This window comes from Lissotriton vulgaris, chromosome 7 (genome assembly GCF_964263255.1).
Source record: "Lissotriton vulgaris chromosome 7, aLisVul1.2, whole genome shotgun sequence".
In the NCBI taxonomy this organism is placed as follows: Eukaryota; Metazoa; Chordata; class Amphibia; order Caudata; family Salamandridae; genus Lissotriton; species Lissotriton vulgaris.
In genome coordinates, this window is record NC_141695.1 from 1537110188 (window position 1) to 1537182276 (window position 72089).

At 41.8% G+C, this 72089-nt stretch overlaps 1 pseudogene; it reads left to right on the top strand.

The window, feature by feature from the left end:
* Positions 1-17398: 17398 nt before the first annotated feature.
* LOC147705951 (uncharacterized) lies at positions 17399-54017 on the top strand (annotated as a pseudogene).
* The last annotated feature ends 18072 nt before the right edge of the window (positions 54018-72089 follow it).

Here is a 72089-nt window from a genome sequence, read left to right on the forward strand (position 1 = left end):
TACCGATTCTGTAAATGCATGCCCTACATCTGGAAACCGTAATACCGGTCGGAAACGGCCGAATTCGGCCGTTTCCGACCGGTATTAGGGCACCTACATCGGGCCCAAAATGTATGGGCTGTTAGTCTGCTGAAATAAATGGCAGCAAATAAAATTGGTAGCTAGGTCTCTTTTTCTCTTATATTTCTAAAAGTGGCATTCTCCGGCTTGCAACTTAAAAACCAACTTCACCTTAAGGTGTGATTTTAAAGATGCAAGACCAGATACACTAAACTTAAAAGTCTAACACTTCACAATTGGGAATTATACTTAGAAGATGATGTACCAAGGTAATCTCAATGTTATCCAATGGGAGACAGTGGCGCCTCCTCCGCTAAGGCGGAGGAGCGTTCCCCCACTACTCTGCAACAGTAAAAGAAAGGCAAAAATAAAATAATAATAACATAATGTTATTATTTAATTTTGTCCTCCTGCTGTGGCAGCTTTGCAGGAGTAGGCAGGAATGCAGAGCATGGGAGGAGTGGTAGAACCCTCCTAAATGTGCAATGACTGTTTGGCCGACCCTCTCAGGCTGCCCAAAACAGTCATGCACACTTTCCCTGTTCTCCATGCAGGCTGCATTACAGCCTGCATGGAGAACATGCCCACATCTCCAGCCTCTGGCTGAGCACCATGTCACAGCACTCAGACCAATCACGATGCTGCATTGCAGCATTATGATTGGTATTGGGAGCCAGGCTGTGCTTCCTGCTCCTGGAGTCAGATGCAGGAGAACAGTAGCAGAGACGCAGGACCTGGCAGCAAGGTCAGTGTTTAGATTTTTTTTACATTGAGCCTCAGACTATAGTGCTTGAACCTGACTGCCTGGAAGCAATAGAACTGTTTGTAATGACATGAGCCCTATCGTGGGTTTCAGAGGTTTCCAAAAAAAAGTGCACTGTTTTGGGCCGGATTTACTAACATTCTGCACTGAGTTTGCATCACGAAAGAGACGCGTACCAATACAAAATGTTGTTTTACTAATTTACTTTCCAGTGCAAAACTTGTTTGCCCTGGAAAGTAGTTAGAAAGTAGTGCAAATCAGTGTGAAGAGCTGCTTTGCATAATTTAGTGTCAAGAGGGCATTCTATGGGTGGTAAGTGGGTATTCCAATACAACCACCAATGTTTTTTTACGCAAAACCCTATCTACTAACAATAGAAGACACGTTTTGCGTCATAAATTAATGCCACTTGAACTTGGGAATTAAAAGGAGAAATGTTTTAATTTCTCCTTTCTTTTCTGACTTTACGTGTGTGCTGCACTGTACAGTGCACAAACAAAGCAGGAAAAGTTTCAAAAGTTGTCTAGGCATAGTATTTTGTACTGAAAGGGAATCCTTACAGTACAAGACATATGCTAGACTTGTGCACACACCCTTGCACTACGGCACACTGTGTGCTATCATCACAACAGGTCAAAAAGCTGTGCTGCATTGGGTGACAGGGAAACAGCAGGAGTGTGCCATATCTTCAGACATATGGCACTCTCACTATTGCCAGCACCGCATTTTGCTGCCAAGTGCCATGCGCACAAGTTTGTGCCATAATGCAAGAGTGTGTGCGCCAGTCTCGCATGGGTGAGTACTGAAAGGGCTTACTTCCATTACAAAATACTATGCCTAGCCAACTTTTAAAACTTTTCCTACTTTGTATGTGTACTGTACAGTGCAGCACACATGCAAAGTCGCTGTTTTGCTGCCTTGAATATTCAGCCCTGCTGCTTCGCTCTGCATCGCACCTGCACCAAACACTACCAGAAGTGACTCCAAGGGCTAGTTTGATGAATTCCTGTTCAGAGCCACAGGGACATAAAAGTCTCCCACCATCTGGAATCAACACCTGACCCAGCCAGTCCTGAATCCCCAAGAGGTGCCCCAACAGGCCTGCACCATGTGTTGCTAAAGGAGACCAGATGGCCAAAACTCAGAACTGAGGACGTAGACAAATCTTTGCTAAAAATTGCTCTGAGAAGAAGGAGGCGACCGTGACCAACCTGCTTACCTATATGCTCAAGGTGCATCATCATTCAGATTGAATTTGCAGCTTCTCCTGCTACGTTCTTCTCTGCAGCAGCAAATCCTTTTCACCAGACCTTCACCAAAGGGATATTCGATATTGTGGGAGTGTCTGCGGCTACAGACCTCCATTTCAGCCGCTAAGTCTGAACGTATAAATCTTCACTGTGGCGTTGCCCAATGCCATCCAGCCACAAATCTCCCTCCTCAGACACTACATGCAGCCTTGCCCAGCTGAATTTTACCTTCTTGAACAATTTTACCTAGAATTTATTTTAAATCTGAAGGTAAACTCTGACTGGGCTCAATCTTGTATCTGAACCGCACGCCATCGTGGTCAGCCATATTTTTCAACTTTGACCACATCTCGTGTGACTAAATGTCCACGGTTGGCGCTTTCAAATTTTAGGCACTTGTTTTCACTAAAGACATTGTAACTCTATTGATCGGGCTTTTGTCATTATGATGTCAAATAATTTATAATAATGTACTCTATTTTTCTAAATTAGTTTGGGATTTCTCTATTGTTGTGTTTTCACATTACTGCTGTTTGTGTGCTGCATAAATACTTTATGCATTGCCTCTTAGTTAAGCCTGACAGCTACCCATGGTCAAGCACAGATAAATGTAGTGATTTTTGTGGTTCAACCAGCAAGGGATTGTAGAAGGTTCTTGACCAGGACTCACACCCCAGTCAAACAGCAACTTAATTTCTCAGACCTGTAGCCTTGTTTTTGTTTTTGCATTTCTTTGTCTTCAGTCTGATGGTGTCCTGGCTGTGGGTGGCAAGAAGCCCGGGAGATGGGAATGTTGTCAGCCAAGTAGGCAGAGGTGCCAGTTGGGATGGCTTTGTAGTCGGTGCAGTTGGTTTTGATGAAGGTGAGAAAGATGCTAGTGTAGTTTTATCAGGGTGTGGCTTGTTTACTCATATTTCCTCAAGCCCTTAGTGACATGTGCTTCTTCATGAAGCATGCCTACATGGGGATGGCAGGATGGAGTCTAGGATGATGTAGAGCAGGGTCATCTATCATCTAGATGCAAAAGGTATTTTTGTTGTAAACATGATAAAAGACCTTTAACATTAGTTACTTCATGCGACCAATCCACCCTCCACACAGCACAAACAACGTTTCTAATCTGGGAGAATATGTCTACAGCTAGCACTGACTGATATATCACTAAGAACGAGTAGTCCCAGTTAAGCTCCCGACAGCCTTTGAAAATAAATTGATACATACTAAATTAAAAGGTGCTTTAAGCATTAGCATTTGCAGTCTTACATTAATATTAAAGACCCCCTCTTCTTGCAGTGCACACATGATTCCATTTAAATAATCTACACTCATAGTGAGAGTTGTGGCATGCTGCTTCATTGGCAGATCTCGGTGGACTGATTTCTTAGCAGCATCTTTCTTCAATTCTGGATTGATCATAATCTGAAAAAAGACAAAATGTTGAAACGGTGAAGGGAGATATCATGATCTTTGTAAATCAATTACTAGATATACTTTAAAAATAGTTTATTTCACACAAGGTTAGGGGCAGTGAAAGACATGTGTCCTCAATATAGCTTATTCATAGTGCTAATTACCAAATGCCAGGATAAATCGGTCATGATATTAATGACTCGTATGAACAGGAGTTAAACAATGTATATGCTATTCATCACTTGCCTGTGGCTTTTTATCACATGTGCTATTTACCACATGTAATATTTACCACATCTGAAGAATAGCACTTATGGAGAATAGCATCCAATTACAAGTATAAGAGCCCATTGAACTCCAGTGGCGAATGCCAATGTGCTGGAATGGAAAAAAGCTCTAAACGAATACAACAAAAACAAGAACAACATAATAAGGAAAGAAAACTCAAAGTACATGCACTGTTAGAGTCATAAAAATATAATCACACCCACACACCTGCACACACATACATAAACAGCCATTGACAGGTGAAGCTCTCACAGGTTGATTGGAGCAGCTCACACTGCCCTTCCGCAGTAGTCCACCAGGATGCAGTACTGCAGGATCACTATATGATAATATGTCAGACCTATTTCTTGCTACAATAGACTATGTAGGATGTGAGTAGAAACTATCCCCTCAATCTACAACACCAAATGGGATGGCCACGCAGGATGAGACCAGACATAAAAGATTAAGGCCTGAGCCCATAAACAATAGTTAGTTTGACAGTTTCAGGCTTGAAATGGACACCATAAAAAACACATTTTCGTCATTAGGAACACATTGGAGCCCAAAATGGGGATTCACTGCTGCCCAACTTCCTGAACCAGCTAGCAGCACTAAACTTGTTTTTTTAGCAGCACTACACAGTGTATAATAGGATTGGTGTATGGCACTTCTCTATCAACTTTCAGCAGAATACTCTAAGTGATGGATGCTTTTCCGCGGTTGATTAGGCATCATGCTCAGTTCTTCTAGGAGACTCATATGGCCAATGCCAGTAAGCTAAAATCTCTTCTACCACAGGATTATGCTGCAATTGTAAAAAGAAGCACACTATAAATGTTCAAATGGTGTGTGATGTGGATCTTTGTATAATGAACTGCGTATTAGGTGCCCAGGATTAATCTTCAATACCATGATAGTGAGGGGAAGCAACTTTAGTCATACTTTGGTGCAACATCAGCCTCAACATACTGGGCAGAAATATTCGGCCAGCATCATCAAGGTAACAGTGCATTATGATTGTTGTAGTCCAATCTCAAAACGTCAGCAATACCATTATAGAGCTATAAGCCTCTTTTGCAGAAAATAAATGGATCAATGTGAATATGTGTAACAAATTATGTCGGTCACTCCTCGCATTGATGAAGATGTCTGACAGAGTACCCATGAATTGGTCCTTCATTTTCCTGCTGACATCTATGATGGAAGCGATTGGCAGGTTCTACTTGTGATGACGGAGTGCTATCAGGAGATATCAATGGACTATTTTTGTCTTATTTTAAGTTGGTTTGTCTGCCCAAAATGCATTTCTGCATTCTCAAACAGGAATGAGTTGTTTGTGTTCTTTGAAGTTGTCCAGAGGTCCTTCTGTGGGTTGTTCTGTTTTCTTGGAATTAATGTTTTCCATTCAGGAATTTTAAATGCGGGATGTTTTGTGCATGTGTTGTGTATCAGCTGCGGTATTCAACACGTCGTAAACAGTACACAGTCATGGGTATATTTACAAAGGTTTCTCTCTGTGTATGCATCACAAAAGTGATGCAAAACAATGTAAAATCTTATTTTACTTTCTAACTTTCCAACTCTAAACTTGTTTAGCACTGGGAATTCTCTCCAAAGTAGTGCAAAGCAGTGCATATTGCTGCTTTGCATGACTCATCGCGAAGAGGGCATACTATGAGTGGTGCATGGGCGTACCTGTGAAATCACTGAAGGTTTTTGACGCTAAGCCCTATTTACTTAACTTAAAAGTAGACAACGTTTAGCATCAGAAAATAGTTCCCATTTCAAATAGGCGCTTTGAAGGAGAAATGCTTTCATTTCACCTTTTTTTCTGACTTTTCACGTGTGCTGCACTGCACACCACACATACAGAGTGGCAAAATATTTAAAGTTTGTCTGAGCATAATATTTTGTACTGCAACCGTATCCTCCCAAAACAAAACCTAGGCTGTACTCACGGAGGCCCCCTTGTACTATTGTGCAAAGGTGGGTCTATGGAGAATGGCAGCGCATTTTTGCACCATCGCTCGGGAGAGGGGAGGAGACTGCTATATTTCTGTAAATTTGGCCTCTCCTCACGCAGCTCAGGACTTCATTTGTATTTGTATTTGTATTTGTACTTGTATTTTGTATGGAGTATTTCTAGAGCTCTAACTGTCGCTCCGGAAGGAGCATCCTGGCGCTAAGAACATGTGTGCAAGCCGAGTAGTAGGCTCTAGATGGCAGCCATTATGAAACTGTCTGATAGACTGAAGATCCAAGTTTTTAGATGTCTCCTAAAGGCATTTTCCTGGACAAGGAGTCTGAGGTTCAAGGTCATGGCGTTCCAGGCCTTAGAGGCCAGTACTGTAAGCGTCTTTCCACCTTTCGTTTTAAGCTTACATTTAGGGATATTAATTAGATTAGCCCCCGATGACCTCAGGCGTCTCAAGGGATCATAACGAGTGAAACATCTCGTAAGATATTTCGGGCCTGTCTTATTGAGGGATCTAAAGGCGGTTAACAGGATCTTAAAAAGAATCCTTTTATGTAGGGGCAGCCAGTGTAGGGTCTGAAGCGCTTTGGAGGCAGAAGATCTTCTAGGTAATTTCAGAACTAGTCTAGCTGCCGCATGTTGGACACTCTGTAATTTATTTAGCGTTGACTTTTTGACACCTGCCATTAGGCCGTTGCAGTAATCTAATCGCGAAAGTATCAGAGCCACTGCAACTGATTTTCGAGAGTCTATAGGCAGGAAGTCGAAGAACTTCTTGAGGGATTTGATAATGCTGAAACAGCATCCTGCTGCGTTCATTACATTTGCGGCTGCTGCACTAGTAAATCTGGGCTTTAGCATCTAACACATACAGTAAATACTGATTTCATAGTACAGAGTGAAAAATTGCAATCAGTGTTAACACATGTCATTCACTGAACCACATGGAATCGCTATTTACACAATGTGCAGGTTTGGCGGGTTTTTCCACCTAACTCATAATCAAGGTTATAGTCAGGTGGAAGGTTACTGCTTTGCCAGCTCCTATTGTCAAATGTATTGTAGCACCATTGCTGCCACTTGCTAAAAGGGATATTAGAATATAAATCTGAATTTAGTTAAATACATGGTGGGTATTATAACATACAGTAAAAGTATATGTGCTGATATTGGTGAACCCTTATGCAAAGGGCCACCATTATAAATTATTGATGCAGTTGTATTGTTATTTTAACTTGTGAGTTGTTTGATAACTTGCATGGCATTTTAATAGTCATCAATATGTTTTCTTGATTAGATCCAAAAGAAAGACTCAATGTAGAAACATTGAATTGGGATAACCATTTTAATCTTAGAATGGCAGTGAAAGAACTTCTGCCTTTAACACGTTTTCTTTCACCGGGCTACATGACTAAGCTGCAGTCACCCTAACAGAATATGCAAATAGTAAATAAATGAGACATGATTGCATGGTGATAGAGTTTTGATCAAAGAGTACCCCATTAGCAAGGACATGAATTGGGACAGTAATTGGGTGATTAGGTTACCCATAATCACATGCCTGTACACTAAGGGAATGAATCACAAAGGGATTTGCACAAGTAAGTTGCTCAAGTGAGTAAAAACAACTCTTTGTGAGGTCAAGTTGCGCACTCTTCTTGACAGAATCAGGATTGTTGGAATTGTACCCTCACAACATGTGTTTCTTTGTCTGCAAGGAAGATGGACTTTCCACGAGTATAAATAAAAATTAGCTACACTAACTTCCAAGTTGTTGTATATTCACATTTGTGTCTGTTTAAACTTTGAAGTTTAATTTGAAATATTCATGCTCCAAAATGTGACAGGACAATTTTTAGACAAAGGTAGAATAATAAGGAAATATCTAAAATAGGTATACAAGCCAGATGATAACTAGGGGACACATTGCTATTATACAAGATGGTGCAGCTGGTCGCCATTATGAAATTATTTGCATCCTGAGGACCTCTAGAGCAAAAGGTGCTGCAGTTTGAAAATTGAAGGCTTAATACCTGCAATGGGATGGATAACAGCTGCAGTGGTACAGTTTAACCCCTTTGCTGCGTCGAATGTTCAGCACCCAGTGCTGAACGTTCGAATAACGAGCGCTGGCCCGTCGGCCAAAGGTCGTGCGCAGCACTGGCAAGGTAGTGCTCGCGACGACCGTTGGACGACAGCAGCGCTTAAGGGGTTAACAGGAATACCAAAATTAGGCTGGCTTCCTGATAAGGGAGGGGGCACATGTCCTGTGGGTTACCTCGACTTGTGATAAACACAACACGTCTCTTACACCCCAATTGCTAAAACTAGAGCGATAATAGAAAACATGGCGGGTGGACAATATGCCAACTCTAAGCAATGACCAAGGCAAGCAAATGGTAATGCAGGGTAGCTGTGATATGGATTCTGATTTTAAGGTATGGATTTTTCATACCATTTACATTCAACAACCTAAAATGTTCCTTCAATTCTTCATTGCTGCAGAAAAATACTGAATTAATATTGTTTACCTTGTTTGGCTTTTGCTTAAGAGGGGAACTTTCATGGGAAATATCAGACACCAGTGCAACAGGTTGCACGTGACTTTACATGTTTGTGAATATCAAAGCAAGAAAGTTGAGCTTCAGCTTTGCTATGACAAAGATAGTTTTCATGTCTTGGATCCAGGTTAAGTCTTATTTTAAATAACCAAACAGTTCACATAGCGTTGTCACTACTCAGCTGGTCACTTTCGTTAAACGTCCTTTTGCAGCTTGTTGTTTGCCAGTAGCCAATCAGGAGGCCATCTAACTGACTATCAGAGTGGACTTTTTTTCCCTGGGTAGAAGGAGCAGGACCATCCTTCATGGTCCTGCTCAGGTCTGGCACATCTAGTCCTCTTCTGATATTCTATGGTCCAGAAAATGTTCTCAAGTTGCCACATATAAGTCTGGCACCAATTAGTGAGAGTGTGCCCTGGGCACACCCTAACCAATAGGGTAAACGTTCCCGGAGGCACCACCCCACTTTTTAGGCAGTCCCTTTTTGCCCTGCTGAAAACAATCACAAAGTGCCACTAACTCCTAAAATCCAATATGTGGACTCACTTCTCCCCTTGTGCAGAGTCTGTGTGCCCATCCAGAGGTGTGGCCAGAATAATGAGCAGACCCCTCCTCTGTAGTCACTAAAAACTGTTCTGGGTGTGGGTTTCATCCTAGTGGGTTTTGTCTCAGCCTGACTATGGGAATAACGTTTTGGAACTTCCCAGGTGTCACCTAAAATGTTCTTGTCACAGGGCAGAATACTTTGAAGTGAAGAGACCCACTCGATCTGGTCTTTTTGCCAGGGGAAGAACACCCCCTCTCCATTCCAAGGCCTTCGTCTCTGCTCTGGGAACAATTTTTCCATCTCTTTTTCACCTAATACAAGCTGGGCAGTTGCTGGAGAGCTAATGCAAATTAACTTCCAACCACTAGGCAGGTTAAAACATTTACTTAGATTTGCAACAAATTTCAGAAAAATCCAACTTCATCTTTAAATCGGATTGTTGTTAAATATAGAAATAAGTCTTTGAATTGAATCTGTAGCTGCTAAAGCCATTGCCCTTAGACCAGAAATACTGGACCTCTGACACCACCACTGCAGTAAACATCTCGACCTGTGGATACTCTGCCAGAAAGAAGGTCTGCTGTGCTGCTTAAAGGACTGTCACTCTGTTGGACTGTAACTCTGAAAGAGCTGCTGCCGTGTCATGCTGTGCTGACCTCCTGCCTGCTGCCCTCTTACCTGGAGAGGAATAACTGGACCTGGAACCCATTTTGAACCCAGGACCCAAGAGGGACTCATAAGGCTAGTCTGCTGACCTCCTGATCTGAGCCTCAGGGACATAACAGACTTTCCACAGCTCCTGAGCCCATCTTCAACACTCATGGTATTTTAACCATGATATTATGGTCTAACAATATTTTGGAGTTGATTATCAGACACCACTTCAGGGGGCAAACCCATCCAATTTTTTTTGTGGTTGGCTCAATCTATATACCCTAATGTGTTAAGCATAATAACTTAATTTCTATTCAGTTTGTAGCCATTGTAGGCTGTTTTCCACCACAGCACATAATCTATTTACCTTGGTCTTTGTTACTGGGCAGCTCATTAACAAACTATAAAAGTTGTGCTCTAATAGATACGTTTGGCTAGTCAGCTGACAGCTTCATGTTTGTAAAATCAGGAATTGCTTTTTGAAAACCATATACCTTGGTAAAAGGCCAACGCAGCCTTTAGCCATGGGCATGCCACATTCCTTATTTAAACAATGATTTGAAAAGTCCGACAATCTCTCTTGGAAAACTCGGGTGCAATGTAATGAGCTGTGCAGATGCTCATTTGTTTTTAAGCATCAATCATAGTTTTTTATTAATCTACATTTTCAAAATGGCTGTCAGGCAGACTAAATTAATAATAACATGGCAAAAAAGCCAAGATGGCCACAGGTGTGTCAGAACGCATATGTACACATGCACTATCAAAGCAGACATATTACAATGCACATAGGCAAAATATTTGCATCCTGAAGACCTACAGGCCCTCATTTACAGGAGGCCTGCACCGCTGAAGCGTTACTTTTTACGACATTCCAGTGGCGCCGGCCTCTCATTCATATCTATGAGGCAAAGCAAAGCTACCCTGCAACCTTTGCATAGCCTCATAGATTTTGAATAAAGCAAGGCAGCGCAAAGTGTCGCCTTGATTTACTCTACATCAATGAGGTGTTCCATGGGTTTTGTGTGGGTGTTCCAGGTCAATACCCATGGAATGTGACACTGCCCCAGATTTACATCATCAGTGATAAAATAAAAACGAGTGCCTCCCCAGAGCAGGCGTAACAAGGAGAAATGTTTATATTTCTCCTTGTTTTTTTCGCATTCTGCAGCACACATACAACAAGGACAATGCCTCATGTTATTGCTTTTGTGCAGGAATGTGCCCCTACCTACATAAAAATAATCATGCCAACAACACAGACATCCTTGCACCGTGATGCAAGGGTGCCTACATTGGTGATCAGCTGCAAATTATATGCCGGCTGAAAGGACATGTATGCACCATATCTTGTAAATACGGTGCATTCCTGCTCTTTCAAATTGGCATATGGCAGTGCAGCAAAATTACGTGTGATGTTGCCCTATGCCAATTCTTTGTAAATGAGGCCCAAAATGTTTACATAATGCTAGTGTCTTAGATTTTTTCCAATGCTTGGTCAATGGAAAGCCTAGGCAAAACATGTGAGTGCTCTGGATTAATTCTGATATGATAACTTTTGACTTTGAAGGTAAAGTAGCCACAAGGTCATGCATGGACGAGAATAAAGTGAGATAATAGTAGAATTCTAAAATCCCTCTAGTGCTGATAAAAAGTGGCTTTTAGCAGAAAATAGCTAGTCTTTATCAAATTGTTGATCTGAAAATGTTCACACAACATTTTGTAAGCACTATTGAGAGCATATTTTTAGTTTTATTCCATGAGGTTGCTTTTTATAAGTATTTGGTTCACATATATATTTAGTAGCAAGCAGTTTAAAGAGATTCAAGTTATTAACTTACATCAAAATCAACCTCAAGAAAATTCTCTGTCACTTCTGGGATTTTCGATATGTTGTACTGGACACTGCTAGATGTACCCACTTGGTAAGTAGCTACAAAAAAAAAACAGAAAAGATATATGCGAATGTTAAAGGGAAACAATAATATCTACCTTTATCATCTCTCATTTTCTCTTCATCCACCAAATTGTTGAAAGACCCTTCCTTGCCCAAATCTGTATCCATTTTTGTTCACATTATTGTGGTAGTTCACCACTCCTTTTGTTCTTCTCAATAATATGAAAATCATCACATTAGAGGTAACTGGATGTCTGACTTTTTTGAGCAAAAATACCTTTAAACTAAAATATCTTGTCCTAAAAAGTTTACAAAATTTGGTGCAGTTTTTCTATTAGTAACTCTAGTGAAGCACTATTCAGTATTCAATAATTCACCTAATCAATATTTCAGTAACAATATTCTGCAAAAAACATTAACAAAAAATGCGAGGATGACGGATGTAACGATGCAAGGTGCAAGAGTAAATGTCACACATCCAAGCTGGAGAAGCTACTTTAAGGGGGTGCTGTAACAGAGCCACACACTGTTAGAACAGATTAGACTGAAGGATACTTAATTAAAGAAAAAGAAAGAGCAGAAAACCAGAGGTCAGTGTAGTGCCCTTTCCAACCCGGTTACTCGCCAATGACTATGCCACACACACAGCTTAGTATTACACATCCCTATTCCTTTGGGTGTAACAGCAAACTCAACATCTAAATCTGCATTCAGTTCACTATGCTCCAATGCCTACATCACAGTTCTATGGAGCCCATCAGGAGCCACAAAGGCTCCATCATTATATGCTCACTCAACACTACATCTCCCCATTTGTTAAATAAAAAATATATATTTTTGTAATGTATACAGTTCGAGCTGTTCAATGAGGCATTGTGGTGTATGGATCACACGTTTGGACCATGTCTGCGGATAATTGGGACCAGCAGTAAAATGTCCATGACTGGCATTGGTGATGAAAAGACAGTAGCAGTCAGGGGTCCAGCACTTATCTTACCCAGTATTTGTCAAGACATAAGTGCCTGATGAGCAATGAGCCACACATCTGATATACAAGGACCCTTGTGTTATGGACTTCCCAGGATGCTGGGCAGTAGCCATGTGTCCTTTGGTTGGTCACAACATGAAAGGGTTCAGCATCAAAAGGAGCATTAGATTTAGTTTTCTATGCTGGCACTCAAGAGAACACGATCTCCTTTCGAGAAGGGGCTATCTCATGCATGTAAGTGCTTGTCTGCATAGGCTTTCACTTTCCGATTATGACCCAAGTCTTTCATGCCTGTTTCTTCCTCTCTGTATTTGCTCTCATGTTGATCCATTGAGGTAAATTGGTTGTCAAGGCTCTCCTGAACATCAAAGTTGCAGGGCTTTCACCTATAGTTTAGTGAGGGGTTAAGCAGTCAGCTCAAAGAGTGGAATTTAGAACAGCTTTGAGCTAGTCATAGTCATAGTCAAAACCACTTTATTCGATTGATAAAAATCATCAAAGTATGCTATACAAATTTTGTTTCTTTTAAAAATAGTATCAAAACTTAAAATTCCATTAAAAACAGTTAAAAAACAATTTCATCGTAAAGGTCAGTTAATCACTATCGATAAAATTATATTAACTAGTGTTCCATCTCCTGTTGTGCTACCTGTCTGATCCTCCTAGTTCTAATAGACGCGACAAGAAAGCTTGCAACACCAAACATGGTTACAGGGGATTCCATTAATTGTAAAAACAATAAAGCAGGTTTAGACTGTATGAATGCATCCTCATTCAATACTGGAAAGATAAACCTTTTTCTAGCTTCATGATACAGGGGACAAAAAAACATAAAATGCAAGGTATCTTGAGGGGAGAAATCATCACATTTACAGACAGCCATATTCTCAGGCCTACTCCAACCCTTTGAATCACCTAATACCAGCTTTGAGCTTTTCTAGTACAGCACACTGGACAGATTTCTTCAGGGGCTGCAGTACAATAATTTTGTTCACCAAATGCCACAAGCTTTGAGGGGCACTCATTCAGCTCACCCGCCTTTCGGCATACATTTTCACGTTTCCTCTTCTTCCCGGTAACTTTTCTTAAGCGCCCAAAGCGTTTCGAGGCAGGGACGCCTCTTCATCAGGGGATTTGCTTGATTTACACAAAGCGGCATGATATCAGCTTTTAAGCATGCCTTTAATTAATTAATGACCCCTCGTGGGTCACGCTCAGTGCGATTTTTAAACAAACGGCATGCGTGGACATGTGGTCCTAGGAGTTAACAATTAATTCCCTTGGTAGGTTCAGAGCAGCAATGTTAATGTTAAAAACTATATTTTCTTCCTCAGTAGGACACCAAGATGTTGAGGAGACAATGTTCCTAGTTGTCATGAAACTAGATACATTAAAATAGCTTTTTTTTAATGTACTGTAACTAAAAATGTTAATCACTCTGTTTTCACCAAACTGCTTAAATCGTTCTCATAATCCCCCACCCATTTACGTGGAATTTCAAGCTCAAAATAAGATTTGTACGAATTGAAATAAATATAGGTTTACATTAACCTCATAACCCCCAGACTAAACCCTCGAGAGCTGTACCTGCGTGTCATAACTGGCAACAAAATCGCGCCCTCCACTCACTTAAAAAACCTCCAACTTGCTCCTCGCCCTTCATTCTCCATCAAACTTGATCTAGGTGAAAACCCTGTATTTCAAACCGCCTTAGAGGTGTGGCTCACCCATGTTCCTCAAAGTCCGTTTTAACCATCAGCCTTAAAGCCGTACATGCCTCACCCCTCTACTGAACAATCCACCCCTCATTATCATTATGTGCAACTAGTCAATTTGTGTAAAAATGTAATTCCCTCTAGGTTCCATGTCCAAACCCTCCAACAGTTGAAGTGCAAACAAAATAAAGTAAACATATTAACATTTTAAACCTGCACCGGTGGCTTGATGTTCCGTTACTACGCCAAATGGCTTCCCATATATGAAATCATGATAGTGCTCAAAGGTCGGACTACAGCAAAGTTTTCTTTTTCTAGTTGATAGCATTTCCATTCAAAATAAAAAAAAACTATTACTGGCATGTTAAATCAGATGCTGAGGACTTTCTCTGCCAGGCTTGTGTTGCACCAAGATTGCACCAAGTCCCAGAGCATCCACCATTAGTTCAGTGCAAAATTCTGGATCAAAAGCATTCAATTTGGCGGCAACTGATATATCTATGTTTGTCTTTCTAAAGTCATGTTCACAGTCCATCCTCCAGCTGAACTTTGGCCCTGTCTTCGGCAATTCATGTAGAGGCGTACTATGGTGTCATAGTTGTATATGCAATGTGAACAATATCTGATCAGTCCCAAAAATGAGCACAGTTCAGATACATCTTTAGGAGTAACAATTACATTTAAAGACAGTGACTTCATTGAGTCAAGTCTCATTTATTCTTCTCAAGAAAATATATGGCAATAAAATTTTAGCTCAGATTTATTGATTTTGCATTTTTCTAAGTTAAGCGTTAGACCTGCTTGTACACGTTGCTGACCCACATCATTTAATCCTTGATCGTGGTCTTTTGATGTTTTTCTGAATAGCAGAATATCGTCACAGTAGCTCATAGAACTGTTTTTTCTGGGCCTATTACGTTTCTTTATAGTTTCCTGGTACCAGCTGAGCATATGCCAACATACAATGTTTTTTACCTAAATAATCCAAAATGTGTAGAAAATGTTGTTATGTAGCAGGACTGCATTGTTAATTTTAAATTGATTACGCCTTACATAAATTCAACTTTGAAAAAAATAGTAGGGCAAGGCAAACTTTTAAATGCTGGAACTGCAACCCACATCTGTAGCATAACTTATTTTATTTGCTCTGTACAGTTGTCTTTTCTGCACTGTTATCTTTTTTTGCCTTTGCAGCATTTGTTCCATGGTTTTGACTCTACTTTGTTCCATGTTGGAATAATGCTTTTGCGCGTGTGTCTCAGTTATAGTCATACATAAGATCTTTTTTAAATCTAAATTTTTTTCTGATTGCTTTTTTCAAAGTTTTACGGAACAACGTCCTGGAATTATCTTTAATCTTGTTGCTTCTTCTTTATTACATTTCCCAAACTCACAAAAAGACCCTAATTTCTTTAGTCTTGTTATGTATTCATCCATGGACTCTTCCTCTCTTTCAAAAGCTATGTTGAAACTATACCTTTAAAAGTATATATTTGTCTGCTGATCAAACCTGTCATTCAGACAATACATTAGACCTCTATATGTAGTTCTCTCCTGCTCAGGGAATGCTACTATTAAATCTTCAGCATCATCACAGACAAGATTAAGCAATAGATCTTTTGCTTGTTCATCTGAATATTTTTTAGATGTAACCTTTAAAAAATGCTCAAATCTCCTTTGCCATTTTCCATATTTGGCTAATTGTTTGCTGATCAGATATGTCAAGTGTCAAAGTTCTTTGAATAATTATACTTGTGAAACTTTCTATATTTTTCTCATTATACACTTCTGTATCCATATTTATTGTCACTTCACTGCTTGTCTGTTCACTTGACATTTTCTGCATTATTCTTGAAGATGTTCCAGATAAAACACCTGTTTTCCCAAAGCAAAAATAACATTTTATACTTTGCCTGTCTTAAAATGTTTGTCCATGGGCTCATTTCAGGTGTGCCTGACCTTAAAATGGTGCAGAGATTTATTTTGTCATGTTTTATAATAGCCTTTCCTCATATTTAAATATATATGTATGCATATGTTTGAGCAGCCCCGAGGATTCGCGTCGGAGGACGCGGGACGCGGAGCAGTTCCCGCCATCTACCAACGGTGAGTGTGTTTCAAAAGCAATGTCACCCGGTGATGAAGTGATTGAGCAGCTGTAGAAAAGCGAGACTCACGTACGCTCGCTAATATTGACTATCTTAGAAACAGAACCGTTATCAACATGGACAAAGATGAGATTGACAAACAGCGGGAAGAAGCCGCCTTGTCACTATTTGATGCCACAGACACATCTTCCAACCGTAACAAAGAACAGACGCAAAGTGATCATGGCAATCCACAAACGAAAGATTTAAAACAGTTGTTTAAGGAGCTGGTAAAATTGCGCAAAGCTGAGTGTACAAAATGGTGGGAACACAAATCCCTCAGCAAATATGAAGTCGGGTCCCACGAGGACTGAGGATTTTATTGGCCCCCAGTTTTGATAACCCGGACCCAGCCATGTTACGAGAATGGGGGGAGAGTAACTTGGCCGCATCCATGAATTTAGTTTGTATATTAATCAAATATGCTGTCAGTGATCGTGCAAAATTATTGGAACAGATTAAAACTTTGGAATTGGAAATTGGTGCTTGCCAAAACGCTGTGGAAATTAAGAAACTCACAGATAATATGAACGAGCAATTACACAAACATGAAGAAAAAATAAAAGCTTGCAAGGCATCCAAATTCATCCGTGATGCAGATGACTATCGACTTGGCAGGATTTTCACATTTTCCAGAAAATACAATTCAGCCAAAAGACAGGCATATACAAACAAGAAAAATGCCACTGCATCCAAATCCAATAATGCAACAGCAACTACTAGCACTGGCTTGACAGCATCTGGTGCCACTGATGCAGATGGAATGGCACTTCACACTGATTCATCGGTTACAAGCGCATCCAGTGTGGAATCTTTGTCATCTGGGTCCACTAGCTCTGATTTAAACTTAATGGGACTGGAAACACTAAATCTCCAGCAGGAAATGGATTTTGTAGTGGAGGAGAGGCTCCAAACCTTGAGATCGTGGCAACACAATCCACAAACAAACAAAAGAGGAACAAACGTAGGAAGGAACGACGGCGCAGAAGGAAACAGCGCCGGGGCACAGCAACAGCAAAAGAAAAAGAAAAAAACATGGGGGAAACGACGATAACAGACAATACTATCATTAACCTCTCCAATGTTGTTCTTAATAAAGCGGAGGAACAATTGCTTGCGCTGGGATTAAATTACTCCCCAATACAAAACTTCAACTAAACCATGACCAGAGTTGATCTCTTCTGTTTTATAAGAAAATTGAAACTAAAAAAACATTTTGCTTTACAATCAGCCAAAGACCTTGATATCCTGAATAACGATAGTAGAGTAAACGAATCCGATGGGCCATTGACATTACTAGCATCAGACACACATGCCTTCTTAGATGCCAATGATTTACTTAGCTCAAATGATAATGTGGAACTAAATCTCGAAGATTCAACTCAAAATCGTTTAAGACAAGTCCCTATTCCTCAAAAAGGAGCTGGTTTGAGTCCTTTTCACAGTAAATCGAAATTCGTTCCCATAATGCCCAAAGATGCGATTGACATTTTTCACGATTGCGTCACAAATGACATCAAGAAACTGTATACTCAAACTAATAACAAACGTCGCAAGAAGGAGACACACATAAAACTTGCTTATGACAAGCTGATGAAGAAACTAGGCAATAACCCTGACATAGTGATCAAGAAATCAGATAAGGGGGGCAATCTGGTGATTTGGCCAAAACAAGACTACATCGCTGAAGCCAAACGCCAACTTGAGGACCCAATCTGCTATGCTAAAAGTTCACAAAAAAAATATGAAAAAGCAACATCTAAGCTACATAAGTCCTTAGGCCAATGGAAAAGGGAAGGCTTAATATCATCTGAAGAGTACAAATTTATGTATGTTAATTTTCCCATCTTGCCTTCCCTTTACCTCATTCCGAAGGTACACAAGGCCATGCAACCAATACCGGGCAGGCCTATTGTGTCAGCGATTGGCAGTGCAGGTGAAAAAGTTGGAGAATATATAGACTTTTTCCTCCAAGACTTTGTAAAGCAACTCCCCAGTTTCTCTCGTGACACCAGTGATTTCATAACCAAAATAGCTGCAATTGTATGGGAGAGTGACATGTGGCTTATTTCGCTTGATGTTGAATCGCTGTACACCAGCATAGATCACGTGAAAGGTTTATCAGCCGTACACTACTACCTATCCAGTAGACCTATCCAGTATTATGAACACAATAAGGTGATTTTAGGTCTCATAGAATGGTGCCTCTATAATAACTTTTTTTCCTTTGGTAAGGAAATTTACAGGCAACTGAGAGGCGTGGCGATGGGGGCCTGCTTCTCCCCCAGCTATGCATGCTTGCACGTTGGCTGGTGGGAGGAGCAGGTCCTCATGGCACGCCACAAGGCGTGGATGGAGGGTCATGTCAGTTGCTTCTTGAGGTACATCGATGATGTTTTCATTATTTGGAAGGGTAGTAAAGAGGAAGCATTGTCTTTTATCCAAGATATTAATGACAATTCGCTAAACCTTAACTTCACAGCTCATATTCATAAAAATCGCATCCAATTTTTGGATGTTGAGGTGTATGTCTCCAATGGAACATTGAACACTACCCTTCATAGGAAACAGACTGCAGGCAACGCTACATTGCATGCAACCAGTATGCATCCAAGACATACAATTTCTGGAATCCCCTATGGGGAAATCCTCAGGTTGAAGAGGATTTGTAGTTCCCCTTCTGATTTTAATACCTGCTTGGAAGAACTTTTAAGCAGATTGAGAGCCAGAGGATATTCCGAGCGGATATTAAATGCAGCATTAACCAAATCCCTTTCAAGATCTAGGAAGAGCCTTTTTCCTGCTTCTACTCCAACAACTGAACTCCCTTTGGATGCAGAACCCCAATTAGATTGCCCGCGTCTAATCACAACTTATAGCAGGGAAGATAGAAAAATTAGGTCAATTCTTAACAAAAATTGGCCTATCATTTTGAGTGACCATATATTAAACACCAGATTACCTTCTTCCCCTACGGTAACCTTTAGACGGGCTAAAACTACGGGCAACTATTTGGACAAAGCAGCCCCTGAATTAAAAACTAAAGTTCCATGGCTGCGTCCTACCAGAGGATTCTTTAAATGCTCCAGCTGTAGGGCCTGTAAGTTCGGAGTCACTACCACTCACTATCTTACCCCGTTTAGCACAGTTGCCAAGACCATCAATGGCAACTATACTTGCAAGACCGACCATGCTGTGTATGTTCTGGCGTGCACCTGTGGGCTTAGATATGTGGGTAGCACTAAGCTCCAGGTGCACGTCCGAATATTACAGCATTTGCGGGCAATTCTTCATAGTGACCCAACCTACCCGGTCGCTCGACATTTCAAGCGGGTACATAACAAAGATTTAAACTGTCTCAGCTACTTTGTGATTGGGGCAGTACCCAGCTTGAGAAGAGGAGGTGACCGCGAGGCAGAGCTTAGGAAACTGGAATCCAGATTTATATTGGAACTCGATAGTCGTTGGCCCAATGGGCTTAACAATATTGAGGAAATGCATCATTTTTTGTAAATTGTCTTGTAAATACTGGTTACTTAAATTCTGTCTTCCTTTCCTAAATCAGTAACTATATACGTACTTCTAGCTAGGTTCCCTATTAGGAGTACCTTATGTTTTAGATATCTCCTGTTCCCATAGTTTGCTTTTACAACTAGTAATGTTTTGATCGACACTTTATTAGGTAAAATTATTGATAAGCATTTCTACTATATTCATACAATTACATTCCAGGACTCATTGAAAGAGTTTTATGGTGATTATTCTAAAGGCAATTTTATATTGTATAGTGAATTTAATATGAATGCAGAATTTGTAGATTTGTACATATATTTTGTTGAACAGAACCTATAAAGTATGTATATGGAGATGTACAGATTTGTGAATATGTATATAATGGGGGGTGTGTGTGTGTGTGTATATATATATTCTTGGGATTCGTTTGGTTTATTTCGTTTGTTACTGCAGTACGCTTTGTCTTTAGATTAGGGTGATTTATAGTTACATTTGGTTAGATGTGTGGTGTGTGTATATACATGAAATATGTTATTATTTATACATATTGTCATTTTTAGCTTCTTGAAAAATAACTTCACTCTCTACCTGGAACTCTTTAAAAAAACTTAAAATAGAAAATGATTGTTTGATGAATTTACTCATACAATATAAATGCATATTGAATGCTTGTGCATCACTGTTCTAATGGTAGTCTAGTATGTTCCCGCGATTTTTGCACTTTATTACATCTTTTTCACTTATGCACTTTTTTATATCAATGCACTTTAAAACTTTTGCTGCTAATATATAAATACTTGCATATTTGCACAGAATAAGTATACATGTCATTTGAATTTTAATCTGACAATGGCGAAATGTGTCTAAATGCATTAGATCAGCAATATCATAGTACTGTATTGAATCAATTCCTGGATTTAACCAGTAATAATTTCTTGTACATGTTATTAGCAAATGCAATAGAATACCAGCGATAGTGTTCTTTCACTGTTTATTGTATATCACGTGATAATGGTGGACGCCACCAGGGGGCGGTGTCAACATCACTGCAAACACATATAAAAAAGCATAATTATTCTAAACATGTTGCAGCGTGAACAAGGGCTTTCCGCCGAAACGCGTTGCTGGTTCTGTTCTGTTGAATAAAATACCATCTTGCTGACTCTGTTGGTCCGGTCCTCATTCTTTGCTGGCGTGGAGGCGGTGTCTGCGAGCGCAGAGCAAGCTGAGGAGGAACTCCCTTTTTTTATATATATATATATATATATATATATATATATATATATATATATATATATATATATATATATATATATATATTATATATATATATATATATGTATGTATGTATGTATGTATGTATGTATGTATGTATGTATGTATGTATATATATATTCACAGAAAAAACCATAGGTTATAGTGGATATATAGTTAGGAATTTGCATTTACAAAACCTTGAAAATTCAATGAAAAAACCATTGGTTTTAGGCCATATATAGTTAGGGATTTGCATTTACAAAACCTTATTTTACTCGCATAAAACCATTGAAATTCCATATATAGTTATAAGCGCTAACTATATATCGCGCACCCGCAATCCACTGCTGATGATGTCACATATTACATCATTCATGACATGGTTAGTGACATCACTGATGACATCACTGATGACATCTCAAATGACATCACTGATGACATCACTGATGACAACATCCAGTGACTGTATGTTTCTGTAAAGTTAAAATATGTCTTACATATTGAAGAATGAGTGGATGTATAAGTGTCTGGATGAAGGATTTAGTAGGTGCATGACTGACTGTATGAGTGAGTGATTAAATGTGTCTCACTGAGTGCATGGGTTAGTGACTAAACTGTCTTAATGTGTGCATCATTATGTCTGTTGTTCTGTAAACTGTTGCATGTGTTGATAAGTAGCTATATGAGTAACTATATGGGTTATTGATTGGTTGCCCAAGTATTTGTATGGGATACTGAGTGTGTGTGTGGGTGGCTGGGAGGTGTGTGACTCTGTGCATAGATGTGTGAGCAGTTGATTCACTAGATGTATGGTTTCAAAAGTGCATGTGGAAACAGCTGTATGGGCGGTTGACTGTGTGCATGAGTGTATTGGTGAGTGAATGGATATCTCAGTGCTACATGTCAAAGTAAGTACATATGTAAAACACAGTACATGTGAGAGTTGACATATATAAATAACTGTGCATAAGAGCCAGTGAATGTGTGAGTGGCTGTATGGATCATTGTGAACTTGTATCAGGGATTGTATAAGAGAGTAAATATGTGTTAGTATATGTTTGAATAAGTAAAGTTTGTATAACTGTATATTTGAGGAAATGGAGGTGTGATTGATTCTTTGCATGACTGACTAGGTGTGTGAGTAACTCCATGGATGAGTGACAGTCTGTGAGTGTCTGTTTACACTGATTGTATCTAAGGTTATATTAGAGTCTGAAGAGGTTCATCGTATTATCACATGAATGATATCATCAGTGATGTTATCAGTCATGTCAAATGAGATGTTTTCAGTGATGTCATCAGTGATGTCATTTGAGATGTCATCAGTGATGTCATCAGTGATGTCACTAACCATGTCATGAATGATGTAATATGTGACATCATCAGCAGTGGATTGCGGGTGCGCGATATATAGTTAGCGCTTATAACTATATATAGAATTTCAATGGTTTTATGCGAGTAAAATAAGGTTTTGTAAATGCAAATCCCTAACTATATATGGCCTAAAACCAATGGTTTTTTCATTGAATTTTCAAGGTTTTGTAAATGCAAATTCCTAACTATATATCCACTATAACCTATGTTTTTTTCTGTGAATTTCATTGGTTTTTTAATAGCAAATATGAAAAGCTTTAAAATGTCAAGTACGTGATAGATAAAAACATTTTTGTATTTATGCACGCTGATGTGCTTTGAACGCTGCACCCCCCCCTCCCCTCTTTTGTCTTAGTAGTACTCTCTCTTTGCAGATACTGAAGGGTAGTTAACGCAGGCCTTTACCCCCGTTGTAATCCGTCGTGCCTGCTTGTCTCTCCATTTGATTGATTGTTGTCCAAGCATTTACTGTTTTAGAATTGGTTCTCTTTGGATCATTCTCTATTTACAAACAAGCACAAAGTCGCAATACTCTGTTTAGTCTTTGCAGATAGTGAAAAATCGTGTAAAAAAATAAAAGTAATCGAGCAAAATCAGTAGGCCACTAATTGGATCTCTTTTTGACCTCGCTAAAATAGAAATATTAGGAACAACCCTTCATGAGAAATACGAAAATAGTGAGATGAACTGAGCTCCACACCATGAGGGCTGCAAGACAGCTCGGCTCCGTCACCCATCCCGCCCAAAATAACGACAAACCCTATGCAAATATTAAAAATATAGACAACACACCAGCAAAGAAACAGGGTAAAACATTTTATTAAAAAACTATTTACATAACGTTGGTTTATAAGATGATGTCAGTAGTGGACCGATGTGTGAATAGGTCGAAAGCAGCACAAGGCTCCAAGATCCGGATGGCAAGCTCCTGGATGTTGGGTGCCATAGTTCAAAGTTCTGACTTTGAGCCTTTTTCAATGCCTGTGCTTTGTTGAATCAAAATGGCGGCTTGACACAAAGCTGACTCAAGCGTTGCTACTGATGCTATGCAGACCAAAACTGGTTTTCAGTTTGTACATTTTTCTAGATTTTTCAATCCAAGTTTGGTTGACTTTGTAGAACGATGGCTTCAAATTTTCAACATACGGTGTGATGGCGCTGACTGGGAGGGGGCGCTTCGCTCCTGCCCCCTCCCCAAGTAAGATTTTCATACGTGAAAGTACGTTAATGGTTTTGGTCCCTGAGTTGCTTCGATGTCACTGCCATTCTCAAATGGCATAAGTTCTGGATGTTGGGTGCCATAGTTAAGAGTTCTGAGCAGCGCTTGTAACACTGTCTGAAGCTTATTTCCACCTACTGCAGCTTCACTATTCTCAAAGTAAGTGAGTGTCGTTTGTGGACCTGACTGCATTAGAAAACAATGTGATATGTTACCTTCCTAAACAGCTTGACGGAGGCCCCTGAGGGGCGGTGTGATGGCCATGGACTCGGAGAAGACACTTGGCTCCGACACCCTCCCCAAGTCTTATAGCACTGGTGTAGCCTGAGATCGCCCCCGACATAGGCGGCCGGCTCCCGGGGTCCGGCGGAACTTTTTGCCTTTTGATGACTCTTCAATTCTGAACCTTGTCCCATCCAGCTGAGTTGCGCCCACTCTTGCGGCTACAGCGTCTTGCCCACCATCCAGCTGAATTGCGCCCACTCTTGCGGTGCAGCGATAGGCGGCTGCCACAGGACTCTCAAAATGGCGGCCGGCTCTTCGGTTTTGGGCCTGGTCCACTAAAATGGCCCTGGGACACCTTTGCACTCGGACGCTTCCCTGATAGGGCTTGGGTCCCATTCTCGAAAACCGTCCCCTCAGCCGTGAAGATTCTACAAAAGTCTTGGGGGCCTCCGACTCCCGCAGGCTTCTGGTGGGGAGCGGCTGCCATGATTGCTCGTGGAATGGCCACGACGGAGCTACGAGATGGTAGTGGTCTCATGCTGACGCCAGCTTTAGTCTGAAACATCCAGAAACACTGTAGACTATCAATTCGATCAGTTCCGGTAGCGCCCCAACATGACCCGGAAGAGAAGAACTTGCCCTCCCCTCTTTGACTGATGGTTCTTGTTGCCTGTCCCCTCTGTTGTCATTTAACAGAACTTTTTGGACTGCTGAAAGGGGTTGTGTTCCGAACGCTGGTTGGTGGAGACATTTTGACTATATTCTTGACCTACGTTGTCGCGTAATGCGTTATATGACACGCCGCGTTACCGCACCCGGAAGTGATCCGAGGCGCGGCGCGCAGCGCGTAACGTAAGCATAACAAGTCATGTGACTTGTTAATAAAACTTTTCATTGGTTCATTTTACTTTTGTTAATTTAATGATGAAAAGCTTGGTCATATGACCTAAAAATTACGCTTTTTATTGTTTTCGAACAATATTTTTTTTTCAAACATATGTTATAATATTCCAGGCTAATGTACTTTCCAGGAAAATTTACAACTGTCTTGTAAGTAAAATATATTCCTTTTTCGAGAAAAAGGGCGTTTCTTCCTTCCATGACGGAGCCGTTGAGTAAAAGAGATTCGGCCTGCTGTCTTAGTCGCCGATACGCCTGATTATCAGATTCTTATCGATCACTTTATATTGCAGACATGAAAAACACAACTGCCCTTAAGCATTTATCTTTACTGCGTTCCTACATATTATACCTTTTATCCGTCATGTAATTGGACTGCTTTATTTCACTTGCCTTTACTGATTCGAAAACAGTGACTAAAAGTAAAAACTTTACCAATGTAAATACTACTACCGTGTTTTGTTTTAAAAACCTTTATTGTGAAAATGTCAGTATACAAATACGGGCCTATAACCACGTGGGCCGGCCACGGAGCAAACTGAAATCGTATATGATGAGGAGACATTTACACTGTAGAAGAACGTAACGAGCGGGCCATTAGGTTGCAAGAACAAAGGTGTCTAACAGTTGCGGAATCGGTGGACGTACATTTTGTAATTAAAATACGACAGGGCCACTTACAATAACATTTTCTAGATATACATTTGCGGGCAAGGAGTTACGAGTCCCATTTATACCGGCGCCATTTTGGGCGAGGCCGGGCAGGTCCAAGATATAGTCAAAATGTCTCCACCAACCATCGGCCAGACCAGAACCCCTTTCGGCCCTTTATGCTACAAGATGGTGTCTTCCATTCAGAAAATATTGTTGGCAGCATTTTGAAAGGAAACAGAAACAGCCGTTCTCCTAGTGAGTTTCACATTGTTACATTTAGGAAGAATGTTGAAGAGTAGTATGTGGAAAATCTGAAGCCATTTTTCTACAAACTCTCAATCAGACTTGGATGGAAAAAAAAAACCTGAAGAATGTACAAACTGAAAACCAATTTTTGTCTGTATAGCATCAACAGTAACGCTTGAGTCAGCTTTGTGTCAAGCCGCCATTTTCATTCAATCAATAGCGTCCCCCTGCACACATTCAGGGACCTGGTCGTGTCTTCAGATGAAACGGATTGTAGGAAAAGAAGCAGAAGGGAAAAGGCAAAAAGTTCCGCCGGACCTCGGGAGCCGGCCGCCTATGTCATGTGCCACCTTTGGCCACACCAGGGCAATAGTGAAGCTGCAGCAGGTGCAAATAAGCTTCAGACAGTCTTACAAGCACTGCTCAGAACTCTCAACTGAGGCACTCAACATCCAGGACTTGCCATTCGGATCTTGGCGCCTTGTGCTGGTTCCGACCTATTCACACATCGGTCCACTACTGACATCACCTCATAAGCCAATGGGGCACCCCACGCCGACTTTCGGCGCAGCATTGTAGGATGGCCACACCAGTGCGGCAACTTGCTGGACACAACATCGGGGCCATCCAGATCTCGGCGCGTTCGACTCACTGTACCGCAAGAGTGACCGCAACTCAGCTGGACACGCCATCTTTCGGCGCAGCATTGTAGGATGGCCACACCAGTGCGGCAATTTGCTGGACACCACCTCGGTGCCATCCGGATCTCGGCGCGTTCGAATCACTGTACCGCAACAGTGACCGCAACTCAGCTGGACACGCCGTCTTTCGGCGCAGCATTGTAGGATGGCCACACCAGTGCGGCAATTTGCTGGACACCACCTCGGTGCCATCCGGATCTCGGCGCGTTCGAGTCACTGTACCGCAACAGTGACCGCAACTCAGCTGGACACGCCGTCTTTCGGCGCAGCATTGTAGGATGGCCACACCAGTGCGGCAATTTGCTGGACACCACCTCGGTGCCATCCGGATCTCGGCGCGTTGTGCTGCCTTCGGCCTATTCGCACATCGGTCCGCTACTGACGCCGCCTCACGTGCCAACGGATTTTCTACGCTTTTTGTAGCCCTATGCCGCATAACAGGTCATGTGACTTGTTTATAAAACTTTTCATTGGTTCATTTTACTTTTGGTTTCCTAAAGATGGAAGGCTTGGTCATATGACCTAAAAATAACACTTTTCATTGGTTTAGAACATTTTTTTTTCCCAAACGATGAAAGCCCCACCTTGTTTCTGGATCATTCAGACTGAAGCTGGCGTCAGCATGAGAGCTTTATGTGCAAAAACTTCCTAGGCAATCTAATTAGCAGACTACAGATAAATGGACCAAGTAAGACTAGGAGAGGACAAACAATACAAGATAAAACATTAATAAAAAAAGATCATGATTTTAATTAACATATTAAAAATCATACAAAGAACGAATAGTTCTGCAGTATAAAATATAATGACAAATTACTATGAGTAATTTGTCATTATATTTTATACTGCAGACACTATGAAGTTTAAGTTGGTGTCTCTTTATTCATAAAGAGTGTATATTGAGTCATTTTATCTAATTGTGTGTCATATAATTTGAACTATTCGTTCTTTGTATGATTTTTAATATGTTAATTAAAATCATGATCTTTTTTTATTAATGTTTTATCTTGTATTGTTTGTCCTCTCCTAGTCTTACTTGGTCCATTTATCTGTAGTCTGCTAATTAGATTGCCTAGGAAGTTTTTGCACATAATACTTGTTATCCTGCCCTAGGAGTCTTTAACCATCACTACCCAGGGGGTCCTTGTTTGTTCACACATTGTCAGCATGAGAGCACCACCATCTCGTGGCTCCGTCGTGCTCATTCCGCGAGCAATCATGGCAGCCGCTCCCCACCGGAAGCCTGCGGGAGTCGGGGGCCCCCAAGACTTTTGTAGAATCTTCACGGCTGAGGGGACGCTTTTCGAGAATGGAGCCCAAGCCCTAGCAGGCAAGCGTCCGAGTTCCAAGGTGTCCCAGGGCCATTTCAGTGGAGCAGGCCCAAAACCGAGGAGCCGTCCGCCATTTTAAGAGCCATGTGGCAGCCGCCTATCGCTGCACTGCAAGAGTGGGAGCAACTGAACAACATGGTGAGCGAGACGCTGTAGCCGCAAGAGCGGGCGCAACTCAGCTAGATGGCCGCCACCTGGGGAGGCCCGTTCACGCCGCCTCCCCCCCCCCCCCCCCCCCGGGCCGCCGCACGCCAATTTTCGGAGCAGCATTGTAGGATACCAAAACCAGTGCGGCAGTTTACTGGACATCACCTGGGTGCCTGTCGTACATGTTGTGTCAGCCATGGGACACTGGACACAGTCCCATCAACATCTCAACGCGTTCTGCTGCCTTGGGACTATTCGCACAACAGACCGCTACTGACGAGGCCTCCCCACGCACCACCCGGGACGCCCCACGCTGTTTTTCTGTGCTGCATTGTAGGATCCCAAAACCAGTGCGGCACCCAGGCGACATCACCTGGGTGCCGTCCAGAACTCTGCACGTTGTGCTGCCTTGGGACTATTCGCACAAAAGACAGCTTCTAACCATTGTTGCTTTTTGAGTTGAAAAATGTTTAAATGTTTTTAGTTTTTGTTCCGTTCATTATAGTTAAAAGTTAATAAAGTTTTATAATCTTACTTTGTTGGAGTGTTATCTATTTTTTAAAAAACAGGTGAATAGGGCCTTGAATCGGGTTATTGTCATATGTGGGCTTTGGAAGTGTGCTGCTGCAGGATCGGACATTTCAAACTCAAATGCACGTTCTTTTTCTTACCTTTCCGAAGCATGGAGCGCAATAGCAGGCAGAGAAAGGGTGATGCACGTGTTGAACACTACCTGACCTGGCAAGTTGCTGGCAGTGCCCCCCCGCCCGCTCCTGAAAGAGGGCACACACACACCGCCGCCCCGAGTACTTCACAAATCTTTAAAAGACCATGCGCTTGTTCATGAGGCTTAAATGGTTTATCACCTCTTCTAGAACTCCTGCATCGACCCTCTGACGTTTCCTGGAAAAATTACCATGTAACACAATACCAAGCCCTGTCAGCTGAAACCCCCAAGGAATCGTGGGGCATATTATCAAGGGGGTTTATCTCCGCTTTTTTGGCTTTAAAAGCCATGAAAGCGGAGATAAAATGATCTCCCTATTACCAAGCTGTCGCTAACACCAGTTAGTGACAGCTAAAAGGAGATAGCGACCATCTTGGGCCCCGCTTTCCATGTCAGTGATACTTATCACTAATGACAAGCAAAGTGGCGTGCCAAGATGTTAGCGACTGGAAACAGTCCCTAACATCGCTTTCTCCTATTACCAACTTTTGGAGATATTCGCGCTAAGCGCGAATATCTCCAAAATCTAACACCTGCCCTGAGCAGTTCTTAGCCATGTTATCCAATGGGAGGTGGATAACATGGCTAAGAGCATTTGCTCGATAATACATGAATATCGCTGACTTTTCTGCGATAATAGCAAGGTTTATCTGCGATAAAAATCGCCGATGTGCGGCGATAATTCTTGTCTCTAAACAAGTTAGAGACAAAAATTATCGCTAGTTGTTCGTAATATGCCCCCGGGTTTTTGCTTGCAGAAATCGGGAGGCGGGAGACTAGCACTGAAATCAGTAGTCACACGCCTGAATCGGGAGGGTTGGCATGTCTGAATTCTCTACAGCTGGGGCCATAAACTACATCCGCAGGGGTAGGTGATAGCCTGGGACCAGCCTGGCATCTAAAATGGCTGCCGTGCACGACAAAATTGTGGCATTGGAAAAAAGGCAAGATGGCGTAGCCGCTGGAAGAGATGTATCAACATATATCAGCCTCCTCAGCCACCCTCAGGAAACATAGGGGATTAGGATACGTCTCCCGCACCCCCTTATACCTAGTAATTTAATTAACGAAGCACAAAATGGCGAATTCCCGTTTCGCTACCAGTTTGCGGCCCAGTTCGCGGCCCGTGAAGCGCTTCTACCGTGAAAAATCATTTTTTTTTTTTTCCCCACGGGACCCTTTAATAACCCCAACAACATTCCTAGGGGGTCAAGAGGGTGATACCTTGCCCCCTTTCATTAAATTCCCCCTTCGTTTTTCACCTCTTCTTCTCTCTCGATCCTACCGAGAGACAAGATGGCGGCCGCTCCGGACTGTCACGCAGCAAAAAAAAAAAAGCTCACGCACAGCCGCTGGAAGAGATGTATCAACATATATCAGCCTCCTCAGCCACCCTCAGGAAACATAGGGGATTAGGATACGTCTCCCGCACCCCCTTATACCTAGTAATTTAATTAACGAAGCACAAAATGGCGAATTCCCGTTTCGCTACCAGTTTGCGGCCCAGTTCGCGGCCCGTGAAGCGCTTCTACTGTGAAAAATCATTTTTTTTTTCTTTTCCCCACGGGACCCTTTAATAACCCCAACAACATTCCTAGGGGGTCAAGAGGGGGATACCTTGCCCCCTTTCATTAAATTCCCCCTTCGTTTTTCACCTCTTCTTCTCTCTCGATCCTACCGAGAGACAAGATGGCGGCCGCTCCGGACTGTTTAGAATGTTGACAGACACCGGAGAGCCAATCAGCTTTCTGCGCGCAAAGTTCCGAAACGCGAAAAGTAAGCGGACCGGATCGCTGCCTGGAGCGCTGTTACAGATATATATCTTGATTTAAACGTTAATTTCTCAAAATCCACTGAAGCACATATATTGAGACCTAGCAAAGGCACATCGGGCTAACAGTCCCTACAATTTTGCCAAGTTTCGTGCAAATCCATTCAGCCGTTCGAGCTAAAAGTGAGTCCAACCGCCCTATGGAAAAATGAATGGGAAAAACGCGTTTTGGGACCCCCCTTTTTTCTCGGCCCCCCCTTGACGAAACCCCACCAAATTTTCAGGGGCTGCTCAAAAACAAAATGTGCCATTTTCCTGAAAATTTCAGCCGATTCCGTCCACAAACGCCAAAGTTATTAGACATAGAATTTTCAAAAATCCCATAGGGAAAAAATCCTAACTATATATACCTACTGGCTATTGCCAGTAGGTAATATATATATATATATATATATATATATATATATATATATATATATATATATATATATATATATATATATATATATATTCATGATATTTGCACTTCAATGTTGGTTTTCAGGAGTGCCACATGTTTGCCTGCCCTAAAAATGGTATTCCTTGCATTGGGTAAGGTTGATTATTGTATTGTGCCTGTTTTAAAAATGAATCCTGGAACAACTATGCCATTGCGAATTAAGCGAATGTGTGGGGACGCGACTAGCGTCTTCTCAATTCAATAAGTGCTGACTTTTAAAGTATTGAGCATGCGCTTGTGACATGCTTAGTGTTTCTCTGGCCAATTCCTGATGGCATGCACAACACAGTCTTCTCCCTGTTACCAAATTTCAGTTTAAATACTCTGCAATATCTTGAGAGAGGGACGCCTTTCATTTGCTGCTGCTTATTGCGGGATGACCCCAGACTAAGCCTATCAATGCACGTCGCCTCCAGGGCCTCAACGCTTCCGACTTTTACCGGTGAGTGAATCCACCATGTAATTTTTAATAGATGGCGCATGGGAGTCTTCCACTCATTGCCATTGCAGCAGCACTCAGTTAAGACTCGCAGCCATATGGCCACTCTTTATATTTATTCTAAGTACAGGGCATTGATGCTCTTCTCTTGACAGACCCTATCAAACTGCCAGCTGTACATTCTAACTTCCCTCTTATGTTCTACTAGAATTCCTCTTCATATTCCATTACATCACAGCACATAATTACTATATCCACGCTGTCGAAGGTCAATGGGACTTTAAGAAATCCCTTTGACTTTTTAAAACAGTGGACTGTTGCTGTTTTTAGGCGCTAATGAGATTTGGATTGTTGCTAAATAAACAAGGTTGTTTGTTCATGTACTTGAAGTATGCCCTGTATAATTCAGTTTAATATGAACTATAAATGTAACTATTTGAATGTAGTAGGCATTGGAGGGTTGGGATACATACTGTATTCACCAACAACACTAAGGGGGTCATTATGATGGCGGATTCCCCGCATACTCCGGGCCGGCTGAAGCCACCGCCGGCCCGGAGTATGCGGGGAATCCGCCATGGAGGCCTGAAAGACCCACCGCCAAATTAGGATGGCTGGTGGGTCTCACAATCTGTCCTCCACTTTTCCGCCGCGGTCGGAAGGCAACCACGGCGGAAAAGCACTAACATGGCTGGCGGTGTCTATCAGACACCGCCAGCCATATTAGGATGTAGGGAAAGTAATGCTTTTCCGCGGCGGCTTTTCCGCCGTGGAAAAGCATACGGACATTCACTTTGGGGGCCCGTTGTGGGCCCCCTGGGTGAAGGTTGCGTGGGGGGTGCACATGGGGGGTACCTATGGTACCCCCCTGCCTTTGCGTGCACGAAGCGGCAGGCACCGCGCGGTGCCTGCCGCTTTGTGCATGCAAATGCACTGCTTTCATTTTTTACATTGCGGCGGGTGCTGCTTCAAGCAGCACCCGCCGCAATGTAAAACATACAGGATGTGACCGCCAGGGTGGCGGTCACATCCTAATTGCCATGGAGGGACCGCCGCTGCCCATGCTGACGGTCCCTCCTACTCAGGGGTGGCGGACGGACGCAAGTCCGTCCGCCATCCTAATCGACCCCATAGTATGTGATTCCTCATTCCGGAGTTATTTTTCTTTTTCATAGATTTACCCAGGCGCCTGAGGGATTATTAGGTTTCCCTATTGTGAGTATCTCATATCTGATTTACTTCACCCTTTCAATTGCCTTTACCATACTAGTATGTATTGTGTACATAATGAATCTGACATTGGGTAAGGTAACCAATGCTCATCTAAAGTGATGCAATACCCATGAGTCGAGTTTGCACTACATAAAACTGTAAAAAGAGTCTTGCCTCCATGGAAAGTAATCTTCTATGGGGTTGACTGGCTCTAGTCCAATGACACTGAAGTAAGAGTGGGGGATTCTGTTGGTTCACCGCTCCCCCCTCTTAGAACAATAGAGCCAGAAGTAAACAGTCAATAGCTGCTACTGAAGCCCTGGTACTGTGCAGGTGCTTCCCGACTGCTCCATGGTCTGTGAAGACTACAACTCCTACGCATCTCTATGCTATCCTACACTGTAGTGTTGAGGTGCAGTTATCACTGAAAACAAAGATACAATGAGTACAGAACCCCTTCCTCTGCATGTATGGTAAATCTGGATATTAAAGAGATGCTTCTAGAAGTCATCAAATACAAACCAAGAAGCACTTTTTTTTAATCAAGCATATAAAATATGACCAATCAAACCATGTACTTCTAGCTCTCAACATGTGGCCGGAGTCAATGCTAAGTGATTGCCACTTAATTGTCTGGCGAAAGGTGTGTTGTTCAGCCAGGTAATATAAAGGACTCTGAGTTAACAGTAAAAAAGATTCAGCAGCTAAGGGGTCAAAATGTCAATGTCTGGAACGATCCATTCTTTAAACACAGACCTTAATCTGGTGACAAAACATTTAAATTAGAGCAAAACTCACAAAATTATTCTGTCCCACTCTCAAATCATATTCTTAGTGTAACATCAATGCAGTCAACACAGAGGGGGGATTATGACGGTGGATGGATCGCCACCGCCAGGCCGGCATCTCAACCTGATTTACCTCTGCCATATTATTATGGCAGGGGATATCGTGGCGAATGCAAAGTGTGTCTGTCGCTTTTCCACCGGTCTGCATTGCCGGCCGGGCGGAGCTGGTGCACAATATGGTGGTGATGCCTAGAAGGCACCGCCATCCATATAAGGATGCATGTTCACAAAGGCTTTTCCATGGCGGCGATGTTGCCATGGAAAGGCTGGCGGGATGTGGTTTGGGGGCCCGTTGCAGGCCCCTAGGGGAGTTGGGGAGTGGGGGAGTGGGGGTTGCACTTGGGGATACCCATGGTACCCCACTCCATTCACATGCACAACATGTTTATTTGGCATTGCGGCGGGTGCTGATGTAAGCAGCAATTGCCGCAATGTCAAATATGCAGGATGCAACAGTGAGGGTGGTGGTCCCATCCTAATTAGAGGTGCCTGACTGACGCACGTCTGGCGGCTGGTCCCAGCAACACAAGGATGACGCCCGCCATCCTAATATGCCCCAGAGTCTCCTCAAAACTAGTCTGTGGAGACACCAGGATTTTTTTGAATTTCCACGCACGTGATAGTGATGCCCCAGTCACAGGCCCAATTCCTTCCAAAATCCACTATAGCTTTTCCTAGGTTCCATGATTTCTACATAGAATTCTGAAGCAACTACTGCCCAAGTTATATATTGCTTGCAGTCCAGGATACACACACATGGATATATAACTCCATCATACCAAAAGAAAATTAAAAATAAAAAACAATAAAATCATTGTATATTTAAGATTCTCAAAATGTTAAACCCGTCCTTTCATTCTTGTAAAACACTATTCTCGTAGAACCGATCACTAGTCTCATGCCATTACTTAAGTATCTCAGTGAGAGAGCAAACCCATCTGAATTATTTTTTTATTTTTTAACCTCTGCCATGTCGGTTCCTCCACTGATGGAGCACTGACTATCTTGCACGCATTCTAAGATACCTGCTAATTAGACGCAGAGATACTGATGCCTTTTTCACTGACATTTTTCACCTGCTTTCAAATGGAAAACCAGCTGTGGAAACGTGTTTGGGTTTACCAGGTACAGTTTTACCAGTTGCAGGCTGTATCTCCCAAAAAATAAAAAAAACACACAACTTATAATGAGGTCCCTAATCTCTTATATGTAACGAGATCCTCAATGTAGATGAATCTTATATGTATAAAAAAAAAGTGTGATTATTTTGAAGCAGAATTTATTATTCAGTTAGATTTACTGTAAAAGAAAGGTTGGACGACAGGCATATGCTTGGCGCATTTCATCTGCAAGAGACGATGTAGTTGCAAACACTCCCCATTTTAAAATCAAAACAGAGAAGCGTGCACCACTGTTAATGGAAGGAAACAACCTTGAATGGCATGCAAATACAACATTGAGTTGCCCAATACATATTTACAAGACTATACCACAAACAGACGTGTTTAGGAGATTTTGGTTATATGTATACTTTCTTTGAGGTCAAAATGAGTGTGATGTGGTATCCAATATCACAGAAATTATTGTCAACCTATGCCCATACATGGAAACACACTGACTCTTACCAGTTTCATTACACAACAGTTCATCCATAATGTGTAGAACTTTGTCAACTGGTGGGCACATCTGCAAGACACAGCATTCAAAGTAAAATAAGGAGAGTGCTTCATAGCACATATGTGTATGACAATGTCAATAAATGGCCTAGTACAGTAATGGGTACTTTAACGGTTAATACCTAACTGTTAAATCAATCTGATTGCACATTAATGTACAACTAGGTACAGAGCTGCAGCCACTGTATTGCTAAACATGTCCCTCTTCCTGAGCTTTCATGGCCACTCATCTCAGCACCAGCCTGGATATACAAATCTCTGTCAAATGGAGGTTCATTGGCTAAAAAACAGCTATCATGTCCGGCCAAGGAGCTCATATATGTTTTTTAAATTGTTTAATAATATGTTGCACTTCGTTCAAATTGCTGGACATTTCGAAACTGTGCTTTCCACATGTGATGGCATTTGGTTAATTTTATAGGTAAATGTCTAAACACTTTACTTTTGGAAAAAGAGCAATAATAGGGTGCTGAAAAAAAAACTCTATTAGGACAATGGCCAGGCAATGTTGCAAGATTTCTCTTGTGCAAACTTTTTTAAGCTGTGTGATAAATATCACATTTCCTAAAAGTTCACATCAAAAATAAGTTAGAAAAATGCACTGACCTTTCCTTCTATTGATGAGCTGCATGATAACAGTGGCTTAGCTGGACACTGTGCCACACGTTTCGGTCCCTGTGTTTTCTGCCTGCGGCAGCCACATGTATAAGCAGGGGGGGGGGTGGTGGTGATTCCCACGACGGCCGCAGGTAAGAAAAGCAGGGGGGTGGGTGAGGCTACCACTCCCAAAACTCGTATCTCCCGGTGAGAATCAACCCTAGCTACGCCACTGCATAGTAAACAACTGTTTCATAATTTTAATGCTTACAAAAAACTGTGGCAGCCCTCTAACCCAAACATTATGAACAGTGTGAAGGCTAAAGTGGTTCAGGATCCTAGTTCAAAACACAGCATAAGCAACTTCAAATGATTCAAAAAAATTCCATTCAGAAAAATCATGAAATAATTCAATACCCTTAAACAATTATCAAAATATATTTTTTTTTCATTAATGGAAAATTCAAATACACAATAATACAGAGGGTGCTCAAAAGGTTACACAAACATATATCAATAACAAAGTACAAACTAAAGTGTAAACACAAATAATAATTAACCCTGGGCAAAGCACTACGCTATGCTTGCGTAGTTTTCAAAGTTTGCGCTACTTCACACTACGCGAATTGCAAGTAGCAGAGTGCAAACACGCATAGCATAGCGTAGCGTAGCTTAGCGTAGCGTAGCGTAGTGCAGTGGTCATTTTTTGCTTGCTCCGGGTCCACAACGTCAAGTTGGTGACAACGAGCAAGCAAAATGACATCCCGGCAAGACTTTTTCCTCGTTCACGATCAACAACATCAGGTTGCTGATCATGAGCATGGAAAATAAACCTCCTGATGAGATTCTCAATGCAGGAAGGTCAGGTTTCTCATTGCGAGTGATCGCGTATGCTCGCGACAGCTCACGATGAGAAACTACCAGTCCGCGTTGAGAAAGCTGCTGCTCAAGCAAAAATCTACTCAAGCGGCAGTAAAAGACAGCTAGCACTGTGCACGATGTCGTTTCAATGATTGCACAGTGCGGACAAGCATCCAGCACTGTGCAATCATCGCAAACAGCGCCTTACACAGTTCGCATAGTGCTACGCGTAGCTCACGGCAAAGTGCCCTAGGGTCACAAAAACAAACAACACTCAATGCTTCTTCTTATTTTTGCCAAGGAAGGCGTCAATGGTGTTTCAACCATATTCAGTTTTTTCGGTCATCATCAGGACAAAACAATTGAGGAGCAACCATCAATTCTTCAAACTGAAAAGAGGGGAAAAGAGGGTAATTAAAGGTACTGAAAAAACAATTTTTTTGGTTGTAATCAATATACAGAGTATTATTCATGTTAATCTCACTTAGAAAGCCAAGGTCCAAGGAATTGAAAGGGATATCCTTCGCCAATTTACAAAGAACAAAAATTAATAAAAATAAATAATAATAATGTATCAAACCAGATTAAGAAAAAATTCTTTAACAACGGAGCACACCACATGCAAGTGAGTCTCCATGCATAATTATTAGACCATAGATTCCCAAGGCTGGCTCATACCAAACAGCAGGAAAGTACAATTAATGTACTGCAAGTCATTCAAAATATCTTTAAATATTATAGAAAGGGTGATCAATCGTCTGTTATATGTTATCCATGACCGAAAGGTAAGAACTATGTAAGCAATCTACAGATCATGTGAGAACTGGAGAAATTTGACGTGACTGGGCGAATCATAAAGTATAAAATTACATGGTCCCTCGGAGTCCATACCATATAAATGAAATTGCTGGCACCAATAAAGATAAATAATAAAAATGTGTCAGTGGTGCCGAAGTGATAAAAACAGCAAGAATGCAACATAAATACTCTGCTGCAGCAATTTAAAGGCTACTCGCAGAACAAAGGGTTCAGAATTACATTAAGAGAAAGTATTTACTCCTGAAGTCAGTGCATTCCAATTTGTTCGGAAGCCGCCATTCGGGCCACGCGTTTAAGACAGCAGTGCTCTCCATTAAAGATAAAAAACAGACTGAAGATAGAACCTTTGATCTGTGAAATTAAATAATAATACTTACATCTCTACACCACATGGTCCCGGAATCAAACGATATAAGTCGTTTTTTAACAAAGGGAAAAATATTTAGGAATCTAATGCAGGCCAAACTCCGCAAGGACATATAGCAGCAGTCATTGCTGTAGGCATGTTCACCGAGGAAGACAGTGCATTTGCAAGACCACTGGCAACAGTGTGAACCGCAAAGGGTCAAAAGGCTATATTTTCAAACCAATGAAAGAGTAGAAATTCAGAAAAAACACTTAAGTATATATTGTTTACAACCCAAAAATAAATCGGTAAAATTAGAACAAGCGTACCTTACAATCATTAAATAACTAAGATCAAAAAGCAATGTATGTATATTCAAGAAGAAATCGCAGTCATACTCAATGAGGACAGCATGAACAATATAATGTAAGCTTACATTGACAAAGCAGAATTACATTCTGCTATTGTGATTAAACCTCTCCTAATACTATCATATTTCAAGATCCAACGATACTCAGCTCAATTAAGTAACAGTTGCATATTGCCTCCTCTTACAGGATTTTTCACAAGTTCAATCATTTGCCATCTGATCTTATCCTAAATTAATGGGCTGGCTACTTTCAAATAGACTTGAGGACTGGGCTTTGGAAAAGAACATTTTATCCCATGCCAATATGGCTTTAGAAAAGGAAAGGGCACAGTGGATCAGTGCTTGAACGTGAATCTAATAATAGCCAAATATATGGAAGCTAAGAAGGGCCAACTATACCTTGCCTTCATGGATCTGTCGGCAGCCTTTGACTGCATGACACAGTCTAGGCTGTACCAAAGTGGATGATGGACAGAGCGCTCGAGCAAATCAAACACTCACCCCCAGTCGACTGATCTGGTTTGAATCCATCATCATTCTTTAGCTCACTCCACCACCCCAGTTCAGACATGGCCATATGCAAATCAGTCTGACCCTATGCCTCATGGGAACAGTCCAGCCCGAACTGCCAAGCCATGTCTTCCCTGGACCGATAACAAGCATCGTGGGACCAGTTTCAGGTTCATAACCCTCATCAGCCAGGGTATCTTGAATCCAGTGGAAAAGTGTGGGCATACTTTGTCAACTTAGGGTGAACAAAGCGATACCAAAGGGGAAGATGGATGGAGCGGCTGAGAAAATCAAACACTCACTCCCAGTCAAAAAATCTATTCGAGAGGCAGAAAAGTACAGCGCACACTTTGCAATATGCCATTTTCAATGACTGCACAGTGCCGGATGCTTGTACGCACTGTGCAATCCTTGAAAACGGCATCTTGAACAGTGCGAACATGCTACTACGCAATTCGCGTCGGACTACGTGTAGCTCACATAGTTTGAAGTGCACTTTGCGTAGCTACGCGTAGCGCTACTTCATGAACTACGTACTGGGGGTGAGTGTTTGATTTGCTCAAGCACTCTGTCCATCATCCCCTTTGGTACCGCTTTGTTCACCCTAAGTTGGCAGGGTATGCCCAGACGTGGATCCCTTGCTCACTTTGCCACTGGATTCAAGCTAGCCTAGCTGATAACGGCTGATTAGCCAGAAACCGGTCCCAGGATGCTTGGTTCCGGTCCAGGGAAGACGTGGCTTTCCAGTTCGGGCTGGACTGTTCCAATGAGAAATAAAGAGAGCAGAGTTCTCTTGGGGACAATTCCAACACATTGAAATCAAAAGTATTCACTGATATTTATCATTCAACATCCTCGAGTAACGGCGCAAGTTTGTGCAACTGATCTGGGTGGGTGGAATAAGGGCTAAGGAAACTCTAGTTCCCTATCCCCATGGCACTCGTAGTACAACATTGCACATGGCCGTTTAAAAATTGTGTGCACGGCTATCGGCAAAAGTGATAAGAAGGGGTTGGAAGAAAAGTTTGGTCGACTCGCTACTATTATTGGATCGAGGGGAGTGTCGACAAAACCTAGGACCGTCTAATCATAAATGTAGAGAAACATAGACGAGCACTATATTGAGGGTAAATATCGAGCCCCACTCTCGATAAAGAAATGGGTAATGCATGGATGCCCTTAGAGATGGGTGTATGTGTCCCATAGATACGCATAGCCATAACGCACTCGCATAAGAGATATTTGAATATTAATTCAGGAAGGTTATCCACATGCACTCAAAAAAACAGGGATGTATTGGTTACCTCCTTAGATTCAACCTGCAGTTCCAATCAATAGTGGCCCGACGATGAATTCATACATGTGGCTGTACTGAATAGATGAATATAGAGATCAGACAACCAATATCAGTGAGTGTGTGTAACAGACAGTTTGATCTCAATGGGTAACTAGAGAGATTGGGAAAATAAATAAATTACCCCATGTGTTCTCTTATATTTACAGTATAGGACCTCCAGGCCAGAGTATGTGAAAAAGGAGATTTTAGAAGCCGCTCCAATTGTAAACTTTTATTTGAAGAAGAAGGCAACACCTCTCTTGATGGTAGTAGGAGCTGCAGTGTAAATAAATTTAAACCTGAGAGGGGTCATAGACCAGGTTATATGTAACTGATCATCCTTATCTCCCAACTATAGAGATTGTACTCACAAGCGTTTGGAGCCCTATGGTGCCCCGCTACTCATATCTGATATTTACAAATCTCTGAGTCACCCCGGAAAATTGAGAGGTGGGTTATACTCTCTGTGTGACAGCATGCATGGGGTTGATTCCAAGTGGAAGGACGTATGCATGGTATTGTTAGAGATATGATGTTGGGCGAGTGGTTTTTGCAGCAGGGACCCTGTGGACAATTATGCCTTACAATATCATGTTAGACATATTGGTCTTTAATTAGATGTATTGCATAGTACTTATAAAATGTATCATTTCGTATATGTTTTTGAGTGTTTAGTCTTTGTCTAATAGATGAAAATAATTTGTACTCCCTTTTTGATATGCACTGGGTTGAGATAAAATTGAGCAAAGCGCGGCCTTGTAATGTGATTAATCGTTAGTTAGATATATTCCATTTGATAATATTGACAAATGTAATGTTTATATATATTTTTAATAGGATTTTTCGTGGCTTTTAACAAGAGAGACCGTTATATGTTCTTGTCTTGAAGAAGGTGGCCTGAATTAACAAATTTGCCACCGAAACGTGTCGACGCATCGTAGCCTCATACAGGGTTGCATCCAAAGATCTCATTTGTGTTCAATAGAGGATATGATTTATGGACACTCAAGAAATATTATAATGAATTCCATGTGGAGTAACTAATGAAGGATGTTTGTATTAGCATACACTGTACTTTTATGTCTCTCATTTATTTATTTCCTTTATTGTTTATAATATTGTGTTTTTATTTCATGTGTATACTGTGGAACTGCCCACAAAAAAGGTTTTAACTGTTTCCCTGGTGATACAAATCTTTTAATAAAATGTACTTCTTTTTTCTTATACACAAGTTGCTTGTGAGTATTGTATATCATAATTGACTCGTAGGGTCCTTGATTGTTTATCGATTTGGCGATTGGTGACTTTCTGGGTGATTGAATGAGTGAGCATAGGAAGTCCAGGTTGAATGATAAATATCAGTAAATACTCTTGATTTCAGTGTTTTGGAATTGTCCCCAAGAGAAATCTGTTCTCTTTATTTACATGTGGTACCCCTTCTCTTGGGCGTGGGGTCACTCCCCTTGTTTTTTTGACTGATTTTCATATGGCCATGTCTGAACTGGGGTGGTGGAGTGAGCTAAAGAATGATGATGGATTACACCCAGATCAGTTGACTAGGGGTGAGTGTTTGATTTGCTCAAGCGCTCCGTCCATCATCCTCTTTGGTATTACAGTCTAGGCTGTGGCAGATCATGGAGGCAATGGGGATTGATATACAGATTATTAATATAATCTGTGACCTGTACGCCGGAATTACTGCCTTTGTCCGCTTTGGAAAGGGAGACGAATGCACTAGAGACTTTAAAATCACTAGAGGTATGAGGCAGGGTTGAGCCCTTGTGCCCTTTTTATTTGCAATTTACAGAAGCGGTGTAGGATCTGCTTTGTTAGGGTCCACCCAAGATATGCCCTATATTAGTTCACTACAAGTACCAATACTCCTCTACGTGGACAATGCAGTGATTTTGGCACGTACTAGTAACGCGATGCGCCTACTCGTAATGGAATATATGAAATTTATGAATCATCTGGACAGGAAAATTAATTACTCTAAATCTTTTCTTCTTGTTGTAGGTCCAAAACAGCGGAAACAGCAACAAATGTATATTGAAGGGGGAACGCTAGGTGTTGTGGATTCTTAGGGATCATGTTTGACCGACATATTTATTTGTAAAGTATGGTTTCTAATAGGGGTTTACGGATGGAAACGAATATTGGGGCTCTCTTTAAATTCACAAAAAAATTGGGATCAAACCTATTGAAGTGGTAAAAAATGTTTATGAAGCAAAAACTGTATCTGTTGCCACTTATGGGGCAGCTGTATGGGGCATCTCAGACTCTTCCTAATTACAACTTATAGAAGATGCCTTTTTGCCACTGGATTCAAGCAAGCCTGGCTGAAGATGGCTGAAATGCCAGAAACCGGTCCTAGGAAGCTTGTTTCCGTTCCAGGGAAGGCATGGCTTGGCAATTCAGGCTGGACTGTTCCCATGAGGCACAGGGACTGACTGATTTGCATATGGCCATGTCTGAACTGGGGTGGCAGAGTGGGCTAAAGAACGGTGATGGATTAAACCCCGATCCGTTGACTAGGTGTGGGTGTTTGATTGGTTCAGATGCTCCGTCCTTCACCACCCCCTTTTTGTACCACTTTTTGAAAAACTTGGCCTCCCTGCCTCAGTCTTGCTCTAATTGTAACTGTCACACAGAGCTGAGAGTACCTTATATTAGTGATAAAATCTGTATTGCACCCATTCTGATGTGGCAAACTAGGTTTGGCGTAAGGAGACTCTTTCACTGACCAGGGGGTACTCAGTCTAAATATCGATCTACAGAAATATAGAGTCTGAAATATCGAAGGTAAAGAATATCGAGTTCAATAATATGGTTGGACAGAATATCGACCCTAAGGTAAGTAATATCTAATTTTTTTATATCGATGTAAGTAATATCGAAGTCAGTAATATTGATACCAAATATATCGATGTTACTAATTTCGATGTCGCTAATATTGATATTTGTATTATTGTTATGTATTTTATTATGTATTTAATATGTATGTGTTATATGTTTTTTGTTAAGTATTTTACTTGTTTTAAATTATATGTGCACTATTTTTATATATTAATAATGTTATTTTTAAGTCAATTTTATGTTTTAGTACTTGAGCCGGTTGTGGGTTTATAGGGGAATAGGGTGGGAAGTAATTTAATTGCAATTAAGTAATGATTTATTTGAATTTATTAGTATTGATAATTAATTCATTTTTAATTATTATTAATTGGCAATTAATTATTTTAATTGTTAATTTATTTTTTGAATCGGTAAATAATGTTTGTAATTGGTAATTAATGTTTGTAATTGGTAATTACGTTTTTTTAATTGGTAATTAATGTTTGTATTTGGTGATTAATTTTTTTAATTGCCATTTGTAATAAGGTAATTACTTTTTTAATTGGTAATTACTTTTTTAAATTGGTAAGTCATTTTTTTCATTGGAATTTATTTTTCATTTTTTTTAATAATTGGTAATTAATGTTTTATAAAAAGTATTTTGGGGTAAAAAAGTATTTTTTTTGTTTAAAGTCTTTTAATTGCTTATCAATTTTAATAATAAATATGTTTTTTGATTTGAAAAATATGTTATTGTTCAATATTTATTATTTGGTAAATAATATTAATTAATTATTATTTATTGGTATTTATTGCTAATTATTCAATTGTAATAATGTTTTTAATAATTATCAGTGGGTATTTGTAAATTATGTTGAGTTATTTAAAATTTTAATTATTAATTATTTTAAATACAAACATTATTTATAAGTATGTTATATTTAATTTCTATGCTATCCAACGCTTTCCCTACTGTTGCACTCACATGAGTGGGAATAGTAATTTTTACCCACCTGCTATCCAACACTTTCCCTACTGCTGCACCCTCTGGAGTGGGAATAGTAATTTTTACCACTACGCTATCCAACGCTTTCCCTACTGTTTCACTCTCTGGAGTTGGAAAAGTAATTTTACGTTCTACACTATCCAATATTTTCATTTCTGTCGTTTTTTGGGACATTATATAGTAGTTTATTTATTATCTATTTAATGTTTTTGTATTATTTTAGATAATGTAGTATTCAATTAATTTTAAATATTTTAAAAGTATATTTAATTGTTTTAATTTATTAAAATATTCATTTACTTTTTATTTATGGTAATATGTTATGTTTGTAGATGTATTTGTAATTTATAGCATTTATAATTAATGTATAAGTAATTAAAATAATTATTCAAAGTTCCTATTAAGTAAGTATATATTATATATTTTCTATGTAAATGTTTAATTAATGTTTTATTATTATATATGTATTATTTATTAATTTTAAACATTATTAAATATGTTAAACTATGTTTATTTTATGTATTAGTATTATTTACTTTATTTCACACATTTATTTTTAACAGAAAAAAAACATATTTTTAATTACGATATTTTTAACATTGATATTTTTGTTTCGATATGTTTTTACTTACCTTGTTGAAGATAGGATGTTGATATACTTGCCTTCGATAATCCAGCGTCGATGTTTCTGTAGGTCGAGATTCTGTAAATTGATATTCTGTCAGTGATTCGACCAGGAAAATCATAAATGATGTAGCCTCGTGGTGATTACATTCAAGGAAGTGGGACACTAGTGGGGCATTCGGAGTGCGACAACAGATGCAGCTCTTGTGTGTAGCACCTTCATCTTAACCTTCAGGGAAGTCTGGCCCACATAGATATCGTCACAGGAGCACCAGATAGCATAAACCATATGTTGTGGATTACAATTTGTATGGTCCCTAAAACGATGTGCAATATTAGCTTGTGAGAAAAGTTTTGTATTTGCCGTAGATTCACAGGCAATGCAATTACCGCATTTGTGATGTCCCACAATCTTAATGAGCCTCCATGCAGCAGCTAAATCAGGGGAGTTCACTCTTGGCATTGCCATACGTACCAAATGGTCTTTTACATTGCAAACGCTTTTGAATGAAAATAGTGGGAAATTATCAGAGATGCTGACAGACCTAACCAAAGGCCAATGTTTCACAAACGACGGTTTAACTGCTTTTTTAGGGCGTGATGTAAGTAAAAAATCCTGGTGGTTATACCATGCTCTTTTTTTTTGACCGCTTGATTAGGCGTAGGGGATACCCACGGGCCTCCAGTTTCTTGGCTAGAATATTAGCTTCACAAAAGTAATCATTTAGAAACGTACAATTTCCGCGATTCCGAAGAAACTGTCCAAAGGGAAAACCATCTTCCAAACCTTTGGGATGATTACTTTGGTTTTGAAGCAAAGTATTTCGGGCAGTCGGTTAAGTGTACAATTTAGTTGCCAGTTTTCCATTTTATGCCATAATGGTAAGGTCCAAAAAATCAATTGACTCCTTATCATAGTTGAAAGTAAACTTTAAGTCGCTTTAATAATTTTGCCAATAGCTTTATTTCTGCTCTTGTTTAAAGCTTGCTATGTGTGTTATATTCTGCAGCCCACGTAGAAAAAGGAATACACCTCAAAGGACTGTTGTTGTGCAGGAATGCCCTTTTTGCACACAAATAATCCTGCCTGCAAAGCAGTCACCCTTGCACCATTGACACAAGGGTTAATGTAGGACAAACAGCAACAGGCAGTGGCCCAGAACTGACTCCACATCCACAACTGATATCTCCCAAAGCCAAAATTATTGAGTCAAGCTATTTGAATTTGATAATGTGTGCAATCACTGTAGGCACCCTCTGCCCAATGATTGCCAACTCAAGTTTAGGTGGAAACAGGTAAACAAATCAAACAAAGGTGCACCACTTCTGCAATCCTAAATCTAACTCCAAATATATCCACAATGTTCCGGAAGTATTTGCAATTCTTGTCGTTATTGTTGCGATCTCAAAGTGTATCAAAAAGCCCAGCAAACGCGTCTCTTCAGGGCTGTAATGTGATAAAAGTATTCATATACATAAATACTAACAAGACAAGAACCTGAACAAAACAATTGTGACAAACCAATGCCAATAACCACAGTTCCTATGTCTACAGAATGCACAACAACATATAGTGCTAAAAAAGAAAAACAAATATGGGGATTTAGAGACATTGTGTAGGTATAGGAGAGTGTTAAGTAAGATGGGAAAACTCGAGCAACATATCCTCAACTGTGCTTGCTATATGTTACACATTCTATACATTTTGAATAAGCGAAACAAAACAGCACAATTAGTTAGTTTCTCCAAAGATTAACACTCAGCAATTTCTATGTGGAGAACAGCCCATTTTTCTCAGTGTTATTACTCCAGTGTTTATGTCCCAGTAAATGCCAATTAGTAGTGTTGAGCAAAATATTTGTGGGATAACAATCCAGTGGAGGGTAATAGAAAGCGCCAAGAGTAAAGAACAATATGCAATTACCATATAGCGTGGCAGGAGCCAACACACTTATAGTGGATACATACCACAAGAAAAATTCAAGATGTAACCGTCCTCATTTAAGAGAAAAATTTACTAGGTTCGTTCCTCTACGGTTGTTGAAAATATAATGTGGCTACATTAAAGAGGTCCATCCAATAAAGATAAGGGGAAAGACACGTACATTTCAAAAAGGAGTATGCACTGAGAGAAAGTATGTAATCGGATAGTACATACCCGATCGGCCTAAAGCTTGAAGAGACAATTGTAAAAGTTTCGAAGGCCCCTGCTTGTTAAGATTCGCCTCACAAGCACTATGTATCATTTAGCAACCTATGTATCCTTATTCTTATCGGTAAGTAAAAGAGGTGAAAGAATCCGCCCCTCATCCGACAATTTTAAATAGAGAGAGGAAAGGCTATCTATCCCTAATGTTCTAAAAGAGTTACGAGAGGACTTAACTCCTCCGCCCTTTCTCATGCAATCAGCAATATCTAAATAAATGTGGGGATGTTAACTCCTATAAAATGACCATCAGGGATCCGTCCCTCATCCAACACCTGTAAGTACAGAAAAGGAGAGCTATCTCTAATGTTATAAAGGGGTTTCCAGAAGGCTTGACTCGTCAGCCCTTATTGGTATGATTAGAAATACCTAAATAAAGCGCATGTACGCATGATAACGATTATAAAGCGACATTCAGGGTACGGGGTAATTCTATGTCATGCAGCATTATCCCTTTGAGAGTGTGTCATAGGGTATGGTTAGCTCAGAATAAGGTACGGGTGAGTATAGAAAAGAATATAAACAAAAGGTCCCTAATCATCAGGCACTGGGAGGCATTTGTATGCAAATACTAGCAAGCCCCTGGTTACGAGAGAGCGGAGCTCCAGCAATGTGTTGCGTTATTAATACTGTTTAAGAACATATGTCGAAGCAAAGAAAAATTATCTGAAATTCTAGTTGTGCCTAAAAAAAGAGAGGACAAAGGAAGGTTGCACAATTATCTAAAAAGCACATCTCATGATGATGGGGGGGGGGTATTAAAAAAAGAAACAACCTATGTCCACAAGCACATTGAGTGAGATGGTCACATCCCGTGTTACCAGACAAAGGTAATCGGGCAAAAGATATTGCCACATAGTTAGTGCGATTGGTGTGGACCGCTCCTCCTAGTAGCGTCACAAGTGATAATAGACCGCAATGAGCCTGTCTCCGATATTTATGAGTCCTCAAAGTTTCGTACTGTGCTTGGATATGACGTAATATAAAATTATGGAAATGTCCTGACTTTAAGCAAATGGAGGCTCGGGACTGCAGGGAACAGTCGGCCATGTTGACGCCTGTATCATAGGCATTGAACATTCTAAGGCAGCCATAAGTCCCCTATTTACTAATATTTGGGCTACAAATAAACAGATCCCGACCATCTCCCACCAAACGAACTTCCATATGAAATAGCATAGTTGGAGAATACAATTTGGCAATGTCAAAACCAAAAACTAAACAAATATGTATTTGTAGATCTGTGTTATGCCCTGTTCAGAACTATTTGTAAAATTTCATTTTCGTCCTATTAATATTCGCACGGTGCAGAGATGAATAAATAAATAAATAGAAAATACTCTGTGTTGTGGGAGTGAGTCAGTCCTCTTAAAGGCGTAGGACATTGAATATATTCATAGGGACAGATTTACGTTGCCTGACGCATCTCTGCAAATCGGCAGAGATGCGCCAGGAAAGATACGGCACGCAAGTTCATCCTTGCGCCACCCATGATGCGCCGCATTTACAATGCGGCGCACCATGGCGCAGGAATGAACAGATGCGTGTCGCATCTTGGGCGTAAAGTTGGCGAAGTGCTGAAGTTGTGTTGAGTGCGGCACGCAACTAAAGCACTTTTCCAACTTGCCCTATCTTTAACGTGGTGCGTCAAGCCTTACGCCTGCTTCAAGCAGGCGCAGGTTTTTGATCCATCAGCGTTGGGAAAGTGACTCAGTGAAATCTTGTAGATTTCACGGAGTCACTTTTCAGGGGCGTTCCTGCGACGGAACGCCCCCCCCCTCCCCCTGCACCGGAACGCCTACATGAAACCTGACGCAGTATTCATGTGGCGCAGGCCCTTACACCGTGACGCATCTCCATAGATGTGTCACGTTGTAAATGCCTCATAGGGATGTGCCACGTTTACGCCACCTTGCGTGACGCAACAGCGGCGTAAACGTGGCGCAAGGGGCTCGTAAATCTGCCCCATAGTGCTCAAGTTAACCACCGAGGCATCAGCAATGTGATAATCTATATTGAGAATGTGCAGACAAGCAGCCACGGCCCGTGGAGGGAGTTGCGGTGGGGCAGAAAGGCGGGGCGGGAGAGTGACAGGGTGGGGGGTACGAAAAAAACGGAATATGGATAATTGGAGGTAAGTAAACAATTTAATTAATACAACGAATTTCGTAGCGCGCACTGCATCGCATTTTGCAATGCAGAGCATGCTACGAAAATCGTTTTATTTATTCAATTGTTTACTTACCTCCAATTATCCATATTTCGGTTTTTCGCACCCCCACCCTGTCCCTCCCCCGCCCCACCTTTCTGCCTCACTGGAACTCCCTCCATGGGCCGCCGCTGCAGACAAGGAAATGTCGGGGAAGCGTGGGCCTCAAAGCCTTTAAACCAAACACGTAGGAGATAAAAATCATAATGTATTCGACGCAATTTTGAATCAGAGACCAAAGTAGTGGAAGGAGGTAAAAGCTAGAATAGAAGCTATTTAAGATGGAAAAAGGGAATGAAAGATCCATATTGACGGTTACATCCCATATTTGTATTTGGAAATAGCTATTTGTGTGAATTGTAGATACCAAATCCCGAGATGACTAATCTAGGTCATAAGTTAGTGAGCCAAGATGTATGGTCTGGCACCTGCTATTAGAACGTAATGGAAATCATTATCAGTGATGAGTTCCATTACTACAAAATATACATTGTGGAGACATCAAAATTATTGATCAAAAAATGAGATGGTTTTGCAAGGGAGGCATCTGCGTTTTTGGTCCTGGGCTAGACAGCCATCTGGGGAAACCTACCAAACCCACACATTTCTGAAAACTAGATACTAGGGAGAGTCCAGGCTGGTGTGACATACGTTGATCCCCCAACGTTTTCCCACCTAGAATCCCCTGCAAACCTCAAATTTACCTGACAAAAATCACTCTTCCCACACAGTTTTTGTCCTGGCAAAAATGTCCTACCACCTAGTTTTTCTCTTGGTCTCCCGAGTAAAATGATACCTTACTTGTGTGGCTGTCCAACGCAGAATCGGCCTAAAACGTATTTAAAAAAAAATAAAAAATAGCGCTTAGAATTCGCTGTCCTATACCCTTAATCCCTAGATTTTTTTATCCCTTCCCAGTCACAGGCCCTTGGCCCACCCACACAAGTGAGGTATCATTTTGATTGGGAGAACAAGGGGAACACTAGGTGGTAGGAAATTTGTGTCAGCCCAGTGATCCCACAACTTTCCCACACAGAAATGGGAGAACAATTTGATTTTTTCAGTTAAATTTGCGGTTTGCAGTGGATTCTGGGTAGGAAAATGTTGGGGGATCAACACAAACCACACCTCCCTGGACTCCCTGAAACCTGGTAAGAGCCACACAACACAACCCCTCCTAGAGTCCCCTTGGTGTCTAGTTTTTCAAAAATGTATAGGTTTGCCAGGTTTTCCTAGGTGCCAGCAGAGATAGGGTTCAAAATCTACAGCTAGGCACTTTGCAAAAAAAGGGTCAGTTTTCACTGTACAAATGTGGTGTGTCCACGTTGTGTTTTGGGCCATTTTCAACACAAGTGAGGTGCCATTTTTATTGGAAGACTTTGGGGAATGTGGTGTTGGTAGAATTTTGTGGATCCATGCAGATTCAGGACTTTTCATCACAGAAATGTGAGGAAAAAGTGTTTTTTTTTTTTTACAAAGTTTGAGGTTTGCAAGGGATTCTGGGTAGTAGAACCAGGCGAGAGCCACGCAAGTCACCCCATTCTAGATTCCACTGGGCGTCTAGTTTTACAAAATATATAAGTTTTTCTAGGTTTCCCTAGGCACCGGCAGAGCGAGGCTTCAAAATCCACAGCTATGAACTATGAAAGAAAGGGTCAGTTTTAACTGCAAAAATGAGGTGTGTCCACATTGCTTTTTGGCCATTTCCTGTTGTGTGCACTAGGCCTACCCACACAAGTGGGGTACCATTTTTATTGGGAGCCTTTGGGGATTGCAGTGTTGGTGAATTTTGTGGATCCACACTGATTCCAAAACTTTCCATCACAGAAATGTGAGGAAACGTTTTTTTTTTTACAAAGTTTGAGGTTTGCAAGGGATTCTGGGTAACAGAACCTAGTGAGAGCCTCTCAAGACACCCCATCCTGGGTTCCTCTGGGAGTTTAGCTTAAACATATGTATAGATTATCTAGTTTTCCCTAGGTGCTTGCTGAGCTAGAGTTCAAACTCCACAGCTAGGCGGTTTGCAAAAAAGGGTTTGTTTTCACTGTAAAGATGTGGAGTGCCCATGTTGAGTTTTGGGCTGTTTCCTGTCTTGGGCACTAGATCTACCTACACAAGTGAAGTACAATTGTTATTGGTAGACTTAGGGGTACACAGAATAGTAGACCCCCAAATAGCCAAAAATGGCTAAGCACAGGGGGGGAAAAGGTCTAGCACCCAAAGGGTTAACCTTACAGTTTTTAATTTCCTACGGCATTACACATAGCAATTGCCATGTGCTAACCTTTGAAGAAACTAACTAATTGTGCCGTTTTCTTTCACTTATTAAAAAAATGTATAAAATGTGTAACATAGAGCAATGACAGTAGAGTATATGTTGCGCGAGTTTTCCCATCTTACCTAACACTCCAGAAGTGTTATCATTCTCCTGTCCCTACACAATGGCACTTAACCCACATGTGTGGTTGTTTTGCACTTTATGTTGTTGTGTATTCCTGTTGACAGAGGAACTATGGTTAAATGTATTGGTTTGTTGCACGTGTTTTGTTCAGTTTCTTGTCTGCTAGTATTTGTATATATTTATAGTTTTATCACATTACCGCATTGAAGAAGTCCACATGTATTTGGACGAAACACGTTGGCTGATCCTTTTGATACACATTGACAATGCAACAATAAAGAGAAGAATTTCAACTACTGCCGGAACATTGTGGATGTAATTGGAGTTAGAATTAGGATTGTAGAAGTGGTGCACCTCAGTTTGCTTTTCTTTGGTGCTAGGGAGTCAAAAGTGTGCCAGTGCAAGGAGAGCTCAGGTATTCGTCACATAATTTTAAATATGGCACATTCCTGCCCTCTCCGTTTCACGCAGCACAGTGCAGCAAAGTATCTTGCTGTGCTGCGTTGCATGAAATATTGATATATCTGCCCCTAAATTGCAACAGAGATTCTTGGTATGGGAGGAAGTTCTTAATCTTGGTGGAAATAGTAGGAGGCCACTTCCATAGTGGCATTCAATCAGGTCAGAAATCTAGGAATTATTTTGGATGAGAAGTTGTCTTTTCATCCTCAGGTGAGTACATTAGTGGTATTGTGTTTTATTGCTCCTAGAACCCTTAGAAGAATTCCTGTGATATCTTCCTAGCTCGACTTTAGGAATGCAGTCTACTTGGGCATCATAAAACCCCTTAATAAGTGGTCCAGAATATGACAAAACACCCGTTATATGGGAACACATCTCAGGACATTGTGCCAAACTTTATTGGTTCCTACTCGAAGAATGTATATTATACAAGTGCCTATAAATATTGTATGAAGCCCCTGGGTCTTAATTTTTGCACCATCTTTACTCCAGATTCCGTTACCCTCAGTATATATGGTTGGCCATTCACATTCAGTCCGTTTGACTATACTTCAGAGTGGAAGGGTCAGTATTGGAGCCTGAAAATGTTTAGGCCTGGGTAGAACTCGGGGAGTTACTGAAAATCTTTGTGCAATTTGTTAGAGCTCTGAGTGCTGGCAAACGTACTTTTTGCCATTTTCAACGTTGGTTTTGCAGAAGCGACATCGTTTGATAATACAATTTTGTTGCAAGAAATTGAGGCACCTATTATGCAGTCTTTTCTTGCTTAAATTAAAGAGCAGCCAAGCAAGAACAACCTTTACCAGGAAAACGAAGAATACAATTACAGAATGACATCACAATGAGAACCGCAATTGGATATCGAGTACCCAATAATATTGTTGACTCTACCAACAAGTACTCTATTCTTGCTGCGCGCAGTCAAACTAAGTGCTTTATTTTCTCTTTCCAAATACGTTTTTTTATATTGATATTCTCTATTTTAGTTGTCTATGTATTAAACACTGTTTCATTTCACATTTCTGCTGTGTGGCGCATGAGCTCGTTCTGAGTTCCTCCTGCTTCCTATAACGGACGATCTCAATGTTAGGAACGTTTTCCTATCCGCTGCTAGCTGAATGCGACAGTCTAGCTTTTCTTCAGCCGCCTTTGCTGATCAGTTAAACAGCCGTTTTTCCTTCAATATTTTGGCCGGGACTGCCTCCTGCTGCGTTTCCTCTCACAGACCATTTCAGTCTCTATGTTAGATGTTTCTAAGTCTTTGGAGGCATCTTTTTCTAAAATGCTTGCTTCTTCTAAGGAAGTTTCCTCTGGTCATAGTAGGAAATGGGCAGCAACATCTATCTCCTTCAAAGGAATCTCAATAAAAATTAGTCCTCCCACCTGAGAGGTTTCAAAACAGGGGCCTTCCTCCTCCACTCTTGTTATTTCCCTTATAAGAGACACTGATGTGGATGATGATTTGACACAAATGACATTAGAAGGCCTGCTGACCCTTTGGTTTATGGGCCTCCGGAGAAAAGGCGTAACATTTCTCTGGTTAATGGTGGTGCATCTCACCCTGTGTCTCAAGAGTTGGTGGATCATGTCAGTGAACCTGTGTTTAAACCCTCATTAATTCACCATTCTAATTCAACAGAGTAGTTTCCTTCTGACCATATATGTTTCCTCTTATTTGCGCAATGCACTACATAAGTCAACTAGAAACAAACCTGAATCCTCCCTTTCTTCTCTACCTAATAACATAACTGAAACCCCTATTATTGATCCGAATATGCTCATGTTTTTTACCAAGTTTGGCAAGGATCCAAAAAAGGGAGTTGATCGAGCCTGGTCTACTTGCCTAGATTGAATGCTGGATTTGGTTGGTCCCCACACCAGAATTCTGGAGTTGGCTAAGGAGGCCAAGATGGAGGGTACTCTTATTGATCCCAATATCCTATCCAATTGGGCTCAATGGGCTATTTGTATTTTGGGTAATGCCAATGTCCATATATCCTTAAAAAGAAGTAAAAGCGGGCTATTGAAGATTGACCCTAAGTTGGTTTCGCTAGCCTCCAAGGAAGGTGGTCCCTCTACTAAAGGTCTGATATTTGGAGACTCTTTTATAAAAGACTTAGGCAAATGTGTCTCTTCCTTTGCCACCGTGGATAAGGCTCAAACATCTCTTAAAAAGATTTTTTCCTCTGCGGTTTTCACCAGGGCCGGTAAAGACCTGAGCCGTTTTGTGTCCCACTTCTCCAATAGAGGCTCCTTCATCCAGCAAATCCAACCTGATTCATACACAGGATATAAGCCTCAGTTCTATCCCAGCCATGCTAGAGACTTCCGCTCAACAGGCTTCAGAAACAAAGGAGAGCAATTTTCCAGTAAGTGTTTCCAATTTTGGCGTTCCTCCTGTGAGAGACAGACTTTTTCTGTTTCTCAATTCATGGCTTTCTCTTTTCACAGATGCCTGAGTTATCCAGTCAGTTCAAGGGTACTTCATAGAGTTTGAGCAAATCCCCATTCAGTATCATCTTCCTCTTTGTTTTTCCCAAGAACAAAACAGCCTCCTACGCAATATAATTCAGGGACATATGTACAAGCCCCTATCGCCACAGGAACAACACTTTTTAAGACGTTCTTATGGCGATAGGGTCATTGCCTTATGTACAAGGCAGCTTTGAGCTACTTAACGTGGTTTAATGCTGCCTTATACATAAGACATCCTTTCACGCTAACCAGTGGTTAGCATGAAAGGGGCGTGCAGAGAGTGCTGTGGTGGGCATTCCACCACAACACCCATTGTATTTGACGCTACCTCCTATGTACAAGGGTGGCATACATAGGGGGCAGCGCCTAAATAAAGACCAGGAAAACCCTGATCTTAAGTTGGCTAAACGAGGCGAAACACATTATTTCTCCTTGTTTTCGCCTTTTCCATTTGTGCTGCCTTGTGCAGCACACATGGAAAAATCAAAATACCATGGTTTGTTTTTTTACAGGTAGGTGTCCCTTCCTGTACATAAACAAACGTTTAGAAAAAGCAATTCTGTCACTTTCATGTGTGCTGCATAAAGTACACATAAAGCATAAACAAAACACATGAAATTGACAGAATTGCATTTTAGGAATATTTATGTGCAGGAAGGGACACCTTTCTACACATAAACAATCCCCCCCTGCATGCAGACACCCTTGCACTCTCGTGCAAGGGTGCGTTCATTGGTGCTAAGTTGTAAAACTTAGTGCCATCGCAGGGGGAAACGCAAGGCTGCACCATATTCTTGTAAATATGGTGCAGCCTTGTGTTCCGAAGTGGCGGAGCAGGTCGTTAAGCCAAGGAGGTAATGACACGCTCCGCCACTTCATTGTACATATCCCCCACAGTGCCTTCTCTCCAAACAGGCTATAGCAGAAATTTCCTTTTATCCTTCGGGATTTCTCAGCACCATCTTTCTGATGCAGAAAAAGAGCAAGAAGTTCTGGTTGGTCCTAAGTATAAGAAATTTCAACAACTTTGTAGTGTACCATCACTTCAAAATGGAGACCATATTATGTCTCATATATTCTCATCCAAAATGATTGTTTGGTCAGGCTAGATCTTCAGTACGCTTATCTCATTGTTCCTATTCATCCTTCTGACAAGAAATATCTCCAGTTTCAGGGGGAAAATTATTTTTATCATTACAATGTTCTTCCCTTCAGTCAGTCTTCAGCTCTGTGTTGTTTCACCAAAATTCTCCACCCAGTGGTAGCCTTTCTCAGACTCAGGATATTCGTCTGATCATTTATCTCAATGATATTCTCATCATGGCCCAGTACAAAAATCTTCTCCTTTCTCATCTACATCTTTGTTAAAATCTCCTGTTCTGTTTAGCTTTTCTGATCAATCTACAAAAGTTGGTTCTGTTCCCTTCTCAACAGCTGGAGTTTCTCGGTTTCCTCATCGACACTTCTCCATCTATTCTTCAACTTCCATCACACAGAGTGCCTTTTGTAAGAAAGGAACTCTGTCATTCCCTAACTCTTCCTTTTTTTCTCCCTCACGATATCTGGCCCGATTGCTAGGCCTTCTGACCTCTTCTATTCAAGCTTTCTTTCCGGGCCCTCTTCATTATCTGGCCCTTCTGCGATTAAAAATTCAGCTTTTATGCAAAGGTATTGCCTATTCAGATCCTGTTTCCCTAGATCAAGAGTACAATGAGGAGCTTATTTAGTTGCTCCAACACCTAGAAGCTTGGACCGGGAGAACAATTTGTTCTGCTGCCATAGATCTTGTATTAGAATCTAATGCAAGTCGGACATGTTAGGGCGCAAGATGTGGACAGTTCTCGACTGGAGGCTTACGGTGTCAGAAGGAGTCCTTCATGCACATAAAGAGTTTAGAGATGCTTTCAGGATCCTTTGCCATCCAGTCATTTACCAAAGTAAGAGTAAGTTGCACCATCCTTCTTCGCTTGGACAATCTGCCAGCTGTCGGATATATCAATCATCTCAAGCTCCAAAGTTCTGACAGATCTTGCAAAACATCTATGGGATTACTACCTTCAACACAATCTTTCAGTGCAAGCTGTTTACCTTTCGGGCAAGTTAAATGTAGTAGCAGACTGGTACCCCAGTCACCTTCAGGATTCCAGTGACTAGCAATTATATACTTCAGTGTACAATCAACTTTCTTCCATCTTCAGTAGAAGGTCTATAGATCTCTTTCGTCTCGCCTCAATTCCCAACTTGATTCTTTTTTCAGTTGGATACCAGATCTTCAGGCCTAGGCTATGGATGCTATTCTGCAATTTTAGTCTCAGACTCTTCTTTAACCTTTCCCTCCTATTCTACTTAGTGCGCAAGTTCTGGCTCAGGCAATCAGACAGCGATCTTCTCTAGCTCCAAAAACTCCTTTTTAGCAAGCCCAACCCTGGTATACCACTCTATTGGAGATCGCCTCGGATTATCCAGTCTGGATTCCTCCATTCCTTGAGTTAATACTGAACCCTTGTGGATTAATGTTAATTCCAGAACTTCCCATCACGTAACTGTTTTCAATGGCTTCTGGGTAAGAAAACCTGGAGGGAGGCACACAAGTCACTCCATCCTGGATTTTCCTACGTTTCTACTATTAAAAAATTTACAAGCTTTCCTAGGTGCCGGCTGAGCTAGGGCTCAAAATCTACATTGTGTTTTGGAGACATTCCTGACATGGGTACTAGCCCTACCCTAACAAGTGAGGTACCATTTTTATCAGGAGACTTAGGTGTTTGATAAGTGGTAGGAAAGTAGTTGCTCCCTGCAGATTCTAGAATTTCTATCACACAAATGTGAGGACAATTATAATTCTTAAGTCAAAGTTTGAGGTTTGCAGGGGTTTCTTGGTAGGAAAACCTGGTGGGTGCCACACACGGCACCCCCCTGGATTCTAATTGGTGACTAGTTTACATTTTTTTACAGGTTTGCTAGGTTTCCCTGGGTTGCGGCTGAGCTGGAGCCCAAATCCATAGCTAGGCACTTTGCAAAAAGGAGCAGTTTTCAGTAAAAAATGTGATGTGTCTATGTTGCGTTTCAGGGCCTTTCAAGTGAGGTCTCATTTTTATCAAAACACTTACGGGAATGTTAGGTGGTAGGAAAGTAATTGCTCCCTGCAGGTTCCAGAACTTTCCATCACAGAAATGTGAGCAAATTGTGTTTCATTAAATCAAAGTTTGAGGTTTTCGAGGGTTTCTGTGTAGGAAAACCTTGGGGGAGCCACACAAGTCACTCCACCCAGAATTCTCTTAGGTGTGTAGTTTTAAAAAATGTCCAGGTTTGCTAGGTTTTCCCAGATGCCAGCTGAGCTAGGGCCAAACATCCATAGCTAGGAACATTGCAAAAAATTATTCGCTTTGAGAGGAAAAATGTGACGTATCAATGATGAGTTTTGGGCAATCGCAGCCACTAGGTCTGCCCACACAATTGTGAAACCATTTCTAGAGGGAGACTTCGGGAATACAGAGTAGGCAAACAAGTGTTATTACCAGTTGTATTCATCTGCATTTGTGTCTTCCAAATGTAAGCCAGTGTGTAAGAAAGAAGACATTTTGAGAAATGCTCTCAAAGTATGGGTATCCATAAATTCAGAGATGTGCAAACAGCCACTGCTTATAAACTCCTTATGTAGTGTCCATTTTGAAAATCCATAAGTTTTTTTGATGCCTATTTTTCAATCTTTATATCTTACCATATGAATTGTTCTTTACCCGGTACAAAATGAAAAACCATTGCAAGTTGCAGCTCAGTTATTGGCTCTAGGTACCTCGAGTTCTTGGAAGACCCACAAGCCCTATATTTCCCTGCAACCAGAAACGTCTAGCATATGTAGTGGTATATTGCTTTTATAAACTAGCCATCATGATGAGAAGCTACAAATGAAAGCATTGCCACAAATGGGCGTTTTTTCATACTAAGTTTCAATATTTTTTTATTTCAACACTCGAGAGAGACTCTGACACTGGTTTCCTGTTCCTCGCTACTGGAGTAGCTTTAAAAGACCCCTGCTTTTCCTTGGACTCCTGGGCGGATTGAATAGCGTTTCTGGCTGCAGAGGAGGTGACAGGCGCGGCGAGCGGGACTGCGAGGACCAGCATACCTGCTAACATCACCAGCTGGTTCCTCTTCCCGCCCGAGCCGCGCCCCCTCCCAGTGCCACGCCTCCCGCCTGTGTGCTTATTATCTCGCGCGGGCGCCGCTCGAGAGAGACTCTGACACTGGTTTCCTGTTCCTCGCTACTGGAGTAGCTTTAAAAGACCCCTGCTTTTCCTTGGACTCCTGGGCGGATTGAATAGCGTTTCTGGCCGCAGAGGAGGTGAGAGGCGCGGCGAGCGGGACTGCGAGGACCAGCATACCTGCTAACATCACCAGCTGGTTCCTCTTCCCGCCCGAGCCGTGCCCCCTCCCAGTGCCACACCTCCCTGTCATTCATAAGCGTCCCTGGTTACGCGCACCGCGGGACGCGCGCGGGGCGGTGCTCGGGGCAAAGACCGGGCAAAGAGCGGGCCGTTTGAGGCTGTTTGAGACTGGACTGGGCCACAGCTCTTTGCCCTAAATTCTGACCCCTGATATACTGCTCAAAATCTTTCAAAAGACCACGCACAATGTCAACACGAGAATACAAGACTAGGGCAGCGAAGGGGAAGCTTAAAAACGGAACCTTGGACGATTTCATCTCCAAGACTAATATAGCCATAGACAAGGAAATCGACAAAATGCAGCGTAGGGTGTCCTGTGAACTAGAAGCAGCGAGAAGGTTATCCCAAGAACTGGCCATGGCTAAGAAATCCTCCCTAGGGCACTTTGCTTTTGCCAAATCGCCAGACCGCACAACTGAACCTACTCCCACTATGATTGTCACACAGGCCGAAATTCATCAGCCACTAGCACCTATGGCAAACATACCTAAGGCGGAGTCCCCACAAGTAATATCTCCCACTCAAATATCTTCAGCAAGCGGGGAGGCTGGGACTGACACATCCGGTGAGGGGGCCCCGTGGAAGACGGCCCCTACTACCAAAACCACGGAAAACATCGGGGGGATTCCGCATCCCAGTCAAAAGGGCCCTAACTTCAACCTTAAAAGAAAGCGCAACCAAACCTCTGCCTATTCAAGGAAAAAGGCCAAGGTAGCTAAAGCCCAACTACCCACCAAGGCACCGCCTCATACACCGCCTAAATCCCCTTCGAATCCAGAAATTGAACCCAGCGCCGCTGCAAAATCAAAGGATGAGAGTGACCTAAATAATTTGGTAATTGATAGTGAGGATGGCGGGGTCCCACTCTGCACAATAAAAGGGAAGGATGTGGAATTCCTGAAAATTGTGTGGGGAACACTCAAAAAACTTTTAACGCCTGTTGAAGCTAGACTAATACAAATAGAAACCCAGCTGTTAGAGATGGAAAAAAGTATCTTAAATCTAGCCACTCTCAGTATAACCGACAAAAACAAACCACCCTGCCCACTGGCCATTTCCAATAACACACCACTACCATCACATGTTGTCACACTATCATCTGCACCAAACCCTACAAAGGCCTTAAAAGCCAAACCCATTCCAAAACCTTGGCATAAGGGTGTCAATGATATTCCTGCCAATAACGTAGTGGCAGGCGTAAACCAGCAGGTGATCCCCCCTGCCCCTGCTACGACAATCAGGACAGCTACCACTAGCGAGCAAAATAACCCTCACTTAACAACATCAAGAGCAAAACCTAACATAAATCACTATAGGGGCTACGTAGATCTTCCCCCTGACGTTAGGCTATATGTAGTTGTGCTCACGGGGGTGCCAGAATTGTCATATCATCAGCAGGAAGATTTTGGGTCACTTAAAAACAAAGTCATACACTGGCTTAACACGTACAGGCCTATACCCAACCATCTGAGAAGCAAAATTCTCATGGTGCGCCGAGTACCCTGGATAGGTACCTCGCATAAGTCTTTTGATGGTGACTGTGTGATTGTTTCATTCGAAAATCCCAATACCGCACACCATATCTACACCTGGAATTATAACACCGCGAACTCACCTATAGCAACAAGACCCTTAACTTTCTTCTATCCTCCACTCCCTCATTATAACACAGGAGGAAACTGGAGTTGGATCCCAGAGAGGAAATGTATGCATGGTGGGAATTATAACCAATGGGCAAACACACATAGTGGGTGGTCAGGAGCCCCAGTCTACAATAGATTTGGGTGCCTTGAGAAAGTGGATTGACTCTCTCATAAGCTTATAATTAAACCACCACAAGCAGATTTATTTAACTGCTTTTCCCACCCTCTGGAACGATCTGCCTCCATTCCATCAATGTCACGGTCTGGAGACTTCACTCAATCTGCAGATGAGAATAGGCATGAAGAGGATCTTTCCGCTGACCATTTAGAAGGAACTACACATACCCTGATAACTAAACTTAACAAGTCACTCAGTGTTAATAGTGGTTTAACTACTAAGTATAATTCTCCTCTAGAGGAAATGTTTCAATTAACCCCAATGATAAAAGAATGCACGCCTCACAATTATTTGGACAGACATCTAAGGGCAAGTGGGGCTTCCCAGGGGAATAACGACACCGATCAGTTTGTGACCCCTGGCCGACTCTCTATTCTATCTTGGAACATCGTAGGGCTGTCCAACAAAATAGGCTCCTCTGAGTGGCTGGAACTAATAGAAGGCCACGATATATGTTTGTTCCAAGAAACATGGGCCAGGAAGAAGCATTCCCACACAGGATATGCTTCGTTCGAAACTCTGGCAAACTGGTGCGGGAAGGGTCGCCCATAGGGGGGGCTTTTGATCTGGGTGGCTTCTTATCTTGGTTGTAGGGCAACACTTCACGAAACCGACTCAGCTGATTTCCAGTGCGTTGTGCTGGAATGGGCACATGGCCCTAGCATAGCACTAATTAATGTATACGCTAGAGCGGTAGGGGTAGCAGGCACCTCGAGAACAATCAAAGATTTAGCATTATTCCTTGATTCTGCTAGACTAAGCTCCACAATCATCGTGGGGGGGGGACTTTAATACCCAATATGAGCCTCTCCCAGACCATCTAGTGGGTGTTACGAGTGATGAGGATGATCTTTGGGGGAACCCCCCATTGGCAGCTCCACTGGTAAAGGCTTGGACACCTATCGCCACCCAACTTACCTCCCTAACGCTTCGCCACTCACTGAGGGCATGTAATGGCCGAGTCGAAGGAGATATCCCACCAAAATGCACCTTCAACAGGCCAGGTTATGAGTCCAGAATAGACTATATCATAGTCTCGTTGAAGGATTGGGATAAAGTACAGGACTTTAGGATAGTCTTTAGGAATGATAGCGACCATTATGCTCTTTCATTAACATTTATGGCTCAGGGTCTCCCTATGGGTTCAGCAGAAGAAAATTCAGCCTCTTCAGCTGCTCTGGTTCTGCAAAGCAGTAGGCGCAGAATTAAGTGGCCAAAATTCATAATAAACCCAAATAATATTCAAAAACTGTATGTAGCGGTGGTCAACGCACTAGAACAAGTCGATGCCCTTACTTCGCACTCAGTCACTGCCACTGATCCTCCTGCTTTAGAAGTACTTGAGTCACCCAATAACAATGTAATTAATACTGGTGATTTCCCTGTGCTTGGGGTTATTCACTCTGAGTTATGTATCAACATGGCAGAAGTACTAAACCCTGTGTCTAGGCCTAAGAAACATAAGAAGAAAAGAGCCACATGGTTCAACGCTTCCTGTAGGAGAGCAAAAGCTACACTGCTAGAGTCACTCAAAAATAGGGAGAGCCTAAGCGAAATCAGGGCGAATCGACTTGCCTATAAATCCACCTTACACAATGCAAAAATAGAGTGGGATGAGGGAAACTGGTCTGATATGACAGCCGCACTTAACACTGGTGACAGTCGGAAGTTCTGGCAAATTGTTAAGCATGGATCAGCAGAACCCCTACCCGCAGTCGAAGCAAATATAGCACCTGTAGTTTGGGAGGAACATTTTAAAAATCTGTATAGTTCAAATAAACCTGAACGCCCAGAGACTCCTTTAGAACATATATTGGATCAACAAACCGAAAACGCGGTACCCATGGATGAATTCACCTTGGAAGAGGTTACTATGGCGATCCTGGGGCTGGCGCCCGAAAAGGCGCCAGGCCTCGATAGGCTTCTGGGTGATTTATATAAACACGAAGTAAAAATTTGGGCCCCGTACCTCAAGGTGCTGTTTAACGCTATCCTGAATGGTATGATGATCCCCTCCACTTGGTTGGGGGCAGAGATCGTACCTATTTTTAAAAAGGGTTCCCCTCTGCTCCCGGTCAATTACAGGCCAATAAGCCCGATAGACGTTTCACAAAAGCTATTCGCCAGGCTATTGTTGGACCGTCTATCAGAGTGGATGACGGAACACGACATACTGAGTCCCCTTCAGGCAGGTTTCAGAGAGAAAGTTTCAACGACGGACCAGGTCTTCCGTCTTGCCCTCATCCATTGGAAAACGGTACAGTTGGGGGGTGGCAGCCTCTATACTGTATTCGTGGACCTGAGGGCAGCGTTCGACCTGGTCCCCAGTAAAAAACTATGGGATGTGCTAGCCAGATTGGGTGTCCCGAAGGGCCTGCTGGAGATGATTGTTCATCTCCACACTGACAATTTTGCACAAGTAAGATGTGGCAAGGATGACGCCTTGTCAAATAGGTTCCCCGTTGACAGAGGGGTAAGGCAGGGCTGCGTACTAGCACCAACCCTGTTCTGCCTCTACGTCAACGGGGTTATCTCTTACCTCAATGCGGTGGCCAATTCTGACGCTCCCAAGCTAGCAGGATCCAGAGTACCGGCGATTATGTACGCCGATGATACCTTGTTGCTCTCTAAGTCCATGTTGGGTATCCAGAGAGTACTCGATGGTTTTGTGGGTTTCTGTGGGGAATACGGTCTAGAAATTAACACCTCGAAGACCAAATTTATGGTGTTTAATACCCCCCCCCAAATTCCGATCCTCCCCAACTGTTGAACATAAGAGACTGGAAAGGGTGAGGACCTTCGAGTACCTAGGAATTATCCTAAATGAAAGAATGACCTGGTGCACCCATCAAGAGAAGGCACTCCTTAAACTGACTCAGTATTCGGGCGGCATCACGAAGCTTCTGTGTAATAACAAGTCATCCATCCGGCCTGTGGGCCCACCACTGCAGATCTACAGGGCACAGGCAAGGGGGGCTGCTATGTATGGGTGCGAGCTCTGGGGCCATGTACCCTCCCAGGATCTGCTAAAAGAGGAGAACAAGTTTATCCGAAGGATTGTAGCCCTTCCCCCCAGCACTCCCCTTGTTCCTTTAAGGATGGATCTGGGGATGCGACCCCTTAACGAAGAACTGGCCTTCCGACCACTAGCATATTGGCTCAGGATATGGTCTGTCCCGGAACTAAAGAGCTACAGACAAGGACTTCAGGAGGTACTTGCAATCCCTAACGCAGGAGAAATTAAATGGCTGAAATTTATAAAAACAGAGCTGGAAGGCCTGGGCCTTTTGAAATTGTGGACCGACCCTATAACCGCCTGCCCACTGCTTCCCAAAAAGTTATTGGCCAAAACATACTATGATTGCAAACTAACGGCATTGTACCGCCACCAAAACAATGGGACATTAATCGATTCATTTCTTTGGACTAAGGACACTTATATTTTTGAGCCAGTATTAGACAATCTTTATCCCTCCCTGCTCAGGAAGCTGTATTTGCAATGGAGACATGGGTCTCTCCCAGTACGAGTATTCACAAACAAGTGGAATGAACATGTAAACAGTATATGCCCTGCTTGTAAATTGGCTGATGAGACTGAGCTCCATATAATTTTTTTTTGCACTGTTTATCAGGCGTCTCGTAGGAAATGGATTATTCCTCTGTGCAGAAACTTGAGATTTACTGAATGCTCAACCGCTTTTAGAGTTCTTAAAACTAACTTATCCAATCACATTGTATTCACAGTAGCCAAGTACCTTGGTGCTGTTTGGTCTCTTAGGAGTAAATGTATCAAGGTTGCTTAGCAAGCAAACAATTATATTGCAATGTGATGTAACTTTATGCAAAGGACTTGCCGTATCTGCTAAATTATTATATTTTAAAATGTTTTATAATGTATAAATGTCTTTTATGGTAAACATTTTTGCCGAAATAAAGAATAATAAAGTAAAGTAAATTTCAACACTCAGGGGGGCCATATATACATTGCCACTGTGGCACTTTTACACCACTGGCTTAAAGATCGGGCAGCGCCGAAACAAACACCTTCCCAAAGCAGGATTAACAAGGAGAAATATTTAAATTTCTCCTTGTTTTTTCTGTTTTCATACGTGCTGCATTCAGCAGCATACATAGACGAGAAAAATGCCTCCTTTAATTGCTTTTGTGCAGGACGGTGTCCCTTCATGCACAAAAACAATCATGCCCACAACAGCACAGATACCCTTGCACCTTGGTGTAAGGGTGCCTATTTTGGTGCTCACTTGCAGTTTGTGCACCAGGAGAAAGGACAGGAATGCACTGTTTCTTGTATAAATGGCACATTCCTTCCCTTTTTTGACTTAGAGCAGTACAGCTAGAAGGCTTGCAGCACTTCCCTACCCCAAAATATTCTTAAAATGCCCCTTAGTTTTTGGGAAAAATGTTGAAGGATCTACACCCATGACCCCTTGGGAATGTAGAATCTTGTCTATTGTTTTTAGAAATGTACAGCTTTCATGGATCCCCCATGGTGTACCACCTGTTTCCACCACAAACTGAAAAGAGGTTGAAAGCTCCAACATTTGGACAAAATGGGCTATCTCAGTAAAATGCCAAAACTGTGGAAAAAATGTGGTTTTCTTAGCCAACTTTACATGTCCCTGAAAGCTAAGAAGATGGCAATTTTAGCACGACATAACTTTCATTTATGCTATTTGCAGGAAAACAAACACTTTCTTCTGCAGAACTTTTTCCAATGTTACTGTCAAAAAACAAAATGTAGCTATGTTTTGCTAATTTCTCGGTGCCATCCAGGGGAATCCATAAACCCTGGGTACATTCAGAATCCCCAGAATGTTGGAAAAAAGAGCGCAAATTTGGGGTAGAGACAGTGGGCCTTATTTATAAAAAAATTACAAAGTGTGGCGCTGCAAGCCATTTCGCTTCGCCAAGCTGCGTCATTTGAAAAGCATAGGGATGCATTGTATTAACCACAATACAACGCATCTGTGTGGTTTTTGCTTGCGCACAATTGGCTGCCATGCTCCAGTGCAGGCACCCTTGTGTTATGTTGAAAGGGTGCCTGCATTGCGGGAATGATTGTTATTGTGCAGAAATACAATTGTTGATGGCATTTTCCTCTTTCTATGCATGCTGCAGAATCTAGCACACATAGAAAGAAGACAAAACAAGGAGAAAAAAAGTATTTCTCCTTGTTGCTCCACTCTTACTCCTCCCCTGGGGAGGCATAAAGGCATAGGACGTATTCCTAGGTTTACAAAACTGTGTTAATCTGAGAATGCGGCAGGTTCCATGAATGTTGCATGGGAACTTCCACAGTAAGACATATGGAACGGCCCTTCCACGCAGAGTAACGTGTGAAAGGGGTCCATATTTGCAAGGCCATAAAAAGTCAAGCAGGGTGACTTTACATGGCCTTGTAAAAATGGGCAGGCACACTCTACTGTCAGTGAGTCGAAAAAAATGGCGCACCGGCGGTACTATGGCTTTGTAAATAAGGTCCTTTATGTGGAAAAAAGTTATGGAGGCCTAAGAGGGAACTATCCCAAATAGTCAGAAAAACCAATCAGGGCGGGGCTAGCAGATAAAGTGATAAAGAAGGTTTCAAATAACAATGGGGCATATTACCAAGCAATAGCGATAATTATCGCTATTGCTTGGTTAGAGACAAAAATTTACCGCTGGGCTGCGGCGATTTTTACTGCAAATAAACCTTGGTATTACCAAGGTTTATCGCAAATGCGATGAAAATCGCCGCAATGCATGAATATCGCTGAAAAGTCAGCGATATTCATGCATTACTGAGCTAATGCTCTTAGCCATGTTATCCACCTCCAATTGGATAACATGGCTAAGAACTGCTCAGGGCAGGTGTTAGCTTTTGGAGATATTCACGCTTAGCGCGAATATCTCCAAAAGTTGGTAATAGGAGATAGCGATGTTAGCGACTGTTTTCAGTCTCTAACATCTTGGCACGCCTACTTTGCATATCATTAGTGATAAATATCACTGACATGCAAAGTGGGGCACAAGATGGTCGCTATCTCCTACTAGCTGTCGCTAACTGGTGTTAGCGACAGCTAGGTAATAGGGAGATAATTTTATCTCCGCTTTCTTGGCTTTTAAAGCCAAAAAAGCGGAGATAAACCCCCTTGATAATATGCCCCAATTTACCTAATTAATATCCATAAAGCACGGCGATCTGTGACCCCTGTCAATTGGCCATTTTGTGTTGTGACCTAATACTATAGAGGTCACATTACAAACTGAAAGGCAGTTTGCAAGCAACGTTCCTTTTTGCACATCAGACCCAAAATCTTGAAACGGCAATAGCGCACAGAAAATTCTACTCAGCTCTAAAAGTGGTTTAGTTTAGACTTACCAGGCCTGGCAACATTTTCTTAAGAGTTTTATCCACAAAATTCTCCATAACACTTGGAAGCACTCTTTGAAAAAGAAGAAAAGGAAATTGAAAGCACTTAAACTAAGCTCTGTGGCAATCAAATGCAACATATTTAGACTCTATAAAATCCAGTACATCATTCCCCAACAAAATTTGGCTCTAATTTAATGTAGCTTATCCCTAGCACTAAGCTTTGGCGCTTGAACCAAAGCGCAACAAATACAGTAGCAATACATTTTCTCACACAAAAGCTACTTTGTGGGAGGTTCACAAAATCTCCATGCAATGCAGCGCAGCCCCCAGCGAGGCTGCACCGCATCGTATAACAGGGAGGGAGCAGAAGAACACTAGGGGGCATATTATCAAGGGGGTTTATCTCCGCTTTTTTGGCTTTAAAAGCCAAGAAAGCGGAGATAAAATTATCTCCCTATTACCTAGCTGTCGCTAACACCAGTTAGCGACAGCTAGTAGGAGATAGCGACCATCTTGGGCCCCACTTTGCCTGTCAGTGATATTTATCACTAATGATATGCAAAGTAGGCGTGCCAAGATGTTAGAGACTGAAAACAGTCGCTAACATCGCTATCTCCTATTACCAACTTTTGGAGATATTCGCGCTAAGCGTGAATATCTCCAAAAGCTAACACCTGCCCTGAGCAGTTCTTAGCCATGTTATCCAATGGGAGGTGGATAACATGGCTAAGAGCATTAGCTCGGTAATGCATGAATATCGCTGACTTTTCAGCGATATTCATGCATTGCGGCGATTTTTATCGCATTTGCGATAAACCTTGGTAATACCAAGGTTTATTTGCAGTAAAAATTGCCGCAGCCCAGCGGTAAATTTTTTTTTCTAACCAAGCAATAGCGATAATTATCGCTATTGCTTGGTAATATGCCCCTAGGTTCTAAGATTTGGCTCTTTCCTCCCCTTTCGCTTGTGCCGGTGCTGATTTCAGCTGCTGTGAGCAACGCACACACCTTAGCGCAGTAGCGCTAGGGTGTCTGCATGAGTGTAGAATAGGTTTTGTACAGGAAGGGTACACTTCCTGTACAAAATACTGTGCTAGGCACGATGCAAAGCTTTTCCTGCTTTGCATATGTGCTGCAAAGTGCTGCACGCATGCAAAGTCGGAAAAGGAAGGAGAAATTAAAGCATTTCTCCTTCCTTGCGCCTAGTTGAAAAGGGTTCAGTTTTCTCACACTAAACCCAATCTACTGTTTTTAGTAAATTGGGTTTAGTGTGAGAAACCTTGGGTGGTTGCATGGGAACACCCATGCACCACCCTTGGTACACCCCCATGGCGAAAAGTAATGCGAAGCGGCGGAATGCGCTGCTTCACATTACTTTTACGTAATTTTCAGCACTAAGCACGTTTAGCGCTGGAATGGTAGTTAGGAAAAAAAGATTTTTCTCCGTTTTGCATCACTTTTGTGACGCAAACAAAGCGCAAAATCTTAGTAAATCTCCCCCTTTGTGTCAAAAGTTGAAACAGTACTGATGTCAAAACCCTCTTTTGTTGTGTAGGGCTGCTAATTTATGCAATGGGGCAGTAGCAGGGACAGCCCAGCTCGAACGCCCTAGGGTTTTCATAAACTTCGAACAGCTACAATCGGTGATCAATTTTTTCTGTGAAATCCAAACATCTAATAAAACTAGCCATAAATTGTACAGCTTTATATTAGCCAGTTCTCATCATGTAGGAATATGTACTCGAGCATGAACTCTGAGAGCAATTTCTACAAAAAACATAGGGGCATATGTACAAGCCCCTATTGCCCACTACAACGTCACGTTTTGTGATGTTCCTGTGGCGATAGGGGCCTTGCCTAATGTACAAGGATGTGTTAAGCCACTTAACATGGCTTAACGCTGCCTTGTACATAAGGCAGCCTTTCACGCTATGATTAGCATGAAAGGAGTGGGCAGTGGGTGTTGTGGTGGGCGTTCCACCGCCACACCCATTATATTTGGCATTGCCTCGTATGTACAAGAGAGGCATAAATAGGAGACAGCGCCAAAATGAAGACCAGGAAAACCATGGTCTTAAGTTGGCAAAATGAGAAATGCATTATTTCTACTCGTTTTTGTTTTTTCCATGTGTGCTGCCTTGTGAAGCAGCACACATAAAAGTTACAAAATGGCATTTTACGATTGTTTATGTGCAGGAAGAGACACCTTCCTACACATAAACAATCCTCCCCTGCACATAGGCACCCTTGCACTATAGTGCAAGGGTGCCTGCGTTGGCACTAAGTTGCTAAACCTAGCGCCATTGCAGGGGGAAACGCAAGGCTGCACCTCATTCTTGTAAATATGGTGCAGCCTTGCATTTCAGAAGTGGCGGTGGGTGTCGTTAACTCAAAGAGGCTAACGACAGGCTCCGCCACTTCCTTGTACATATGACCCATAACTTCCTAGCCTTTTCACGTAGAGCCGCCTTTTCTCCCGAAATGCAGCAAAGCTGTGGAATGCCCTACCGCTATCACTTCGCTTAGAACCCAGCCTGCTGGTGTTCCGAAAACAGCTAAAAACAGCATTGTTTCCTAGGCCATAAACTAGCCTTCTCCATCTTTCAGTTTCTGCATCACCCTTCTATTTAACATCAAGCGCTGGGATGCTTCCGAGTAGCCATGCGCTATATAAGAGCCTTTCAATTTCAATTTCAATTTCAATGCATTGAAGAACATTAAACTAGTACGTTTGGTTGCAGTGCCCCTGGTGATGTCATTGAAAGGCAACTCTTTGTAAGTATAGCTCTGAACAATTGCTCCTCCCTTGTAAAATATACAACAGCTTAAACCATGGAAACATCATAATGGTGCTGTATATGTCTACAACTCAAAACTAAGACTGACCTGTGGTAAGTCACCTTATTAATTTGCCATTCCGTTTGGTTCAGGTCAATTAATTTATTCTACATCACTGCCTAATGTTGTTATGATTCATTATGACTCAACACAGTAAAGTTTGGCCTGTATCAGAAAATGACTTTAAAAAACTAGAATTTCAGTGGTTCTTTGTAAAGTCAATGTTTCATTTATGGTGTTGGGTTAGCCATCCAGTGATGTACCATTAAGGCACTATGGCAAAGAAAGATTTAGGAGCCCATTAGGATCGCGGATGGACTTGCGTCCGTCCGCGACCCCAGAGTAGGAGGGAACCTCCGCATGGCATGCGGAGTTCCCTCCTGTGCAATTAGGATGTGACCGCCACCCTGGCGGTCACATCCTCTATTTTTAAAATTGCGGCGGGTGCGGCTTCAAGCTGCACCCGCAGCAATGTTAAAAATGCACGCATTGCATTTGTATGTAGAAAGTGGCAGGCACCGCGCGGTGCCTGCCGCTTTCTGCATACAAATGCAGGGGGGTACCCCCCATGTGCACTCTCCCCCCACCCCTTCACCTAGGGGGCCCGCAACGGGCCCCCACAGTGAAGTTACACATGCTTTTTCACGGCGGAAAAGCCGTCGCGGAAAAGCATGTATCAGAGCCCATCCTAATCTGGCTGACGGTGTCTGAAAGACACCGTCACCATATTAGTGCTTTTCCGCCGCGGTTGTAAGCCAGCCGCGGCGGAAAACCTGCGGACGGAAACCAGGACCCACCAGCCATCCTAATGTTGCGGTGGGTCTTTGGTGGGTCCGCTGCGGATTTTCCGCATCCTCCGGGCCGGCGGTGGCTTCCGCCGGCCCAGAGGATGCGGAAAATCCGCAATCCTAATAAGCCCCTTATTTAGAAAAATACTCCTGATATTTTTCATTTTTGAGGAATTGTTACTCACAAGGAAAGCTGTGCAAAGCTCATATACTTGCCAATTCCTTACATTTGCAAAGCTGTGAATGTCTCACAATTACGCTGGTGGAAAAACAGCTGACCACTACCTTTACGTTTTTTAACCATGCCTGGTGCCTACACGTCACTTATCGCAGGTATAAAAAATACAGTTTTCAAAAAACACTCACCCTTTTGGAAGGTTTGTCTTCACATCTAAGATTTCAGTCTTGCATTCTTCAGCACTGAATTTAGGACAAGCTGGAGGCTTGTGTGTCAAGGTGATTTTTGTTATAATTTTGACCTCCATCTTCATTTCAGTTTTTCCGCCAACAATGCTACAGACCGAACAATTGATCAGAATTAAATATTCAACAACTGTTCTGAGCAGGAAAAGAAATGCTCTACATTTAAATGATGTAATGGCACAAATTTGTCTTAGTACGCCTAAATTAGCATATTTTAAAAATGATCTTATCAATGCAAATGGCCATTGTCCTTGAGATATGCCCATTCATTTGAGTTTTACCAACTTACCTCTTTCCGCTCACAGCCGACTTTGTTGTTACAAACATCTCCATTCCATATCCGGGAAGGAATGTGAGCGAGATACCAGTGAATGCAAAACTCTCAATTTTCATTCTGAAAGAGGGACACAAAAACTTAAAATGGACTGCGGCTAAATTATAAAGGTTGCTTTAGTCAGCTGGTCAGTACCAGGAAGTACACTTAGGCCTTTGATATGCTTGCCATTGAGGGGTAGACAACATTTTTTGCACCTGATAAATATCAATAATTCAGAGATCCGAAATTAATGGGCTGATGAATGTCGTCTATTACAAGTTAAGCCCTGCATATTGGAGCATGACATGCTGATTTTGTCACGTTATGCATCAATATCCACGTATCTGAACATTTACTGGGTCTTTTACACTTTACATTTATGCGGGTTAGTTCATCTGAAATGTATTGAAGAATTAGCATGATGGTGTGATCTTTATCATCCACTTAAAATTACGATCTTTCTGCCAAGAAGTATTTCAACAGACATTACATAATTAATGGTTTACTCCAGTCAAGAGAGAAGTCATGACCTACCAGTTTACCAAGCTTTGACAAAGACAATAGGTTTGGCTTTTCTATAGTGCTTACTCAATGAGGTATAACATATAGGGTACACGGTCGTACACAGAACAGGCACAGAAATATGAAGACCATTGCATCTAATGCTCTTCCTGGACATGGTCTCTTTCCTATCATTGCCAATGCCTCCTTCACACATGCACACATGACATCTTCCCAGAAGCTATCAAGACAGGACAGACCCATCCAGTCCTAAAGAAACCTACACTAGACCTTGATGACATCACCAAGTACCAGCCCATCACTCACCAACCATTCATCAGCAAGAAAATTACAAAAGCAGTATGTGTTGAACTCCAAGAACACATCCATGTTAATAATCTCCTGCAGGACTAACAGTCTGGCTTCAGATCACACTAAAGCACTGCATCCTTACTCATTGTATTATGTCCTTTTGACTGCAGGTGAAGAGGATCTCTGCTTCCTGATATCACTGTTCTTTTTAACTGCCATCAACACAGTTGACC